The sequence below is a fragment of the Anolis carolinensis genome, chromosome 4 (genome assembly GCF_035594765.1).
Source record: "Anolis carolinensis isolate JA03-04 chromosome 4, rAnoCar3.1.pri, whole genome shotgun sequence".
Taxonomy (NCBI): Eukaryota; Metazoa; Chordata; class Lepidosauria; order Squamata; family Dactyloidae; genus Anolis; species Anolis carolinensis.
The window spans coordinates 38,610,201-38,681,206 of NC_085844.1; the positions used below are offsets into that span (position 1 = coordinate 38,610,201).

A 71,006-nucleotide genomic window follows, 5' to 3' on the forward strand; every position below is an offset into this window, starting at 1 on the left:
CCAGATTTAGATCGTTCGGTTCCCTCCAGCTACCGCCCAGTTTCGAATCTTTCATTTCTGGGCAAGGTGATTGAGAGGGCAGTAGCGGTTCAGCTGCAGCAGTTCCTAGATGACACAGCCGGACTGGATCCTTTCCAGTCTGGCTTCCGTGCGGGGCATGGGACAGAGACTGTATTGGTTTCCATCACGGATCATCTCCGATGCCAGCTTGACCGGGGCGGGTCGGTGTTGCTTGTGTTTAGGCTTGATCGATCCACGAAAAATTTGATTCTAAACTCGTTTCAAAACTAGAGGGGGGCAGCTTTTCGTTTCTGATGGTATTTCCGAATTTGGCCCCCCAAAAAATTCGAAATTAACGAAAATTCGTTATTTTCTAAATTAATTCGTTAATGGCGGACGCGCATGCGCAATTCCCAAAAACAGCACAGAGGGAGAGGACTTTACAGGACTCTCCCACCCTCATTTTTTGAGTGATCTTCTTCCAACTTGGTACAGTGGTAGAACACATTTAACACTGATAGCTCACCAAAATTTGGAACGTTTCCCTTATCCTCTGATTTTTGGCGAATTTTCATAGCTTTTAAAATAAACCATTTTTTAATAATTGCAGAAATCTGTTCCTGGTTTGAAAGTCTTATTTCCTGTTAAATTGGGTTGTCTTTACTGTGAAAGTCATTGTTCTACTTCAGAAACTTTGTTTTTGTGGCTGAAACTTTGTTAAATTGGTGTGTGTGTGATATATACTGTGTATATAGTCCCTGCATAATGTGTGTGTGTGTGTGTGTGTGTGTGTATATAGGTAAAGGTAAAGGTATCCCTTGACGTTAAGTTCAGTCATGTCTGACTCTGGGGGTTGGTGCTCATCTCCATTTCTAAGCCCAAGAGCCAGTGTTGTCCATAGACACCTCCAAGGTCATGTGGCCGGCATGACTACATGGAGTGCCATTACCTTCCCGCCAGAGCGGTACCTATTGATCTACTCACATTGGCATGTTTTCAAGCTGCTAGGTTGGCAGAAGCTGGAGCTAACAGCGGGCACTCACTCTTCAGCAGCTCAGTTCAGCAGCTCAGTGCTTTAACACACTTCGCCATCGGGGCTCATGTATATATAATATACATACACATACACACAATGTGGAGAATATGTGGAAAGGTAGATAGATAGATAAGTTGGGAGCCACAGCGAAGGCACCTTCCTGGGAGCAAGGTCTAATAATAATAATAATAATAATAATAATAATAATAATAATAATAATAATAAATCCCTTACAATATCCAAGATGGCTCACTGCTACAGAATCTTGGGAGGTTTAGTTTGATATGGTACCATTATTGGCAGAGAAAGCTAAGCTGTAGGAGTTGAAATCCAATCATTTATCCTCCCTATAGAATCAATTTTATATGCATTTTTAGCTACAGAAAAGCTAAAATCAGGACAGTAAAAGAACAACACCCAGAAAATGGGAATTCCAGACAGGAAACAATCAGGGCCAGCTAATACCTCCCAACAAAGGATTCCCCCAGGTAGGAAGCAGCCAGGCTTTGAAGCTGCAAGGCTATTCAATGCTAATCAAGGTGACCAATTGCAACATTCACACTTGCCTCCCACAGACAAGAGTTCTTTCTCCCACCCTGGACCTTCCACAGATATATAAACCCCACTTGCCTAGCTTCGCACAGACGTCAAAACCTCACTGCCGGGCCCCTCTCTGTCTCTCTCGGTCTCTCCATTCCCGGCTCCATCCGCCGCCTTCCCGCCTCACAGAGAGACACCAGGCCTGAGCTGAGGCGAGGCGGCGGCGGCCATTTCCCCCCTCCGTCTTCCTCCTCCTCCTCGGCCTCCTTCCCCCTCGCCCCCTCCCATTGGCTGAGCCCGTGACGCCCCTTTTGCTGAGGGGCAAAAGGAAAGGGCCTGAATGGTGGGAGTTTGGGTGATTTGCAAAAGCTTTTTTTTCCTAACGAAAAAAACGACGACATAACGAAAAACGGCCTCTTGCGATTCGAAACCGCGATATCCAGAGGTGTGGACAACCAATGCTTCAAAATTGCTTCAAAACAAACGAAAATAACGAATTAATAACGGTTAACGGGGAAAACGAATTATTTGAGCAAGCCTACTTGTGTTATTGGATCTCACAGCAGCATTTGACACAGTCGATCACAATCTTCTGACCCACCGCCTTGCCGTTGCTGGAGTTAGGGGGACAGCTTTAAATTGGCTGGCCTCCTTTCTTCACAATCGTGGACAGCGAGTGGAGAGGGGAGGCCTGGTCTCTGAGATGTCCCCTCTACATTGTGGGGTTCCTCAGGGGGCCATTCTCTCCCCTCTGTTGTTTAACATCTATATGCGACCACTTGCTCAGCTGGTCCGAGATTTCGGGCTCGAGTGTTATCAATATGCTGACGACACTCAGCTTGTGTTAAAGATGGAAGGCCGACCGGATTCTGTACCCGACAGTTTTCATCGGTGCCTCGAGGCCATTATTGGATGTTTGCGTTCCAGTAGGTTAAGGGTGAATCCAGCAAAGACGGAGATCCTATGGCTGGGCCAACCGGGTAGTGGGGATATCCAGTTGCCAACCCTGGATGGCGAAGTGCTACGTCCGTCTCTACTGGTAAAGAGTCTGGGAGTCCTCTTGGACCCTTCATTGACGATGGAGGCCCAGGTCTCCGCCGTTAGCAAAACCGCCTTTTTTCATCTTCGGCAGGCTAGACGGCTAGCCCCCTATCTGTCTAGGGACAACCTGGCTACGGTGATCCAGGCTACAGTCATCTCAAGACTGGATTACTGTAACGCCCTTTACATTGGCCTTCCTGTGTCGGTGATCCGGAAGCTCAAATTGGTGCAAAATGCAGCTGCCCGGCTCCTTGCGGGAGTCCCGATAAGATGCCACATAACACCAATCTTACGGCAGCTGCACTGGTTACCAATTGAGCACCGGATCACTTTCAAAGTGATGGTGCTTACCTTCAAGGCCTTACATGGTCCAGGGCCGATGTACCTGAGGGACCGCCTCACCCCCTACAAACCCCAGAGATCCCTCCGTTCTGAGGACCAAGACCTGTTGGAGGTCCCCAGTTTTAAGACCTTGCATCTAACAGCAACTAGACGCAGAGCCTTTTCAGTAGTGGCGCCATCTCTCTGGAACACCTTGCCACCTGAAGTTCGTGCCTTGCGGGACTTGTTGGCCTTCCGCAGGGCATGTAAGACACACCTGTTTTGACAGGCTTTTGAGTTCTGTTGTTGATGTTTTAAAAGGTGCTTTAGGATGTTTTTAAGATGTTTTTAAAGATGTTTTTAAGATGTTTTTTAAATTGTTGATTTTAGCTGGTTCTTGTAAGCCGCTCCGAGCCCTAGGGGAGTGGTGGCATATAAGTTTGAAAAATAAATAAATAAATAAATAAATAAATAAATAACTGATCTGTTTTAATGTGAGTTTCCCCCCCTTTCTTTAGTTAAGGAAAAAATCTAATCCTGTACAACTATAATACTATCAATGTCATTTATTCCCATATACGTGTGCAGAGAGTGGCAGCTTGAACTGTGAAACATGCCATCTCTGGCCCAAGATCTCACATCTGCTCCTGTTTTTCATCCTCAGTCCCTTTCTTATAAGCCACCAATTATTAAAATTGTGCCTGCTATAAACATTTGTTGTGAGAGCATCAATGTAAAATACTTTATAATCTTAACTGGATGCTGCTTGTTTATTTATTTCTCCATTAATCTAACACCTTTGCATAGTGTAATCAATTGGTGCTAATTTTCTTGGTATGCTTTGAGAAAGCTTGGAGGCATGGCTTGCAAAAATCATGGCATTAATCCCTATTTCTTTTTCTTGTCTCTGCATGCAAGTGGTATCCAATATGTCTACTCAGATGTAAATCTCATTGAGTTCAATTGGATTTACTCCCATATTGCAACCCCAATGGTTTTTCCTCTAAAACAGCAGTGGCTTATGAAGGTTAGATATCAGAAAAATATATATCTATATCTATATTCTATATAAATGTGTAAGGGTATTCAGTGAGCATGAACTGAGAAAGGGAGAGAAAGGGAGAGAGAAATTATTTGCTTCTATTTAAAAAAAAAACTTGCCAGGACAATGAAGCCAGATTCTTTTTCCATGTAATGAAAACTAGAAATCTTGATCTACAATTGTTTTGATATAAACTTATGTGAGCATTGGCTGAAATAGCTGTTCTTTAAAGACTGGCTTTCAGACACAGTTTGATCATTTCTATACGCTTAATTCCATTGTGCTTCAACTTTCTCATTTAAATATCCCTTCCCATCAATCATTAGTGCTTTCCTTCCTGGGTCATTGAGAGCATAATACTTCATTGTGTCAGCTGAAGGTGTGCTGACCTACTTTTCCTGGTTAATTTCAAGGGTAGGATCAGATGTTCCATTGCTTTTAGTAATTGATCTGACGATACATCTTTTCCTGGAGCACCCATGACATGGTCTGGGGGCATTCTAGGCATCACTGCCTTCAAGGTCATTATTGAAATGAAAAATTCTCAAATCAATTAGGTAACATGACTGCAGAGGCAGATCTCAGAGATGGGGTTCTCCATTTAACCAAATAAAACAAGCAGGATGCTTTTTAACTGTGGCAGGAGAAAGAGAGAGAATGACCCATTACACCAAGTTGCGCTTTACTTCTTGAAGTGTAAGCAATCAGCCCCATTGGGCAGAGATTGAGAATGGCTTGCGCATCACCAATCAGGAGATATATATGTATGCATGCACGCACACATGCACGCACACACACACACAAACACACAGCATTATTAGAACTAATGCACCATTAAAAGATTGTTTCAGGAAAAGCTATCTGGAGCCTTCTGTGATGCAAAATTAAAAGGCTGCAGATCACAACACTGTAGGAGACAGGCCTGTTTATCACGAAGAATAAACTGCTGAAGCAGAGCAATCCCAAACTAGAAATGGGAGACTCTGATGGAGATAAGAAAAATGCAAAGCTTGGCAAGCCTCAAGATGGCAGGATAAAAATGGGGGAATGTTGTAAACATGGGTTTTTTTCTTCCTGTTTTCTTTCCCTGTTCTTTCTTCAAACTATTTACTCCAATTGATACCAGTGAGGAGTGGAATAAACAATACTAGCTGGCACAGTTTTCCATCCCCATTATTCTAGGAGTTTATTGGGGGCACAGAAAGGCTATATGATTTGCAATGTCATAGAGTGCTTCGAGACAGCAGTAAAATCCATGCTAAAGGGGTTTTTAAAAACCCACGTTGCCACCTGATTCTCATTCCCATTCCCTCCCAAAAAACACAGGCTTTCCCGGGCGGGGGGGGGGGGGTGACTACACGTCACCCCAATTAAAATTGGGAGGGCATGCAGTCACCTTTGTGTTTTCAAATAAATTACAACTTGTACCCTCAGGTTGCTTCTGACACAATAAACAAATACCCCCTAAAATAAAGTAAAATGTACCTAGCTGCCATAACTTTCCTCTTCGCACCAGGAGATGGGGGGGGGGGCGAGGAGCCAGGAGGTGCAGGGAGGAAAGTTATGGCAACCAGGTAAGTTTCATTTTATTTTTAGGGGGAAATGGGGGGCTGGGCAGAGGGAATGGGCACCATCTTGGACCTTTGGGCACCAGGAGCCCAAAAGGTTTAGGATGGCAATGGGAACTCAGCCCCGAGTAATCCCAGGACTGGCCAGAAGTGAGTGAGTCCCCACAGCCCAATAACCTTTCAGGAAGGCCCAGATCTAATGGGGCCCCTAATCTCCAACAGTTTATCTAGAGGTGTTATCAAATGCCTATTTTTTCTCCTCTGTGACATCAGAAGAGTCAAATGTCAGGAGAATCTTGGCTATGGTCCTTTCCAAAAGATCATTAAGGAAGGCCAGAAGATACAGGCTGTATCCACATTGATGTCAAATTAACCACCATAGCTCAATATTATATAATACTGGGGTTTTCAGTTTTGTGAGATATTTACTCTTTTTTGTCAGAGAGCTCTGGTGTCACAACAAACTCCAAATTCCATGATTTCCTAGAGCTGTGATAATTAAAGTTGTGCTACAAGAATGGTACCAATAGAAATAAACCAATTCAAAAACAATTTTCAGTACTCACTCTCGTGTTGAAGTGATTCTAGAGTGTGTATGTTCTCATACAAACTTAAATATATATGTTCTCATACAAATATAAATGTATGTATTCATAAAAAGTATGTCTGTATTGATCAGTATTACGGTCCCAACTGCGTACTACCTTATTATGTAACACATGAAACATAACCTACATAAATCTCAAATGAAAACCAGTCCAAATATCTGGTATATATACATGATACAATAACAAGTAATCCCGGGTCAATGTCCTTGTTTCAGGAGGTCCTTCTTCAGGTTATGTACAATTACATGTAATCTTTAACAGTCTTTTGATGTGTGTTTATTGTCTTCTTAAACCCGTGGTCTCAGAATCTGTGGTATGTTGTTATGTATATATTGCTGTCTCTTAATTTTAAAGTAGTGTCCATTTGTAAAAATTCTGCAGCATGGATGGGAAGTCAATTTGACTCTTTGATGACAAACTTTTTCATCTTTTTCTTTATCGTAAGAGAGATCCAGTGTCCCTCCTATGCCTGTGAGCTATAAGACTAAAAGGCAAATAGATTTGTGGGAGAATGAAGAGTGGATATGTCATCCAAAACAATATTGAACTTATTTCACAACACAATTTCTCACATCTTTCATTGGAGCTTAAACATCTGACTTGAACTAGAAGTATAATTCTTCCTTGCAGGTAACAACAGGAATGTTTATGTATTTATTCGAGCTAAGAAACACTATTTGAAAACTGCAGTTTTTCAGAATTCAAGACTTATTCTGTGAAAAAAACAAAAAGCATTATCTGCCTAGAAATAGGTCATACATTTTGTACAGAATTGACTATATGTTAAACCACTGATCAGATAGGAATGCAGGTTGGGTGTCCATTATCAGAAATACTTTGGGTTTTGGAAAAAAAATTCCAGATTTTGGAATACCTGTATTTGCATATATGTACATCTTGGAGATGGATCCAAGTTTAAATATGAAGTGAATGTGTTTTTCATGCACACCTTATAACATGGTAATAGTATACACAATATTTTGAATGATTTTGTGCATGAAACAAATTGAAGTATCAGAAACCAGATGTATCATATATCAACCATCCATTGAACAATTTTGAAGTTCCATCTAAGGGGTGGCCAACCTGTATTTCTGTTTAAGAAATGCAATTTTCTACACAAAACAAACATACGTGAATTTGCCCCAAAATCAGTATCAAACTGTGATGGTTCAGGTAAGTTCCAATTTTTCTCATCAAGGTTTGTTACCATGTTTCCCCAAAAATAAGACAGTGTCTTATATTAATTTTTGCTCCCAAAGATGCTCTAGGTCTTACTTTCAGGGGATGTCTTATTTTTCCATATAGAAGAATTCACATTTATTGTTGAACAAAAAAATGAACATTTATTATATACTGTACAGTAGTTGTCATCACAAACCAGCATAACCAGACAAACTGTGAATCCTATCAAGAATTTCTTGTTACTACCAATATTTCCATGTACGTACATTTACCGATCCTGCATGCTCTGGTGTTCTGTTAGTTGGGCATGCTATCAAACAAAAGCTTTGCTAGGTCTTACTTTCGGGGGAGGCCTTATATTTAGCAATTCAGCAAAACCTCTACTAGGTCTTATTTTCTGGGGATGTCTTATTTTAGGGGAAACAGGGTAAATATCACAAAACACATTTTAAATAGTTTTTTTCACTTTATTTCTTTTTCCAAATATTTTCCCCACCCCTAGCTGAAATACAGTCAAACACAATCTGCATGACATCAATATATGCATTGAAGGGTCATGCTCCTATTAGGTTAAGGATAATGGTTAGCCTCAACTTCTTGGCTTAAGAAAAGAATACATATAATAATTGACTGTTTTAACATTCATCCAAAAAGTTGATGAGTATTAATCTAGGGTATTCTCTGACCCCAATGAGAATTACAGTATATTTCTGATATAAAAATGTACCAGTCACAGAGATTTTAGGATGCAGGATCAAAGTATTATAAAATACCCAATGACACATAAATAGCATCTTTCAACAGATGTCATTATTGTTGTTGGAATGATTCCCATCTTCACTTGTTTTGATTAGAGATTTTTTTAACTATACTTAAGAGGTGGCTGAGATTGACCATTTAAAAACTATCTGGTGATAATATCATAAAAAAATCTAACTAGGTAAATACTGGAACAAAACTTAATTCTTGATCTGGATCTACATGTTACATTATCATAGATAAAAGCTTAGATTTTAGAAGACTTGTGATTTTAGAAGACTTGTGCACCAGTTGCACCCGTACTTTGAGAAGCCAGAGTTGGCCATGATGGTCCATGCTCTAGTTATATCCCAAATAGACTACTGCAACTCGCTCTACATGGGTTTGCCTTTGAAGACTGTTCGGAAGCTACAAATGGTCCAACAAGCGGCAGCCTGATTCCTCACTGGAGTGGCATAAAGGAGCACACAACCCCACTGTTACATCAACTCCACTGGCTGCCAGTCTGCTACCAAGCACAATTCAAAATGCTGCCTTTAGCCTATAAAGCCCTAAACGGTTCTGGCCCAGCTTACCTGTCTATGAGGCACCTCAGAGGTCAAGATCTTCTGGATAGGCCCTGCTCTTGGTCTCGCCTCCTTCGCAGGCACAATTGGTGGGGACAAGAGGCAAGGCCTTCTCAGTGGTAGCCCCTCAGCAATGGAACTCTCTTCCCAGTGAAATCAGAGCAGCCCCCTACCTCCTGGTTATGGCTAGCTTTTGGCTAGCAAATTAGTGCAATATGAGTATATGGAATAGTGAAATGACTAATGGCCTTGGATTTTGATTCCAGATGATGTGATTTTAATAATTGTTTTAATATTGTTTGACTTTTTAAACAATTTTTTTCCAAGGAATATTTGTGAAAATTTCAGAAAAGAGTGCGCAAAAGAAAACCAGTCAAAAATGCATTAAAACTGCTCACTGACATCTGAAGTCTCATTTTAGAGATCAATTTGGCTTAAGACCTCTGAAGACCCTAAAATGTAATATGCATCTTAGGGACATCAGCAAATGCATATATGTGAGTGTCTAATTTCATACCAATTATTTAATATCTAAATTTGCATTTCCTCTTTTGAAATCCTTTTGCTCTTCTGAAATAATGCATTAAGTATGGAAACAATGTAACACCTCAGTAGGTTTTGGAAATGCTTTTCAGAGTTGGTTAAATCAATTATAATGCATTTCAGCACTGCCTATAATTCCACGCTGAATAATTCATGCAGGGTATCAGCATTGAACATAGCTCACTCTACAATGACTATGTTCTTCTGGATTCAGTCAGATGTTGCCTGAGTTTGGCAAGTTTGACAATGCTGGTGTCTGTAAAACCCCTGCAGGTGATGATGTTGGCAACAGGAATGCTGGCTTTTTCTTGTTCTCTTATTATTTGCTTGGCAAAGAAAGGTTTCACCTATTCCTCATGCATCAACACCTTCCTAGGACATCTCAGGTATTTCACTTAAATCTTGACAGCTTCCAAATGTGATGAATACATTTTAGTAATGAACTGTAATTCCAACCACCTCCGGATAATCTCTGATTTCCTGAAACTTTCAAATTTCTTTCTCCTCTCTTTGAAAAACTGTATACAACTATTGTCCAGTTGAGACATTGATAAACAAGTGTAATTTTAGAATGAGAAACACAGTAAAATATGAAACTCAACCTTATGAATGTGTATGTAGGTCCCTTTAGTAAATGTCCTGTGCCTGTGTATATTTTGTCATTCATGGAATCATAGAATAGAGTTGGAAGAGACCACATAGGCCATCTAGTCCAAGCACAAAGGGTCCCTGATAGATGGCCATCCAGCCTCTGTTTAAGGAACTAATTATCAGATTTTATGATGTGACTTATACACAAAATAGGTTTACTTGTTTGGATTGTATACAACTGTATGGCAGGAGAGCAGAGGCGGTCCAACCGCCAGGGGAGGGAAGCATTTGCCTGTGGTGCCATTGAGGCCCCAGGAGGATGGTACCACTCCCCACCTCCTTCTCCTCCTTTCTGGGCCTTTTTTGGTGCCCCCCCCGTGGCGCAGGGGGGCGGGGCCATGCAGCACAGGGGGTGCGGCTGCACAGCGCAGGGGGGCTGCATGGGGGGGGGGCAGGCCGCACAGGAGGAAGGCCCAGCCAACGGCTGGAATCTTTTTACTCAGCAATGATGTCTTAAGTTAGACTTACAACTACACACATTGATACCATTGTTACAATTATAAATGTCCCCTGAAATCGACCTACAAAGCCAGTCTTCAACTCTGTTGAACAGAGTACTGCAGAATGCCATGACCAGCCCCTTCTCCCTGTGAACAAGTGAGAAGAATAGAAATGGGATTCCTACAGGATGCTTTCACACCTTCATCAGACCATTAGCTACTTGTGGAGGGAGCTAGTCATAGTATAACACCATTGGGATGTTTGAGTGGCTTCAGGGGTCAGATCAGGCAGTGGAGCAATATTGTACCCATACTCTTATGCAGGATCTTTGCCAACATTTTTAAATCCTGCTAACACATTCCATATATTAACCCTAACTGGCCCCGCCCCCACGCGGTCCTGCCCCTTGTACTGCGGGGGGTGCCAAAAATTACCTTTGCCTATTAGGGAAAATTCCCTAAGGACAGCTCTGCAGGAGAGGCAATACTGGGAAAGGATCCAATGTATTTGGACACAGGCATCTCTGAGGTGTGAATGACTTTAATGTAGAAAGGAAAGACAGACTATTGTTTGAGCAGAAGAGCATCCATGCAATATTAAGTTTGGTCCCATGATTTCTATTTCATTTTATGGATATCTGGTCTTTCTTCCATTGGGATGTGGAATAAATACCTGATATGTAATGTACAATCACCTCTTAACTTTTCCAGATATTTTCCCCTGACATTGTAAATATTTTTTTAAAATAATTTAGAAGGTAAGTGCAGTACTGGTCAATTAGATAGTGTTTCTGGCTTGATAAGATACATTACACTGTTTGTTAAAGCTGTTGATAAATTGTTTATAGATAGCTTGTAACAAATGCCCTCTGCTTTTGCTGCCCACAAAATAAGATGCCCAGACTGCTGCATGACTCTCCAGCCCATGCAGAACAAGCCAAGAAGTTCATTTTCAGAGTAAAAGATGTTAATAGAATATATGTGTATTCAATAGCGAAAGAAAAGAAACACATTATTACCTTTAAGATTCACATTTCCTACTTAAATGAAGAGCACCCATGTGTCTACTTCAAACTGTGTTGTGGAGTGGGCTTAGCAGAGGATGGGGTGGGCTTAGCATTCCCCCCTACTTGAGAGAATACACATTTTTAACACCTGAACTGGGTTTATTACTCTTCACAAAATGCTATACAATTATGATTTAATTGTGCAGTGCATCCAGGCATGGTTTCAGGCAATCTCAGTATTCCAAGGAATGGAAAATAAATTCCTTGATTTTTCTTTTCTTTAGCTTCTTTATTTCTGCAGAATGATGGCTGTTTTGAATCCAGCCTAGTTTGTTATGGACATTCATTTTTAAACAGACACAAATTAAACCTACTTGTAAAAAGAAGAGACATGTTGTGAAAGATTATCTCTAATAAAAGGGCACCAAGAAATGTGTGTGTGTGTGTGTCAGATAAAACCTTTGCACCAGTGACTTATTTTAATAGAAAGTAAAATAAGTAATATTCATTGATAGGAATTCTTAAAAGCTGTTGTCTGGATTAACAATGTAGTATTGTCTTTATTGCAAGCAGGACCAATTACATTGTCACTGCATTCTATAAAGCCGATAGAAAAAGATATAAACTGGCTATATAATGTCCCTTTTCAGAAAGAAACACAGCTGTTCAATGCACATGCTGGTTTCTGTATACATATTCCACTGCTGTTTTAACAGTGAAAACATTGTGACTGTGTGATATGCTCCTTTCATTTTCTCTCCATGTGGAACTTCTGTATGTTTCTTTTCTTTTCTTTTAAAATATATGAAGACATTGTTGAAGATATGATTCAATAAAATGTGTATCCAGTCTTCGATGCCCTAGATGCTCAAACAAGGCTGCAAACGCTGTAGAAGTGGGACATATTTTCTATTAAATTGGGCAGAGTGAATGCTCATAAGTTTTCGTATTGATTTTTCTGCACAGCCTGTAGTGGCAGATAGAGCCTGTATTAGCAGTTTCCACTGAAGGCACATGGATCCACTTGCTACATACAACACGGCATGTAAAGAAAGCAGCATATTGAGAACAGGGACAAGGTAATAATATTTTCCACAGGAAGATTGGTGAGTATACATCATCTTGTTAAGGATAAAAATAGAGATGAGCTCCAATACACCCACACACACTGCATTCTTTTTCATAGATTTAATTACAGCCATCCTACAACTAAAAAGAAAATAATCATAACTGGGCCCACTCTTATCTCCAAAGAGAACAGGAAAAATATGAAGAACATAACATCTATGACTGACACAAATGGACCACCATTTAAAAAAAAATGATGTGGTGGGTATAAGACGAAACACATGAGGGAAAATTTGGGAATCTCCTATGGATCAATTTTTATCTATTTATTTTCCAGGTCTGCCGATAGCTAATTATCTCTCTCTACAAATATAACTTTTTTCTCTCTGATAGTGCAAAGGTTTGGCATGATGGAAGTGGCAGTCCATTCTTTTAGGAATGAGGCAAAATAAAATGAAAATATCAAAAACGGGGCTGTGTGTATACATTCACATACAGCCTGCAGCTACAAAGTTATATGTGTATCTTCACACAGAACGCTCTTACATGTCTTGCCCCTTCTCCCAAGTCATGCAGGTACCTTTACCGATGTCATGAAAAGCACCTGGTGATAATCAGGAGTAATCCAGGGCTTTATAGCCTCTGCCATGGAGACAAACAACAGTAAAGAGAAGTGCTATCCCTTTTCCCTCTGCATTGCAGAACACTAGGGAAAATTGGATAGCGACACTAGCCTGTGTGGAAAGCTGGACCTGTTCCAATTAGAACCAGCCCAGCTGTCTACACTAACCCTGAAGTGTGGTACTGATCTGGAGATTCACTGAAACGCTAGATCATTTTCTGATTTCTGCTAATATATGGTAAAATTGGGTTAATCCATTTTATACTACATTAGGGACTGGAAGTCCCTGAATGTCATGTGTAAGGGCCTCAACAGGCAGGCTAAATTGCCCATCATTTCATGGTTCTATACTACTTGCACCACGTAGCCCACCAGCTCCCATCCCACAATGTCAAACTACTTCTGGCGGGGCTCTGTGGCACAAGTAGAATAGGACTGTTGTACACTGCTGAGGCAGCAACACAGGAGACTTTCCATGTTGCATAGCCAACAACTGGAGGAATTGTGGGAGGCAAACAATTCCCCTCGTGAGATAGGGTAAGAGGGAAGCCAGGTGATACAGGGCACGCCAGGGTCTGACAGATTTGCCACAATGAGTGGCAAATCCCAATGGTAATGTGCTGAGGTCATATGTCTGGCCTCAGGATTTGTGGCCCATGTAATAAAAAGCAACAACAACAATAATAATACATTTTATTTGTTGCCAGTATCCTCAAGACTCAAGGCAAAGTACACAGTTAAAATATATAGACAAAAACATGACAACTAAAACACTTATTAAAAGACAGGCATAAGATTAAAATACATTAAAATGTTTTATAATACAACGTAATCTTACATTCATAGGTTCAAAATGATTGGGTAGGCTTGCCAAAAGAGAGAAGTCTTTAATTTTGCTTCAAATTCTGACAATTCATTTACCTGTCAAATATTTTCCAGGAGGTCATCTCACAGTCTAAGGGTGACCAATGAAAAGGTCCTCTGGGTCCCATCTACATTAACTACTGATAAGTTAATGCTGTTCGAAGCTAGCTTCAAACTGTGGCAGCCAGACAAGAAACTCCCACAAAAGCACATGAAAGAAAGCCCTTAATGTGCATCGGTGCCCTGTGGTTTCTGTAATCACTATACTGGCTTCAAACTGGTTCCAGTATTTTCTGTGTAATCATTTGCACAGTGGAACCACTTTCTTCAATACCGGTATGAAACTGTATTAAATTGTCAGTGTAGATGGAACCTGTGTGACAGTTCAGTTCTCACTGGTTAAAGTAAATATCCTCCAGAAGACCTGAATGTATGGGGTGGATTCCATGGGAGAAGGCAATCCTGCAGGTAACCTGGACCTATATCATGTAATGCCTTAAAGGTAATAACCAACACTTTGTACTTTGCCAGGAAACTAATTGGCAACCAGTGTTCACTTCTGGATGTTCTTGTAACAAATCTGGCTGCCATTTTTAAAAAATAATTGGAGTTTTTGAACTTGGTACAGAAGTAGGCCAATGTACAGCACATTGCAGAAACCCATCTTTGAGATTACCAGCATATGTGTGTTACCATCTTTAGGTCTTCTGATTCCAGGGCTCACAGGGAAATCCATGCATGTGCCACTCCACATTCCACGTGTAGTCAAAAGAAACGAAACCAGCCATTTTTGGCTGCTGCGTATTTTGTTTCAGCCAAAGAAAACATGGCCGCATGACTCATGCCGTTACGGGTGATCCAGTGCCCGAAAATGCCAAATCATCCAGAGCCCATTTTGAAAGACAGAACAGTGCACATCCCTAGCAATAATAATAACAGTAATACAGCAGCAGCAAGCAACAGTTTGCTATTTTTCAATATTATTTGATTTGTGCTATTTTTTCTATATTCTCATGAGAATAGTTATGGCAACCTGACTATGAAAGTGAATGAGCAAATAAATATAGAAGAAGAATATATTTTAGAAGAAAATATCTATTATATGGTCTCTAGTCTCAGGCATCCAAGGGTTGGTTTAATCATCTTATTTAAGCATTTTGGTGGCAGAGTAAGGGAATAAGAAACATATCACCATTGAAGCTGAGATCTTATAAGTTTGTCAATGAGCATCAGCAGTCAAAAATATCATTTGATCTTACCAGCTGTACTGTTTCCCTTAGGACAATTTCTTCTTTAGTTTCAGACTGAGAAGAAGCAAGCAAATTTTGATGATTGACTACTAATTCTTTTATTGATGTAACCCTTCCAAGGCATATTGGATTTGCACCTGCCATGAGAACATTTGTGCACACTAAGAAATGTAACAATATGTTTTTCTCTTCTGAAAGGCCTTACAGAGCATACGCAATTGTCAGGCTGTTCAGAAATCGAATAGGATTTTTAAAAGACATTCAGAAAATATACACTGCATTTTCTGTAGGCTTTTTGACCCAGCCACTCTTTAAACAGGCACACACTTTTATATAAGTTTCTATCAGAAACATAAGAAAGCATAGAGAGAAAAATAATGGCATAGGTCTGTATTTTTTTTTAAATGTAAAGAAATGCTTGTAAATGCTTTATTTTCATTCTCTGCTCATACTTGAGTTTGTTACTTCCATTACCTACACCCACTCAATTGTTTCTGAATACTGGAACACATCATTGCAGAAAACAGAAATGTTCACCGTCTCAGACTTTATTCTCACAGTGGTCATGCACAGACATATTTTAATAGCCTGGTAAAGAATCGCATTTGAATAGACCCAAATGCGACTCCCTTGTAAATGATAGTCTCTTTCATTTATTGATCTAAATGCCAGCTTGGAAGTGATTAATTAAAAATGACTAGTTATTTATTATTAATTCATTTTCCCAATAAGAGAAATCTAATTACTTTACATTAGAACTAGAACATAATGAGAGATAATTTTATTTACTTTACAGTGCAAGGGAAACTATGATTTGGAGATGTCCCCACTAATTGGTAGAGGAGAAATACATATCACAGTGCTCAAGCTCTGGTTCATACTGTGCCCTTTGCTTCTGTCACATGCTCTGTTGTTAGCATTAAACCAACAGACCTAGAATGGTTTGTTCTACAGTCACGTGACATTCATTTTTAAAGGAGAAAGTAATTAACATAACTATTTTATAGTTACTTTTGAAAAATAGAAAATGAAAATGTGTTTGAAACATTGTAACTATTTTGAAAATTACTTCTGGGTGTTTGAAACAAAAAAATAATTACTTTTAAAAGTAATTCAAGATCCTAGTTGAAACTCACCATCTTGTTATGGCAAAACAGTATCCAAGCAATTCTCCAACTTCTTTATCACAACTTTTTTGGCACAAAATTGGGACATCGAATACCTGAACCCATTTCACTAAACAAGAATGTGTCCAGAGAAGGGCAACCAAAATCATCAAATGTCTGGAAGCCAAGCTCTATGAGGAGTGGCTTAGGGGGCTGGGTACGTTTAGCACAGAAAAAAGAAAGTTAAGGGGTGAAACAGCCATATCTAAATATTTGAAAAAATGTTATATTATTTTCTGCTTCTCCAGAGACTAGGACATAGAGCAATGGATTCAAACTACAGAACAATCTGTAGAATATTTGAAGAATTTCCTGATGTAAATAACTGTTTGACAGCAAAATATGGTACCTTGGGGGTAGTGGTCTTCTTCTTTGGAGGTTTTTAAATGGAAACTGGGTGGCCATCTGTAAGGAGGGCTTTGATTGTACAATCCTGCAAAGCAAGGGAATGAGCTGGAGGTCTCTTGTGGTCTCTTCCAACTCTATGATTTTTAAAATATTGCACCTTTTATTCGAGGGTTATCCAGAAAGTAGATTACATTTTGGAATTAAAAATGAACAAAGTATAGGAAAAATATTTATTATATGCAGTTGAAAGCCACACTTAAATACTACTTTTAAACATAGTCCCCATTCAAATTTAGGTATTTATCATAGCAGTGAATGAGCTTGGCAATTCTTTCCTCATGAAATTCTCCTGCTTGCATCTTCAACCAGTTGGTCACTTCTTCCTGCAGATGCAGCTGCGCATCGTCTCTCATGGTGCCGAAGTGTCGGGGAGGGCACCATGGGCTCGCCTCAGAGGGCTTCTTCCCCTTGGGGAATCCTGGAGGGCTAGCTCTGTTGCCTTCCCTCCCCACGTTGCCTGATCCTCGCCTTTCCCCATCTCTGCGGCTCGGGGGGGAAACCAGGTCAGTGTGCCAAGATGGGCAAAGTGGTGCGGGCAAAGCTACTCGGACTCAGGTGTGCCCAGCCTCCTAATCCCGAGCTTTGCCCCTTTGGGTTGGAGTATCAACAGCTCAAGAAGGTGCCGGGTCGCAGCAGCAGTTAAGTCCAGGTTTGTTGATGTTGTTGTCCTTGCGGGGCAGGAGGAGGAGGAGGAGGGAGCCTGACCCGGGCAGGAGTTCACCGCGGTCACCATAACCTTCCTTGCCGACATCGTTTGCAAGCATTTGCAAAACCTTAGAAGAGCGATTTGCTCTTCTTGACCCAAAGGGGCAAAGCTCAGGATTTGGAGGCTGGGCACACCTGAGTCCGGGCGGCTTTGCCCACGCCGTTTTGCCTGTCTTGGCTTCTCCCCCTGAGCCGCAGCGACGGGGAAAGGTGAGGATCAGGCAACGTGGGGAGGGAAGGCGACAGAGCTAGCCCTCCAGGATTCCCCAAGGGGAAGAAGCCCTCTGAGGTGAGCCCATGGCACCCTCCCTGACACCCTGGCACCACGAGGGATGATGCACAGCTTCAGCTGCAGGAAGAAGTGACCAACTGATTGAAGACGCAAGCGGGAGAATTTCATGAGGAAGGAATTGCCAAGCTCATTCATCGCTATGATAAGTACCTAAATTTGAATGGGGACTATGTTTAAAAGTAGTATTTAAGTGTGGCTTTCAGCTGCATATAATAAATATTTTTTCCTATACTTTGTTCATTTTTAATTCCAAAATGTAATCTACTTTCTGAATAATCATCATAGATGTGGCCATACACTCCCTGAAAGAATTTTTTTTCTCCAAGACAAGCAACAACACATCCACTGCCCCACAACAGCTCAAGTCAGAATTTACATCTCTAATGGAAAGCCTTAAAATGATTTTCTTTCTTTCTTTTTTAAAAAATATTTTATTAATTATTTGACACAAACAATTAATATACAATCAGAAAATATACATTCAAAAATAATTTAACGTGTCTCTGAAGTTCAATTTTATTGCTAATAGAACTTTATTCAAATGGCAACTTGTGTAAAATAAGACATTTTCAGAGCAAAATCTGCACAAACTGTTCTTAACTAGAATTATTGTTTATTATGTTTTAGGAAAAGCTGCTCCAATCTGGATACTAACAACAGTACCACCGCCTGCTCCCCCCCCCTCCATATCATATGCAAAAATCCTGTTGTAAATGTTTAAAATAAACTCCTTACAAGAAAGAAGATATGTCTTCTCAATCATGAAAAATACAAAATATGTCTACACATGGTCTTGCAAGAAGGCAAAAAACTTTTGGATTGAGATCCATAAAATTATCAAAAAAGTATTAAAGCTAAAATTATCTATGCACCCTGAAGCATTCTGACTCGGAATAACAGGCAAATCACTTCTGAAGATGCCTTAGAAAGATTTTCAGTGTCCCACTCTCTGTGATGCTACAAATTTGAGGAGTGAAGAAAAAATTCCTGAGGAGAGGGCAAAATTCTTGTGGAGGATCAACATCTTGGTTTTGTTAGTCACTCTGAATACTTATGAGGAAGAGTGCTGTTAACTGCAATAGTAACTCCAAAAATAAAAAGTATATAATTAACTATATACATTCTAATCACTTCTGTATTGTATTAATAGCATGATTCAATTCTTTTAAATAAATATTAAAATTTATCCAGACCTTTTGCAACTCATTACAGGCAACCCACATTTTGAAAAGTTCTCTAAGGGGAAGAGGATTTTAGAGAACTGCTCTGATCTCTAGCTCACCCAGATGTGTCCAGAAGAAATCTACATCTCATTGGACCGCTTTTTTATCTTTTATTTGCCCAACAGATATGAAACTCAAGGATACTGCTAAACATTAAGTTCTACTTGCATCTTAAGCAATTCATTATACCATTAAAATACTCTGATCTTTTCTAATGTCACCTTTAGCTACATAACAACTAAATAACAACCAAAGCATATAACATTAACTCAGAATTACATGAGGAAGTTGAAAAGATCCCCTTGACATTTCCTTCATGCAAGTCACCCTTTGTACTAGTATATCAATAAATGCATATTTCCGGCTCTGTGCAAATATAATTGTGGATGTTCAGGAGATACTGCGATTAAATGTAAGTGGTGTCCATGTGTATACATTTAGACCTATTATCTAGATATTATTCCACAATGTTATAGAGATAGAGACAATATTCTCCCTTATCAAGCCGACTTCCGCATTACTACTTCATGTTAAATTCTCCATTACTGCAATATTTCTAAAGCTTTTAGAAACAAAATCAGGAATGGTGTATCTTCTTGGAGTGCATTAAAAATAATTCCCAAACCTGTAAAATAGAACAAAATATAATTGTCATAATGTAGTTGATTTGGGCCTAAATCTTTCCTCTTTTTAATACTTTTAAATTAGTATTTTAAATGTTAGCCTTTTAGTTTTTATTCTAAAGTAACCAATATCTATATTTATTTTCCTTCACATAAACAGAATTGCTGCAAAAACAAACAAACAATGGCTAGGGGCTAAAAGAGACACTGTACCACCTCAAAGTAGTACACATTTTTGACTAAGGTATGTTTTTTAATGGTGGAAACACAATATTCATAAGCTGCACTGTATGCTATGAATTTCAGACTTAATAAAAAGAGAAGTCACTGCTATACATTCAGGGACTTGAATTTCCCATCCCGATGGGAGAATCTTTCAGTAATATATAGTTAAAGCAGTCCCTTGGACTTGCATTGGTTTTGGTCAATTCAGAGGCACACTCAGTCCCTTCAAGGAGGATTGATGGCTGTGGGGAGAGGAGGGGTATCTACCCTCGGCCAGAACAAGTCCCAGGAGGCAGCTACTACAACTTCTAACACTTTATTATTGGTTAATTTGGGGACTTCTTTCACTCAGATGACACGACGAGAAGGATGTCACTGCACAAATCAATACCTACTGCCTGGCCATTGATGTGTCTGCTACCTTAAACAACAACAGCTGTGTCAACAATCATCTCGAAGTAGCTCAGGATACTAATTATTGCAAAGCACACACCACTCTTACAATCCAGGAACACTGTGGCTTACGAAGACAAACTTGAAAAGCTGAAGGCATTCTTTTTCCTATCTTCCTTGGTCATTTCTGTCCTCTGACAGCAAAGCCTGAATTGCCACAAATACCATGCAAATAGCTTCCTTACTAGTAAAATAAAATAATTACACTTTAAAAATCTATGTCATTTGAACATGAAATGTATGAAACGTACACAATTGGACCACATTGTGCCACTGTGGCTTAGTTCAATAGATAGAGGCTTTGTTTGGGCCAGAAGAGCTCTGTTCTCTTTTGCTTTTTCCTCTCCTTTTTGTTTTTAAGTGGGTTTTAAGACTATGGTGCTATTTAGGGTTTTGATGATGGGGGATTTTGCTTGAGCCACATTTTTCACTGAAGTGATCTAAATTGTACCCAGAATATTAATAGTCTGATCAGAACATGCTTATCCTGTGGGTTGAAAGCTTTTAACGTTCTTTCTTTCTTTCTCTCTCTCTTTCTCAAGGGTGGGTGGGTGATGAAGTTCTTGGTTCAAAAACAGAATATACCAAGACAAACATTAGACTATCCTGCGTACAAAAATGTGTACCTTTTCATGAGTACTTAATAACAGTAAGGAGATCAATAACAACGGTGTAATTTAGGGCAGGTTCATCAGAAAATAAATGGAGCTATTATGTTTTAGGGAAGCAATAAGATGATATGAGACAGTTTGATGCAGTTTGACACCACTTTAACAGTCATGGCTCAATGCTATGGAAAACTAGGATCAGTAGTTTGGTAGGACACCAGCTCTCTTTGGTATAAAAAGCTAGAGGCATTGTAAACTATGATTCCTATAATTCCATTGCATTGAGCCATAGCAAGTAAAGAGATGTCAAGCTGCACTAATTGTACTGTATGGAGCATCCTTTGCAGTGGCACCCTGGAATGCACTTTCCCAGGGAGTACTAATCTAAGACCTGCCTGTTTATTTGGACAAAACTTTTAACTTCAAAGGTGGTTGAAAAATATGTTCCTTGAGTGTCAGGAAATTCTTATAATGAGAATTCTGGGTTGTAAGAATTTTCAAAGTTCAGAACTTATTCTGTACAAAAATCTTTTTATTTTTTTCTGTCCAGAAAAAACTTTTTCCCCACAAAAAAAATGCTGCTTTCTGAATGAAGTAGGCTCACACTTAAATTTTGCATACAATAAGTTATAAACTGTGAGAATTACATAGTTTTCAAATTCTTCCTTACAGCAGGAAGAAAATTATTAAAAGTATTTCTTGATTTAACAGTAAAAAATAACAAAGAATTATTTCCCTAACATAAGAGATCATAGCATGAATACAGACTTCTGAGTACATATTTTTAGAACCATGCTGCATATTTTAGAATTTCAACATGGTTAAAATGAGAATGAAATAAAATAGATTACACAGAGGAATGACATTGTTACAATTTGATTCTTATTTGCTACCAAAGAGATTGAAGCATACATGTTCTCCAAAATAGAGGAATGAATGAATAAATAGTAATGAGGGTGGATCACAACACACAATAAAATTTATGAGAACTGTGTTAGTTGTGGCCAAGTGAAGTCCCATAAATTACAATGGATCTAGTGTGTAAGGAATCTAGAACACTAAAGCTTTATTGAAAAAAAGTAAAACAATAACAATTTGTTGTTAAATTTTATGAGTAATACATTATTAGTTATTTCTCATATAACTATTAAAAGTTTACTATTAACATTAACCAGCTCATCCTCACTAAAAATGGCCTAAAATGGCTACACTCTACATGCTCTATTGAAAAGTAATTTATTGCAATGGTTAGGAATTGTTGCTTGTTATATACAAAACGTTTTTGTTGTTCTCATTAGAATGTCAAAAATTAACAATGTTGACCCTTATTACTCAAAAGGCAATGTATTATGAGTAAAGGCCAGAATCCTGTTGGGCAGTTATAAATATGTAACCTACAGTATCTTATTTGTAACTGCTATAGATTTACATTCAGCCCCATAAGGACCATGAAAGTCCCTCAAGGAATTTACCAGTAAGCAGCCACTCAAATCAACCAGAGTCCATTCCTCTGTTGACTGAAAAACAACTACCTGATATTCTCATCTGCCTTCACATGAGTGATCTTTGGTACAAGGGGAATATGCAACAGGGGTCCTTCTCTGCATGTTGCACTGGAGATTGCTCATGGAAAAAAGTGGCAACATCAGGCACCTCCTTCTTGAGCAGCAAGGATCAAAAGGAGCCCCACCAATCCCAGGAGCTGTAAGAAGCTTTGGGGAAGGTGTCTGACTGAAATCCACTACATAATGGTTATAAAGGTTTCCACTGGTTTTCTCTGCTTTTCACACAATATCTGAAAGATCTAGGGAGGATTTAGGCTGGAACCAATTCCATTTCAACATTTTAATAATAGCTCTGAAATCAGTCTCTACTTTTGTCTTTCTGTGTAACTGGAGCTAAGTTGGCAAAGGAAACACAAATACATTCACAGGAAGCTAAACTGGAATTTCCATAGAATAAATATTTATATACTTCCACAATTTTAATTTTGGATGCCACACATATATATTTATAGTTAATTTCTGCTTCATTCCAACACTTTAATTCTGAGAAATTTGTGGGTTACTTGTCTTTCATTTCAGGAGGGTTTTTGAAACTGTTGGTATTCAGGGGAAAATGTTAAATACTTGCTTAAAATAGCAAAACATTTAAAAAGTAGCTTCCTGGAGATTTTCATATCAGAATAAACACCATTTGATACTCCAAAGGGGATTTTCATTTTTGAAGTGGTTCCATACATACACATTCAAACGATGCCAAGAAAAACCTACAAGATCTTTAAGCGGCAATTTAGTCTCCATGTCTGCGGAAGAAAAATAGCAGTGAACAGGAGCATTTGAAAACAGTTCCTTTTTATATAAAAAGGGGGAAAATATCCCTAATGGTTTAAAGGTTAACATTCGAATGTGAACACTTGCATAATATAGTTACAGGAGAGCCACAGAAATAAGGTTTCCAGTTTCCGAATGGCTCTAGAGCTCAAAAGATGGAAGCAGCCCTTGCTTGGCCGATAGCTTGCTCTTATTTTCATTAGCTGTGCAGGGGTGAGATTACTGTTTGGGGAGAGTTAAATCTCTTCAAGCATGAGAATCATTTGTCCCTTGAGATATTGAACTTCGATTAATACAGTTTGGTTTCTTCTTTTTCATTCTAACTCTTCAACAAGTACTGGCTGACACTACAGGATCCATTTTGTTCCTTTCCTCATTTTTTCCCTTCTCTTCCTGGTTCAATATATTTATCGTATCTTTTCCTCAAGCACACCATTCTGTAAGCTTTGATCAGCCACAGCTGACTTGGGTCATCATCTGTGACAGGCAGAAAGCAATATGATCCCAACCTTAAACAGCTTTGACTGATAGGGCCTTATTGAATGACACACTAAGGAAAAGGGGATGTAAGTAGCTTGTTCCCAGCAGCCTGCACAGGGCAGTTCCACCTCACCTATGAATGAAACTTCACCATATGCTACCTTCAGCACTAAGAGCTTTCATAAATTAATCTAATAATATGTTAACCCCTGATTAACCCTTTCACCTGATTAAATGTTGGGTTGACTCCTTTGATCTGCTCTAGTTAAGTCCTTCTTTTTCTTCAAATATTGGCATATTTGATGAAAAGGAAACTATTAAACATGTTTTATTTTCTTCTATACATAAAGACTATTGCTTAATTTCAACGATAGCCAACTCACTACATCAGTTAGTAGCTGGTGGTCCATTTCTGGGAACAATTCAAGGTAATGGTTTGAATTATAAACCCCTACACAACTCAGGTCCAGGGTATCTTAAGAACTGTACTGTTCCATTTGAATCTGTCCATTTTTTGAGATCTTTTAGAGAGGTCCATCTATGCCATTCCCCTCACAAAGTCATGGTGGTAACACATGAGAAGGCCTTGTGGCTACTTCCAGACCATGGAATTTCTTTCATAGATAGGCTAGATTAACACCTCCATGCTATCACTCCACAAGCATTTGAATGCAGATTCTGAACTTCTCTTTCAGGTCTAAGGGAATGTGTTTTGCCCAGAGTTACACAGTGGATTACCATCACTGAGCAGGGAATCAAACCCTGGTCCCCAGAGTCTTATAACAACACTCAAACCATTATATCATGTTGGTGTATTGTGAGTCTGTTGCATTTCTTTTCAATGGGCATGACTTTAAATTGCTTTAAATTCCACTGAAATTGGTATACTAATTAACTAGTATTTATTGTGTATCATTATTTCACTCTGCTTTTAACAACTACAAGACAGTCAACATTTGTATTTGACACCTTTCACATCTAATTGTCACAAGAACAAATCTTTAATTCTGGACTATGCTGACCAGCATGGAGGCTGCTTATGGCTCCCTATCTATATCTATCTCTGTCTCTACCACCTTCCTTGTTCTTCCCCCCTTTTTTCACTAAATTTGTCTTCTCCCTCCTTCCACATGCCACTTTTTCTGTAACCTATTTTTTTCTCCTAATACCCACATTCCTAGCTGTACTCTCTACATCTTTCTCCATAGTTGTTCCTGTAGAATATTACAATTACAACTGGTATGTGTTATATCTTGTCATAAGTCCATAAATCTCATTAAAATAAAACTATCTTGCTTTCTGAATTAGTAGAAATTGTATTTATTAGACTCCATATTGTTGTTTGAATAGCATGCCATGAATAATTATGAATAATTACTGGGTACTTCTTATAGTAAAATCACTATGAATCATCTCAAAGTCTTAGATTTTTGCCTAGAAATTTCAGGGTCTAGAAAGCTCCAGACCAAGAGAATCCTCATTCTGGGAAATGTATACCTGATTGTTAGATTGGTTAAATTAATAGAAATTAAACTGGGAGAATGAAAAATTCAAGAAAGAGTGTGGGGCTAAAATTTCATATTGAATGCAGGAATAATGCTGAATAAATATCTGAAAGGAGTAATTTGAGTGACAAAGGACAGGCAAGCAAAGTCTAGCTCTAAAATAGCTATCCACAGGCCCCATCTATGCTGCCAAATAATCCAGTTTCAGAATATAGATTAACTGCATTGGACTGGATTACATAGCAGTGTAGACTCCTGTAATCCAATTCAATGAAGCCCAATCTGCATTATAAGGGTCTATACTGACCAATACAATCCAGTTCAAACTACATTATATGGCAATGTAGATAGGGCATCAGAATAGTTTACTTTGTACATTCTTGTGTTACAGATTATTTTATTCCAATATTATAGGCCCATCCAGACATGCCCAAAAACTGAATGAATTCAGAATTAAATAAAGTAAAGTAAATTCCAAATTAAGTAAACACCTAGTAATATCTGATGTAAGATCTGGGTCTTACCAGGTATGGGCCCTATGTGGTTTGGGTCCAGGGACTGTGTCAAGCGATCCTCGGGCCCAATCCACACAGCCATCTTGGTTTTTTGGGGCTCCAGGAGCCTGAAAAACCAAGAGGGCACCCACCCCTGCCTCCCGAATTCCAAAATTAACCCTTAAAATAAAATAAAACTTACCTGGCTGCCATTAAGTTCCTCCTCGCACTCTCTTGGCATGAGGAAATGATGTGCCAGGAGACAGGGGGGCCAAGGAAGGATTTTCCTCCTCACCTCCCCCCATCTCTTGATACTTCATTTCCTCACACCAGGAGGGCATTAGGTAATTTTAGGGTAATTTTGGGAGGCTTCAGGTTGGCTGCATGCCATCCCGATAGTAATCAGGATGGCATGTAGCCACCCTTCTCGGCAAATCCTGCGTTTTTGTGGTACTGTCAAGACTAAAATCCACCAAAGTGGGTTTTTTAAACCTGCTCCAGCATGGGTTTTACTCCTGTGTGAAAACGCTAATAGTTGCATACTGATGGCATCCAAGGCTTTTGTTGGACCCCTAGGCTGCAGAGACACCTTAAAACTACACTGGAGCCGCAGGCTATAAGCAATGCAAGCTGTTTATTGAAAATAATATGTTAGCATTAGCAAATCAAAGTTTCAAAGTCACTGAAACAAAATATTACTCCACAAGGTACGAGGCAATTAAGAAACTTGAAGCAAGGGTCCATAGAAATTCAAACACAAGAATAAACTCCAGTCAAGGGAATCAAAATTAGTCCAAGGAACAGGGTCATGAACTGAAACAAGGAACAAAATCTTGAACTGGAACAAGAGATTCAAAATGCAAGGCTTTCAGGAACATGACTGGATAATCCAAAATCCCCAGGAACAGGAACAAGAACGGGAAGAAAACTCAAGATACAAGGCTTACAGGAACTTGGCATGAAGTCCACAGGAAACATGAAACAAGAGTCCACGAAGCTGGATCAAGCCTCTCAATAAGCAAAGTTACCACCTCTGAATTCTCTCTCAGAAATGGTTCCTCTTAGAGCTAGAATCAAGGCCCTTTTCTGTCAGATGTTCATCAAAACCCTATATTTAGGCATAAAAAATGAAATGCAAAGATACAGAATGTGTGATGCCTGGCTCGAGAACAATCCATGTAAGAAAGATCTTGGAGTCTTTGTGGACAACAAGTTGAACATGAGCCAGTGTTATGCATCAGCTAAAAAAGCCAGTGGGATTTTGGGTTGCATCAAAAGGTGTATAGTGTGTATATCAAAGGAAGTCATGATGTCCTTGTACTCTGCTTTGGTTAGACTTCACCTGGAATACTGTGTCCAATTCTGGGCACCACAAGTCAAAAGAGATATTGACAAGCTGGAAGGTGTCCATAGGAGTGAGAGTAAAATGATCAAAGGTCTGGAGAACATGCCCTATGAGAAGCGACCTAAAGAACTGGATATGTTTAGCCTGCAAAAGAGAAGGATGAGAGGAGACATGACAACCATGTACAAATATGTGAAAGGCTGTCATAAGGAAAAGGAGCAGACTTGTTTTCTGCTGCCTTGAAACTAGGACTCGGAGCAATGGGTTCAAATTACAGGAGGGGAGATTCCACCTGAACATTAGAAAGAATTCCCTGACCGTATGAGCTGTTCAAGAGTGAAACTGTCTGCCTCGGAGTGTGGTGGACGCTCCTTCCTTGGAAACTGTTAAATAGAGGCTGGGTGGCCATCTGTCAGGAATACTTTGTGCTTTTCCTGCATGGCAGAGGGTTGGACTAAATAGCCCATATGGTCTCTTCCAACTCTATGATTCAATGATTCTATGATTCTATGAAAAGCTTCAGTTCATTAAAAACTAGGAAAGCACTTTGGCTAAAATCCATTGAAAAGAATATATAGAGATGGAGAATCTAGAGTTTTCTTCTATGTCAGCTGCTTGATATAGCCACCCTGTTGTATGAATTTGCAATCAGTCCAATTATCCACTGACAAGTACTATCTCATCTCTTCTCCAAGCTATCTTGAAACAAGCATCCTGACACTGACATATAGGTAAAGCCAAAGGCCTCTGGCCACAGCTTTATTTTGAACCAGATTAAAACAAAAGTCATTAATTCAAACTGATTAACCTTGTTACTTGTCTAGTCTGACCTCCTGCTTTTACTTCTGAAGATGTAAGTGGCCCACAAGCACTCAGTACTCAGTTCCACAGGAATACATGTTACACCTTATGCCAAGAATACTGATACACAAGAAAGATAACTGTAATCACTCAGATCTGGCTTTGTGAATACTTTATGCACAGCATTATTTTACAAGATTGTGAAAAGAAAGGAAATTATGCACACAATAAAATAGAAGAAATTGTTTGTTTTATGAAGGAGAAAGGCTTGTGACTAGCTAAATCAAAATAAACAGGATTTAGCATGGTTTCTTTTGGGCCTGAGGATCTGCAATTTATGACCCTCCCCCCTATACATATCCAAATAGACTCCAACAGACAATCAGTGGAAGGAATTTTAAAGTTCTACATAGTTTGTGTGAAGGGACATTATCACAAAATGGTGGAAACCAGCACAGAAACATGACAGTTACCTCTGATGTCAATCCCTATCATGAAACATTGTGTGATATCTATTTCCAGTTCACCACCATCCCATAAGAAAGCCACCAACAGCCCCAATTGCACCATGATCCGGGGACTAACCCCATAGGCTGAGATCCAGATGCTTCAGTAATGGCATGCTGTCTTCTCCTTAATTTTTGTTAACTCACACGACAATTCATAATTGCAAAGTGTATTTTAAAAGATAAAATAAACAAAAGGGGGTTGGCACAGTGGAGTGTGGGGTTATGCTGTCCTCCCAGAAATTTAGCTTTGCACTGTCAAGGCATCACAATCATGTGACACTAGCACAGTGGTTCTCAACCTGTGGGTCCTAAGGTGTTTTGGCCTATAACTCCCTGAAATCCCAGCCAGTTTACCAGCTGTTAAGATTTCTAGGAGTTGAAGACCAAAACATCTGGGAACCCACAGATTGAGAACCACTGCACTAGCGGTTGTATGTTAAAAGGAGTCATAATGCCAGTTATTAGCCTCTATCCCGTGTCACGAGAATGCCATGGGATAACTACATTAATGCAATAAAATTATCTATCAGATCACCTAGTCCCATACAATCTGGTCTTTTAGGGGACATTTTCTTCAGTCAGTTAGGATAAGGCTGACAAAACTGTTACTGTTACTATCAGGAGCCCACAAATTGTAGAATCACCTGCTCAAAAAATCCAAGCGCTAAATACACCGTCTGCATTTAAAACATCATCAAAATCCAACATCTTCCAGTAGATATATCCAGATAATTTTAATCAATGAGTTTTGAAATCATGAATCGATTGTTTTTAATAAGTATATGCATTTTTAACTGATGTTATCCTCTTTTAACCAATTAGGTGGTTTTAATTGGTTCTGTGTTTTTAACCATTTTAGGTGTTTATTTATACCTTTATTTTATTCTGTTGCTTTCCACCTTGATCTATCCACAAAATGACTTGGCAAGTGTAAGAAAGATGAAACAACTGAGTTTCTTAGAGATTACCAATTGCTTGAGGCTTGATCATGATCCTGCATGCTGTGGGGTAGTAAAAAAAACTATGACCAGTTATCACTGCTAGTTGGACAGACAAGAACAACTTCTGCACTACTTTGATGTGACAACAAATGCATTCTAAGGGACCTGAGTACCCCATTGCAAGCTTCCTGGCATGGTCTGCTATTTTGTTGCTAGGAAAAGATGCTGTTAAACAGGATTGCATGGAAGTAAAACAAATGTGACTAATGTATCAAGAAAAAAAAACTGTATAAGAAGAGGGGAAATGAAGAAGTTGTTGATGAGGTGAATTAATGTATGACCATGGTTTATGTGTTCTGTCAATAAATATGTGAGGAGTAAAAAAAAAGTCAATGAGGATCAGCAGGGAAGACCAGCAAGTAATCAAAGGGAGAGAGAGAAAAAGATGCAAGACATAAAACATCAGCCACAGAGGCAAGCGGAGAAGATTACAGGAAGAAGTTAAGAGAGAGTGCAAAAAATGATAAGAAAATTAAGGGTAGAAAATGAAAAGCAGATGGCCCAAGATAAATCGGAATATTTCAAGTGGAAGTAGAAGAACAGGTCAGTAGAGAGGAATGGAGAGTATGACCTCTAAGAAATGGAAAGTGTAATTTATTCACATAAGAGATAGTTATTTCTATCAAACAGTCTTCATATCACTGCTTAGAAATAGGGGTAGGGAAGAATAGTAGAAAGCAGGCATATATTTGCATTTTATAACATAGGTTGAAAATATACTTTAATAAACATTCAGCATTCAAAAACAAAGCACTGGTGTATGTTTCACTGTCTACTATATTCAATATCTTTTTAATTCTATCTTGAACATAGAGAAATGCATGAATTTTGACAAATTCTCTAAAAATGATATTAAAAACTACTCTTTAACCCTGTTTATTTTATTCAAAGCTATTCTCAGCATTGTAAGAACTATATTGTACCTGTTTGCCATATAGGCATCAGAAATTCATTTCCAATAATAATAATAATAATAATAATAATAATAATAATAATAATAATAATAATAATAATAATAGGAAACAATAGACATTGACAAAAACTGCAAAAGGCCACCCTACTGGGATCTACACGCATCATCTGAAAATACATCACACAGTCCTAGACACTTGGGAAGTGTTCGACTTGTGATTTTGTAATACGAAATCCAGCATATCTATCTTGTTTGCTGTGTCATAATAATAATAATAATAATAATAATAATAATTATTATTATTATTATTATTATTATTTGTGTTAAGGATAAAATAACTTGTTTTTTAAAAGACACCCACAGCTACAATATGTAAGACACCGTATCTGACATATTTATATTTCCAGGCTTCAGGTTTAGGAATGTTCTCCTTTTGAAAGTTTGGGTTTTAAAATTTATATATTTAATTATGTACGTAAGATAAGAGAGCCTAGCTCTTTTTTCTAAAAAGTGCTTCATATCTAATACCTATACAGCAAAAATGTTTCAAAATGGTCCTCTCCATGTTGAAAACAGCTATTGAATTAAACTAGTGGAAATTGGAAGAATTTTATATTAATTTTTTTAAAATGAGATTAAAATTTTCAGTTCATGGATTTGCCCATCCCTAACTGAGACATGAATAGATGGGTGCACAGTTTTACAGAGATGCAGGAACCAGTGGCTTTTGCTTCACTCTCTGGAAAGGATATGGTGGAAGACAACATTATTAATATTGTTCATGGCTACGGAGATCACATAAGTATGCTAGTATTTAGAATACTGTCATTCTTTCCCCCAGTCTCTTTGCAAACCCTCTGCCATTCACCTACCTTACTGGTCAGTGCACAAGTACAGAAAGTTTTGCCTTCCATGTGAAATTAACCTATATAATGTATAAGTCTAGAAAATTTAGTCAAAAAACAATCCAAAAAAACCTGGCTGACGTATCTACATGTCAATGTGACCACTGTATCTTATATCTCCCCCCTCAATGGATTATCACCTTGTAATAGTGAGGGGTCTTGGGTGTTCCAGTGAACCTGCGGACAAAGCTATCAGAGTGATGTACTCCCAGGGGGCAGCAATGTCACAGGGGAGGAACCAAATCATGCACAATCTGAAGTCCTCAACACAGGGCAGGTGGATGATATCATGGTACATGTTACAATGGCTGTGAAGGCAGAATAAAGCTGCAACAGATGAGAGGCCACTGGTCACCAGGTTAACCATGCCATTAGATCTGATCCTCTTTTTGTGAAGACTGTGTTTTGATTGGGTGTGCTCTGATCTCCACACTTAAAACAAATTCATGCACAGATGTCTTCCAAGAAAAGAAAAGAAAAGAAAAAAAAATCCCATGGGAATCAGCGAGTGTTGACGGAGGCAGGACTGTGAAATAGGGAAGCCCCTAGCCACAGGTTGGTACATGGACAGTGGATTCAGTCATTCTACCTCAAGGTCCGGGGAAGTTGAGCTGTTTGGCAGCTGTATCCATGACTCAGCAGACCTATTTAGTAGGCACTTTGCTCACCCTATACAGGGAGGGGGCTAGAAAAAGTGTTGTAAACATAGTCTACCTCTCTTATCCTTGACTGGACTGCTGCATCCAGAGGGGCCACCACTTTGTGGTTAAAAAAAGACAAATTAATTTTGGAGCATGGAACATACAAACACTGTTGGATAACACAGGCAATGAATGCCCTGAACGCAGGACTTTAAACACCTTTGCAGAAATATATGAAAAGCTTGGCCTTTCACTTAAAATTGAGAAAACCAAAGTGCTCTGCCAGCCGGCACCAACCAATCTCTCTGCAGAAATATAGCTTAATGGTGTAGCATTAGAAAATGTTGACCATGTCTACTACCTTGGCAGCCACTCTCCATAAAAGTTAACATCAACACAGAAATACAACATCTTATGAGCTCTATGAGTGCAGCATATTTTAATGAAGCAGAATGTGTTTGAGGATCAGGACATTCATAAGGATACCAAGGTGCTTCTTTATAAAGCTATTGCTCTCCCAACTCTATTATACGCCTGTGAAACATGGACCATCTCTTCTTCTGGAATGATTCCATCAGCATTGCCTCTTAAAAATCCTGCAAATCTCTTGGGAAGACAGGCAGACAAGTGTCAGTGTTCTGGAAGAAGCAAAGACCACCAGCATTTATGTGATGATCCTCCACCATTAACTTCATTGGACTGGCCACATTATCTGAATACCCGATCACCGTCCCCCAAAACAGTTAATTTACTCTCAGCTCAAGAACAGAAAATTGAATGTTGGTGGACAGCAATCAAGATTTAAAGATTGGCTTAAAGCTAACCTTAAAACTTTGGCATAGACACCAAGAACTGGGAAGTTTTGGCCCTAGAGCATTCTAACAAGGTCAGCTGTTACCAACAGTGATGTGGATTTTGACGAGGCATGAATGGAGGGCGAAAGGGAGAAACATGTCAAGAGGAAGATTCATCAAGCCAACCCTTGTCATGACTGCCTTCCATCTGGAAATCAATGTCCTCACTGTGAGTGAACAAGTGGATCCAGAATAGACCTCTACAGTCACTTACAGACCCACCGTGAAGACTACACTTGGAAGGCAATCATATTTGGCCCAGAGTGATAGCCTATGATGATGACTTAATCTCTCATCAAAAAGTGTCTCATCATGATTGCTTTCTCTGAGCAGAGTGGTGAAAGGTAAGAGTTTAGTTTGTCCCAGGAGAACCATCCCCCTTTACTCACTGTGGTGTTGTTCCACTTTTGGCCTTTCTGAATTTTGCAACTGGTCACATGTTGATGTCAAGTCCAAGTATAATATTGGTTTTAGGTGCATGTGCATGTGTGTGTAAGTTTCTTTCAGCTTCCTTAACTAGAAGAAAGGTCTGGTCTGGAAAATTTTATCTATTCAGAAATCAGAATAATTTAATTTTATTGTACTTACTAACAGTAGTTATAGGATTGTATTAGAAGACAAAGTAAAGCTAGGCAGCCATTCAATTGTCTCATTTAAAATCAGATGTCTATATTCTTGTTTAACTTTATCATGGATTACAATTTGTTACAGGCTATGTTATCAGACCTAATCATAAATCTTTTGTTGGGAAATGATGGAATAATCTATTAATGTTACCCTAAGTAACACGTCTTCAATTATGCAAAATGACATCTTATATTGAAATGAAGTAAATTATTAATAATATTTAAATATAAGTATTAGAAGATGTTCATTATTCCTTGTGATTATGCCTCAGGTTTATGATGGAAGTATGTATTTTGTTTTGCCGTTTTGTTTTGTTGTGGAATTTATATAACCTGTAGTTTGCGAATCTGAGTGAAGTAGAAATTAATACGGTAATGAATCAAATTCTCCAAATGTAGTGTTAAACAGCATCTTGCTATTTCCATAGTGGAATGGAAGTAAAATAAATTTGCCTTTTCCAAATAAAGCTAGCCTCAGTTTATATTAGATCCCAATCAGTATATTATTTCATTGGTTTGCAAAAGGCAGTTGGGACTCTGAAATGGTTCACCAGCATTACCATAACTCTTGTTACATTTATTTCTTGCGGGGAAAAGAGAGAATAGAAAGATGAACAGAATACAGAAAAATAAAATGAAACAGGACTGGAACAAGGGACAGATGTGTGTGAAATCCCATCTACACTGCCATATGATGCATTTTCATAATGCAGTTTAACACCATTGAACTGTTTTAAATGAGTATACACTGCCACATAATGCAGTTCAATTCAGTTAAACTGTATCATGAAACTGTGTTATATGGCAATGTAGATAGGCTTGAGTATGTGGAGATATATATATTTGCTTTTGCATCTTAATCTTGCACCTTTGGCTTGCAATAGGATGGGTTCTGTGTGTCCACAATTCAACCATCCACAGCTTATATACATATATCTTCTTCAAACTTTGACTTTGTCATTTTATATAAGGGAAATCATTTTACTACACTCTTGTATATTTTGGCATCCGTTGTGGGTCCTGGAACCAAACTCCAGCAGATACTGAGGTGTCAGGCTTACTTCAAAGGACCAGTCTGAACGCAGATCAGAGATAGCTGCTCTCAAATCCAATCTTTATTGAAGAATACATGACTTTGGAAAAGTCGAGAATGACCTAATGTTTACATACACTCATTTTTATCACCTCTGATGCAACGTAACACCACACGCAAATATCATCATCAAACCCCACCCTTTGTATCACATTTCTACTATTCCCACACACTATACCAATTATAATTGTTTATACTTTCAACCCTGAGTTCCCAGGCTCATTCTATCTTCTCCCGCCAGGTGCTTTCAGGGTTATTTATGTTATGACTCCAAGTCCAGGGCTTGGAAATTCAGCCCTGGGACTTGGTTCCATGACATGGCGCCCTCTTTTTCTTCGTCCTCCTCTTCGGTTCTTCTTTCATCACAATCCTGAAATAAATCAAACAATAATTCTATGTGTCCATTTTGTCCAACGTCCCCATATACTTTTTCAGTAAGCTGCGATGGAATACTGGGTGTATTTTCCCTAAACTTTTTGGCAATGCCAACTGGAAAGTTACTTCATTGATAACACCCTGTATTCTGAATGGTCCAATATATTTGGGGCCCAATTTTCTCGAAGGTAGCCCCAATTTGATGTTTTGGGTACTTAACCACACTAGATCTCCTTTCCCCAATTTATCGCCTTCCACCCTTTTTCTGTCCGCGAACGTTTTATACTTTTTGTGTGCTTCCTTTAAGGATGCAGTCACTTGACTCCAGCATTCTAGCATTTGAGTTTTCCATTTCCCTGCCCCTGTTTCTTCATTCTCTGTCCATCTTGGCAACTGGGGCAGAGGCTGTATTTCATACCCGTAAACCACTTCAAAGGGAGTTTTATTAGTTGCTGAATGTATAGTTGAATTAAAAGCTAGTTCCGCAAAAGCCAGCCACCTAGACCAGTCATTTTGTCTCATGTTAGAGTACATTCAAAGGAACTGCCCAAGCGTCTGTTGAGTACGTTCTACTGCCCCGTTTGTCATGGGGTGAAAAGCAGAACTTAGACTCCTTTCTGCTCCTAGCATTTCCAAGAATTTTCCCCAAAATTTTGCTGTGAATTGAACCCCTCTGTCACTGACCACTCTACTGGGACATCCATGAAGTTTGTAAATATGGTTTATGTATAATTCAGCTAGTTTCTCTGCCGATGGTAATTTCGTCAGTGCTATAAAGTGGGCCTGTTTAGAAAACAGGTCTAATACTGTCCAAATATAACGATGTCCTTTGCTAACCGGCAGTTCCCCCACAAAGTCCATAGCTACACATTCCCAAGGTCTGGTAGGTTCCGCTACTGTTTGTAATAATCCCATTGGCTTCCCTCCTCTCGATTTATTTCTGGCACAATCATCACATTGAACAACATGATTCTTAATGTCCTTCCTCATTCCTGGCCACCAACAATGTTTTGCTATTGCCTTTGTTGTTTTTGTAATTCCTGTATGACCAGCGCTCGGGTTATTGTGAAAACGATGCAAAATCTTAATCCTTAATATTGCTGGAATATACAGTTTCTTGTTCACAAACCAAAATCCCCCCTTCTGCTCCCCCTTTTCTGCGTTGGATGCGATCCACTGATCTCCTTCATAAGATTGTTTCAGTTCTTTTCCCCAACTATTTTCCCCGTCGAGTTCAATAATAGTAGTGTTCTCTTTTTGGGTTTGCGCTCTTGTCCTGACAGCTAAGCCCCATTGTTTATCAGAGAATATTGTTCCCTCTTTTGCTGTGGTCATGCCTTCGTGTTGAGGCATGCGTGAAAGAGCATCTGCCAAGACATTCTGCTTCCCTTGGAAAAACTTTAATTGGAAATCGAACCTGCTGAAGTATTGTGCCCATCTAATTTGTTTGGGGGACAATTTTCGAGGAGATTTTAAATACTGGAGGTTCTTATGGTCAGACCAAATTTCAAATGGGATTCCGCTCCCTTCGAGGAAGTGTCGCCAGCATTCTAAGGCTTTTAATATGGCTAATGCCTCTTTTTCCCATATGGGCCAACATTTTTCAGTTTCACTGAACTTCCGGGACAAATATCCACAAGGTTTTAAGTTCCCATTTTGATCCTTTTGCAATAGTACTGCCCCGTATGCACAGTCTGAAGCATCGCAATGGATTATGAAAGGGCTCCTGATATCGGGGTGTTTTAGGATGGGTTCTTCTGTGAAGCATCCTTTTAGGGTTTCAAATGCCTTTTGGCATTCTGGCGTCCAACTCAGTTTGGCGCCAGGAGCTTTCACTTTTGCTGTCTCCCCTTTCCCTTTTGTTTTTAAAAGTTCAGTAAGGGGTGCGGTTATTTGCGCGAAGCCTTTTATGAAGGATCTATAAAAATTTGCAAACCCCAGAAATGATTGCAATTGCCTCCTTGTTTGAGGTACTCCCCATTCTTTTACGTCTGATACTTTAGACGGGTCCATAGCTAACCCTTCTGGAGATATCCGATACCCCAGAAAGTCAATTTGAGTTTTATTAAATTCACATTTGGACAGTTTTGCGTACAGCTTTGCTTCCCTTAGTCTCTGCAAAACTTCCCGAACCAATTCCACGTGCTTTTCTTTATCTTCGCTCACGATCAAGATATCATCAAGAAATATGAATACCCCTCGGTACAACAATGGGTGCAGTATTTCATTTATAAGCTGCATAAAGCAACTGCCGCCATTTTTTAATCCAAATGGCAAAATTTTATATTCAAAATGGCCGAATGCGCAGGAAAATGCAGTTTTCCAAGTATCCTCAGGTTTGATTCTTAATTTATGATATGCTTCAATTAAATCAAGTTTAGTAAATATGCTCCCTTTCTTCAATACGGTAATTAAATCCTTTACTAAGGGCATAGGGTATTTATTGTCCTTAGTAATTGCATTTAAATTTCTATAGTCAATGCACAATCTTAGGGAGTTGTCTTTCTTTCTCCTAAATAACACTGGGGCTCCGAGAGGAGAATTGGATGGCTTAATAAAGCCTCGTGCCAGGTTCTTATCAATATATTTCCTCAATTCCTCCTTCTCCTGAACAGACATGGGATACACTTTTGGTTTTGGTAAGTTTGCTCCTGGGGTTATTTCAATTTCTACTTCTATATTCCTCTTGGGAGGTAATTTACTTGCCTCTTTCTGATTGAAAACATCCGCAAAGTCTCTGTATTCAGGTGGCAATAGCTGTGGGTCTATTTCACCTGCTTCATCTCCCTCGTCCTCCTCTCCTGCTATTTTGCTTATCTCCCATTGCGTCTGTTGTTCTTTAAATGCTAGGCTCTTTCCTCTCCAATCTACTTCAGGATTTGCCTGTTCGAGCCATGGGATCCCTAGTATTACGTGGTATGTGGCAATAGGGGCTATCACAAAGGATATTCTTCCTTCCCATTTGCCTATTTTACATGGGACCCCTCGTATTTCCTTTGTAGATACTTCCCCAGCAGCAACTGATCCATCTAGCTGCGAAAATGCAATTGGGGAGTCAAGTAATGTCTGCTGGCATTTCAGTGCTCCTGCTAGTTCCGGAGTTATAATGTTCCTAGAACAACCGCAATCCACGAATGCCCTGCAGGTGGCCCGATTCTCTAGCCCCGATAGGCAGATTGGCACTACTAGCATGCGTTTGTCTCGACTCACCAGCCTTTCCGGAGATTCTGGGGCTCGCACCTCCTCCTCCGCTCGCCTCCCGGCTGCTGGCTTGGGCTTTGAGGGTTTTGGCGGCTCCCCCTTCCGGGCCCAACATTCCGCTGCTCGATGGCCCGTCTTCCCACATACAAAGCATCCCGGTTTGGGTTTGTTGTCATCTCCTTTGAAGGGGGTCCCCGGCCTCCCTCCGGGCCTTTCCTGCTTCCTCGTTTCTCCTCGACCTCTCGCCGCCGGTCTTTGCTGGCCGCCGCCGCCCCTGAAACGCTTCACCTGGGCCAGGGTGGATTCGACGCGCCCCGCTAGTTGTATCCAGCCCTGGAGTGTTTCTGGGTCGTCTCTATGCGCCGCCCAACTAAAAACCTCGGGGTGTAGTCCCTCTTTGAATATCTCCACTTTGGTCACTTCAGACCACTCTGGTACCTTTTCCGCGAGATGGAGGAATTCCTCTGCGTACTCGGGCACCGTTTTGTCCCTCTGCTTTATTCCTTTAAGCTGGTCTCGAGCCCTCAATTGCTCTAGCCGGTCTCTGAACCGGTTTTCCAGTGCGGCGAGGAAGCGGGGCACTGACCTCAGGCACGGGTCGCGTCTGGCATGTAGTTGCACATACCAGCTGGCCGCTCCTCTCTTTAGTGTGTTGCCGATGGCCCGAACCATGCTTGCTTCGGAGGGGAATGTGTGTGCGTTGTCTTCTATATATCCTCTGATGCTAATGAGGAAAAAGTTCAGTTCAGATGATTCCCCTCTGTATTCCAGTTTGAGATCTTCCCTCCTTTGCATCCATTCTGCGGCCCGTTGCTGCTGTCTGGGAGGCATGGGGAAGGGTTGCATCGGGTTTCCTTGGACGGCCCCTTTGAACACGCCGCGCCCCACTCCGGCGGTCGTTCTGCGCGGCTCCCGAAATTCTGCCGCTGCTGTCGGCCCTTCTACCCATCCGAATGCGGGCCTCGCTGTAGCCCCCGCACCTCGCCTTCCCTCGTCGTACGGCACATCCTCCTCCTCTTCCTGGATCTCCGGCTCCTCTCCGCCTTCGTCCGCTAATCCACTGGACCCGATCCCTGGCCTCAGTGGTCTTTCCACCCCGACGCCCATTCGGGGGGTTGGAAGTTGGGTTGGAAGTTCTGTTGGAGTTGGCGGCCTCAGAGTTCCCAGAGCTTGCTGGCGCTCCACTTCACGCGCCATTCTGTCTCGGAACTCCAGTTCCTGCCAGTATTCTTCATCCCCCTCGCTCCTCGCCGCCACGGGGCTCTGCGTTGAGGCGCGCTGGCCCCTCTGGCTCCAATCTTCTTCCTTACGTGGCTCTGTCTCAGCGCCATATCGGGTGGGTTCCTTCTGGAGATTCTCTTCCAATAGTGGTAGCAACCTCCCCACGGTTTCCGACAGCCTGGATAAATTCGTTTCCAGGATGGATAACCGCAGGGCCACGGTCTCCGGCATGCTTCCTCCAGATCCCCAACTGGTTTCTGCCGCCGCCGAAATGCCTCTTCCTCCTCTGGGAATCCTCTGGGTCACGCCGTTTGGCCTGGGGTACCCCGTAGAGGAAGCTATGGCTTGCAGCGTCTCTTCCCCCAACGGCCGGGCCCCTGGCAAAGGCCTCTCTGCTCCATTTGGGCTTTGATCTCCTTCTCCACTCATTATCACTTCACTGCGAATTCGCAGGAGGGTGAGAACGGGATTCTCGACTTAAATGTCAGGCTTACTTCAAAGGACCAGTCTGAACGCAGATCAGAGATAGCTGCTCTCAAATCCAATCTTTATTGAAGAATACATGACTTTGGAAAAGTCGAGAATGACCTAATGTTTACATACACTCATTTTTATCACCTCTGATGCAACGTAACACCACACGCAAATATCATCATCAAACCCCACCCTTTGTATCACATTTCTACTATTCCCACACACTATACCAATTATAATTGTTTATACTTTCAACCCTGAGTTCCCAGGCTCATTCTATCTTCTCCCGCCAGGTGCTTTCAGGGTTATTTATGTTATGACTCCAAGTCCAGGGCTTGGAAATTCAGCCCTGGGACTTGGTTCCATGACACTGAGGGCCACTTTATTTTACTTAAGGGGTTTGATTTTTACATCCATGAAAGTTAGGAATGTCTCAGTTGTTTCTGCTGTGGTGCAATTGATTCTCCATATCCATGGATTTACCTTTTCCAGTGGTGCAGTGGGTTAAACCCTTGTGCCAGAACGACTGATGACTTGAAGGTTGGGTTGCTGACCTGAAAATTGCCGGTTCGAATCCAACTCGGGGAGTGCATGGATGAGCTCCCTCTATCAGCTCCAGCTCCATGAGGGGAGATGAGAGAAGCCTCCCACAAGAATGGTAAAAATATCAAAACATCTGGGCGGTCCCTGGGCAATGTCCTTGCAGACGGCCAATTCTCTCACACCAGAAGTGACATGCAGTTTCTCAAGTCACTCCTGACATGAAAAAAACCCATTCAACATTCAAAATAAGTTTTATTTGTATACTTATTTTATATATTTATATGCCTGGGAGCATATAAATATCTCTTTGACAAAAAGGGGTCACAAGATGAAAAAGTTTAAGAAGCTCTGATTTACACTGAAACATGACCATAACACCATGAACACTTATGTTTTGGTGAAATCTCAGCATTCAGTCAAAAAAAAAAAGACATGCAGGGTAGCAAAATGTCACTCGCTTGTTTTCTTACTACAAAATAAGCCATCATCTGATCATAAAAGACATTTGGGAAAAGAGAAACCTTTGGAAAATCAGTCTAAGATAGGGCCCATTCTAAATAAGACTAGTAATAAAGCATCCTGTAAATACAGTTTAGGAAAAGCTTGTGACCAAAGAACAAGACACATGATCTTGACGCATTTGGCAATCTTCAGTTCAAATCACTCCTGCAGGGCAGAGACTCCACATCTGCCAAAGAGGGTGCTTGTAAAAAGTGAAAGAAAACTGCTGGAGCACACAGAAAACAATGATCCCAATGCATTCAGGAAATCAGAGCAGTGTCAACAGAGATGCATGTTCAGTTCAGTAGTAGCAGAGGGAATGTGATGAACTGCTAGAGAAAACAACTAGAAAAACACAGAGGAGATATGTGGTCCACAACAAAATGGCAAACTGTGTATACATTTAATTTGGAGGGGGTGATTTAGTGTCTCAAAAAGATGGATTTCAGAATCTTCTTTCTATTTTGGTTGTTGTAGTTTTTAAAGGGAAACATGTTTTTCCTGAAGTCCATAATCCTGTAAGTGTAATAGAATTTAACTAAAATTAGTCAAACAACAAACCTGTCAGGACCCAGGCTGCAGGGCACCAATAACCATACACAGAGGCCAGAATCTATCTAATATCTTTATTGAAGGAGTATATAAAGTTAATAAAAACAAGTGTAGAAAATAGTCCAGAATTAGACCTTTCAGGAAAGGTCAAAATTAGTCCAAAGAAACAATGTCCAATATGAAATATTAAGGTCCAAAGTTGTAATCCAATAACCGAAACACTCACTTTGCCAGGCAAAGTGAGGGGAGATGACAAGGTCCTTTAGTCCATGAACTTGAACGAGGCTAGGAAGTAACTTGACTCTCGGAATAACAAGGCTTGAATACAAGGCAGCAAGGAACGAGGAACAAGAACAAGATCCGTGGTATTTACTTGGCAAAATCCGGGAAACAAGGCAAGGCTGGGTCTTGGAAAGCAAGGCAAAATCCGTGGAAGAACAAGGCTGGAAAACGAAGGCTTGAATCAGGAACAAAGGCTTGGAAGCGGAGTAGCTGTCCACACACACTACTCCAGTTGCTGACGAATTGACTCCGCAAGATCCCTCCGGGAGCAAGGAACCTAAATAGGCCTTGTTTTCTCCACCAGAGAACACTTCTCTGGGGAACCAGAAACGAAAGTCAATCTCTGTGTCCAGATGTATGACTCCCTAAATTTTCTCATGGGAACAGGCTTAATCATCTGAATGCTTTGCTGCTATTCTCAAACTCCTGCGATTAGCCTGTTGCACTCCTTTCTGCTGGAGAATGTAATTACGGCGCGAAAAAGGGGGAGAACTCGACTCCGGGCTTGTTTGGGAGATTTCTGGAAGACAAGCCTCCTGCAGGTGCAAAGGCTCAATTTCTGGCTGAAATGGTTCCCTTTCTGGCTGAAATGGAGGAAAACCCAAGTTCTCCTCTTCGTCAGTCACAACAGCACTAGGAATGGGACTACATGGCCCATGAGTCATCACAAAACCAGAAAAAGGAAGGGAAGAAAGGAATTGGAGATGTGAAATTAGAAGATAAATGTTCATTTCAGTGTACACAGACTTTAAAAAAAAAAGCTCTTAAACATTTCACTACTGCAAAAAAAGAGTAAATCTTATTTAAAAACAGCCAAGATTATACAATTTAAATAAGATTTTAAAAATCCACAGGCTCTATATCACTATTAAACCTTAAAGTCTGATTGAAATGTTTATATTTGGTATTAATCTGATACTTCTTTCTTAAGTGCATTCCATAGTTGGAAAGGTGCAAAGTATCACTCTCTTTGTAAGGAGGGGAAAATGTAGACATGTACTCCTTTAGAATGATCATCAGTCATGTTCCCACAGAAGAAGATCTATTCTACTCTATGGCCCCTTCCACACAGTCACAAAATGTGACTGGAACTCACATAAAATGTGGATTCCAAGCCACACCAGGCTGCCTCCACAGAGGGATACTGGCTAGACAGCTCAGAGAAGCCAGTTCAGTAGGGATTGGCATCAACTGGCTTTCCTACTCTCCCTGCGCTTCTATTCCCACAAACAAAAGGTTTAAAAATTGCAGAAATTAGGCTTGATCGATCCATGAAAAATTTGATTCTAAACTCGTTTCAAAACTAGAGGGGGGCAGCGTTTTGTTTCTGAAGGTATTTCCGAATTTTGCCCCCCCAAAAAATTCGAAATTAACGAAAATTCGTTATCTTCAAAATTAATTCGTTAATGGCGGACGCGCATGCGCAATTCCCAAAAACAGCACAGAGGGAGAGGACTTTACAGGACTCTCCCACCCTCATTTTTTGAGTGATCTTCTTCAAACTTGGTACAGTGGTAGAACACATTTAACACTGATAGCTCACCAAACTTTGGAACGTTTCCCTTATCCTCTGATTTTTGGCGAATTTTCATAGCTTTTATAATAAACCATTTTTTAATAATTGCAGAAATCTGTTCCTGGTTTGAAAGTCTTATTTCCTGTTAAATTGGGTTATCTTTACTGTGAAAGTCATTGTTCTACTTCAGAAACTTTGTTTTTGTGGCTGAAACTTTGTTAAATTGGTGTGTGTGTGATATATACTGTGTATATATATATAGTCCCTGCATATGTGTGTGTGTGTTTGTGTGTGTGTGTGTGTATAGGTAAAGGTAAAGGTATCCCTTGACGTTAAGTTCAGTCATGTCTGACTCTGGGGGTTGGTGCTCATCTCCATTTCTAAGCCCAAGAGCCAGTGTTGTCCATAGACACCTCCAAGGTCATGTGGCCGGCATGACTACATGGAGTGCCATTACCTTCCCGCCAGAGCGGTACCTATTGATCTACTCACATTGGCATGTTTTCAAGCTGCTAGGTTGGCAGAAGCTGGAGCTAACAGCGGGCACTCACTCTGCTCCCGGGATTTGAACCTGGGACCTTTCTGTCTGCAAGTTCAGCAGCTCAGTGCTTTAACACACTTCGCCATCGGGGCTCATGTATATATAATATACATACACATACACACAATGTGGAGAATATGTGGAAAGGTAGATAGATAGATAAGTTGGGAGCCACAGCGAAGGCACCTTCCTGGGAGCAAGGTCTAATAATAATAATAATAATAATAATAATAATAATAATAATAATAAATCCCTTACAATATCCAAGATGGGTACCATTATTGGCAGAGAAAGCTAAGCTGTAGGAGTTGAAATCCAATCATTTATCCTCCCTATAGAATCAATTTTATATGCATTTTTAGCTACAGAAAAGCTAAAATCAGGACAGTAAAAGAACAACACCCAGAAAATGGGAATTCCAGACAGGAAACAATCAGGGCCAGCTAATACCTCCCAACAAAGGATTCCCCCAGGTAGGAAGCAGCCAGGCTTTGAAGCTGCAAGGCTATTCAATGCTAATCAAGGTGACCAATTGCAACATTCACACTTGCCTCCCACAGACAAGAGTTCTTTCTCCCACCCTGGACCTTCAACAGATATATAAAACCCCACTTGCCTAGCTTTGCACAGACGTCAAAACCTCACCGCCGGGCCCCTCTCTGTCTCTCTCAGTCTCTCCATTCCCGGCTCCATCCGCCGCCTTCCCGCCTCACAGAGAGACACCAGGCCTGAGCTGAGGCGAGGCGACGGCGGGGGCGGCCATTTCCCCCCTCCGTCTTCCTCCTCCTCCTCGGCCTCCTTCCCCCTCGCCCCCTCCCATTGGCTGAGCCCGTGACGCCCCTTTTGCTGAGGGGCAAAAGGAAAGGGCCTGAATGGTGGGAGTTTGGGTGATTTGCAAAAGCTTTTTTTTCCTAACGAAAAAAACGACGAAATAAGAAAAAACGGCCTCTCGCGATTCGAAACCGCGATATCCAGACGTGTGTACAATCAAGGCCGTATATTGCTTCAAAACAAACGAAAATAACGAATTAATAACGGGTAACGGGGAAATCGAATTATTTGAGCAAGCCTAGCAGAAATGTATGCCTGATAATTGCTGTGGGGTTTGTATTTCCTGATTCAACATCATTCTGACAGCAATAGATCCTGGAAGCAGTAACCCCTCTCCTTTCTTCCAAAGCCCCATCGCTGCTGGAATATCACTGAATGAGGAAGTACAGAGACTTCAGCAATAGTAAGGCACATTTTTCTGTAGTATTTTGCAGGAATGGGTGGAAGGGGGGGGGCAGGAAGTCACTGCCATCTATCCTTCCTAGGGTGCCTGAGTCCAGGGAGTGCAGGATGGCGGTGGGAGTGTACTCTTGAAATGTATATGGCGATCTGAGATGGCAGTCCCCATTGCTGAAATTCCAGCAAAGGTCCAGATATTCCTGGAGGTTTGGACCTTTGCCATTGTTTTTTTAAAACCATGGCCAAGATGGATTAATTGGTTTAGCCCGAGTTGAAACTTAGTTGTGTGTATTGTGTGAATGCATCAAATGGAAGCAAGTGCTACCACTGGATTAAATGGTAGTGTAGATGCAGCCTGAGGCATATAGTTAAAGTGTTGGTACCAGGACTGATAACAAGATTGTTCAAAAAAAGAAAACAAAATGATTTATCAATCAGGCTGCATTACCCAGAAATGTTCTAAGTCAGATTTTAAAAATTGACTAAGGAGACACAAGGCCTAAGAATCCCTGAAAAAACAGAATGGTCGAATCAGTGCTCCCCAACCTCACCATGTTTTGACAACAAGAAGCCAGTAAACCAAGTTTACTACACTTTCGAGCAGGTAAAGCCTTTGTTTTGAGTAAGTGTGGAAAGAATATTCTCTGTGATTGGTTTCTTGGCTAAAAAATAGGTTGAACTTGGAAAAGCTGATTGGTATGCTGCGACAAGCTCCATCAGTCTCCATGAACTAATGTGCATCAACTTCTGAGTCACATTAAAGTGTAATTTGAGGAGAGAACTTGCCACTACAATGATGCACTCCCCTACTGGGAACATGGGATAAGCATTTGAAAGGGATTTGGGATTTATCCCTTAGGAACTTGGCACTATATATATGTACTGGAACCAATGCAACAAGATGTGACAGAATGCACCAAACAGGGCCAACACGAGATATTTTGCTGCTTGCTGGAAAAGGGAGAAGTAAATTATGAAAACAAGTACATTAAAATGACTAGACTAACGGTTCAATCCACCATGATGCAGCGTGGAACAGCTCAAGAATTTATGAGGAACAGATAGAAGGTTGCCACTGTAGTTTTCATGCATCTCCTACCTGAAGCAGTCACAATACTTCATACAACTAAGGTAGTGTTGATTCAGATAGTGTAGAATAATCACATGTAGGAGATAAAGAAATAAAATTTCCCTACAGATTTTAAAAACAAAATACTTACTGTATATATTTATTAGGCATGTGCAATCAATAAAAAAGTTTCAAAAGTCATTACAAAACAGGAGGCACTGGAACTTCATGTCTAAAGTGTTTCTAAAGTATCATTAGTGAAAAAAATGTTGCTATAATGAGAGTAATGAAATTTTGTTACTATTTTGTTATAGTAATTGCGCACCGGGGGGGGGAGCTACAGGGGCTCCTTTCTCCCTCATTTTTACAGTTATTGGGGTGAAACTTGCTACAATGGTAGAACACATTTACCACTGTTAGCCCACCAAATTTTGGGATGTTTCACTTATCCATGGATTTCTGGGGAATATTCAAAGTTTTTATAAACAACATTTTTAATAATAAAGAAAATATGTTCCTAGTTTGAAAGTGTTATTTCCTATTTAATGGAGTAGTCCTTACCTTGAAAGTAGGTGTTTTACTCCAGAAACTTTGTTTGTGTGGCAGAAACTATGTTGAATTGGTTGAGATTCAATGATAAGATATTATTAATTAAAAACTCTTGCAAAATGTGCTTTAGCACAATGTCTCTCTCGCAAAGACAAAGTTTTTGCAGTTTAATGAACTTTCCCCATGTTTTTATGATAGAACCAATTAGGAAATGACATTTTTTTTCTTTTACATATTAATCCTGTTTGAGAAAATCCTTCTAGATTTATATACTGTATAACATTTGTATCCTATTCTTATGGCCTGATCTCTAGAAAATAATCCTCGTGGTGGTGGTGGGAATAATAAATGTTCTGTATGTCCTAAAAATATATATTTTTTAAAGGAAATGACATTTCTAACCCGGGAACTCTTCCAGGCAGAAATACACCATCAAAGCACTCTTGACAGATGGCCAACTAACCTCTGAAATATAATAATAATAATAATAATAATAATAATAATAATAATAATAATAATAATAATAATAATGTGTTTCTAGTTTGAAAGTGTTATTTCCTGTTTAATTGTGTACAGTGCTCCCTCGCTAATTCGCGGTTCAGGTTCCGCAGATTCGCTCTTTCACTGAATTTTTATTTATTTATTTACCCACCCCATTGCTGCTTTTAATAGTTAAGTGGCGAGGGAAGCTCCTACCCTCACTTCCGGGTTCACCCCGGTGGCAGCCATTTTGGGGCATGCAATTTCAGAGTCTCACGAGAGCACCCCATGCCTCGGAGGTGTGGCTTGCACATGGGGCGCTCTCGCAAGACTCTGAAATTGCGCGCCCAAAAATGGCCACTGCCAGGGCAAACCCGGAAGTGAGGGTAGGAGCCTCCTGTGCGTCCCAAAGTGCTCATGCCTCGGTCTGAGGTGGTGCTGGGGGTGGCACAGAAAGGTAGAGTGAGCACAAGCACTCAGATGAGTCGTTTCTCATGCGCGGGAGCCAGAAAACAGGCGTGGTGAACCTGGGAGTGTAGCTCCTCAGCTGCTGCCCGCCCCTCCTCTCTCTCTCACCCTCCCTCCTTTGCTCACTCACTCACTTACTGGGCAGAGCGGCCTTCCTTCTTCCCTGGCTTCAGGAGCAGAGGCAGCCAGGGCAACATGGCAGCCACAAAGCAAGGGGCCCATCGACGCTGGTAAGAAAGGCTTAACTCCCTCCAGGGTTTGCAAGGCCACTTAACTATTAAAATAATGTTTATATATTAAAATAAATATAGTGCCGCTACTTCATGGTTATTCACTTCTCGCAGGCAGGCCTGGAACCTAACCCCCATGAAAAGTGAGGGCACACTGTAGTCCTTACTTGGAAAGTCATTGTTGTAGTCCAGAAATTTCATTTTTGCACCAAAAACTGTTAAATTGGTGGAAAATCCATAAGATTCTAAAGCAAAATGTGCTATAACATGATGTCCTCGATGCAAAGGCAAAGTTTTTGAAGTTTTATAAACTTTTGCCATGTTTTTATGATAGAATCAATTAACAAATGATATTTATAACCCAGGAACTAAAATCATAGTGTAGAATATTAACCAATTTATTGGAAATCTGGCTGGCTATGGAAGGGCCAAATCTCTCTGATGTTGGGTACTGCATTCTGGGAAATGTAGTTTAGGGTAGGGGCTTTTGCATTCTCTAGCATAGGGCTCCTTGCCTTCCCAAACTACACTTCCCACAGTTCTGTGCTTCTTTACAAGAAACTGCTTTCTTCCTCCTTTCTGGCCTCTTCTAATGGTGAGAGGCCATTAATTTACAGAGGAAAGGTAAGCCAGCCTTTTTTGGCTTTGCTTTGCTTTCTCGCACTGAATAATATGAATGAAACTGACTTTGGGAGCCTTCCAAAATTTAAAAAAAGAAAACAAAAAAGTATGGGGTAAGTTTTGATTCTTAAGTTTTGGGAGGGGGAATTCTCGCATGTCAGATATCAGTTTGGAAGTACGAATTTAACAATTTTATTTACGACTTACAGAACATCCAAAATTTTTCCACATGCCTTATATTTATGTATAAGTTACTTCCATGTAGCAACTGGCCAAAATTAGCATTTTGATTTGACTGGTGAATAAGTCATTCCACAGAGGGGGAAAATGGTTAGAACCACCTCAGTGAGGCAGCCACCTCTGGCTGTCACCACCATTTTCCTACCTAGCCATTCAAAAAGGCAATTCGACACTCTATTCAGAAAACGAATTTGAAAAAAGGAATCATCCCCTTCCCTGAGTAGAGTGGTGAAATCTTAATCCTGGGAGACCCTAAAAGAAGCACTGATTTCTTCTACTATCTTGGAGCTCCTTTGGATAGAAATGCCAAGGACTGCCACCATTTCAACACCTAGGCATTCAAAACAGCCAGGGGTGGTGTTGCAGCAAAAAGAATAGAGGGAGTTAGTGTTACTTTTAGGTTCTCTTGAGACAGACTAAGAGTGCTTCTAAATAGCATCAAAATGCAGGTTTTAAAAATAGGGCAAAAAATTCTGGAACCTGCCAGCAAGTTCAAACGCAAACCTGTCAGTCCTGGGAAATGCTCCCCCGCTTTCCTTTGAAGTGGATCAAGATGCACTGGATTTCATATGCGCTCATATGGAGATCCTAAAGTACACACAAACAGATTTATTCTTCTCTTCACCCAACTCTAAATTCAATCTGTGTTTAATATTACAAAGATCTAAAGAATGGAATAGTTGCAGAAAATTCTAATTGCTTTCCAATTGTACTTGCATCGCAAGCGCGGTTGGTGGGGACACGAGACAGGGCCTTCTCTGTGGTGGCCCCCCGACTCTGGAACACCCTCCCCAAGGATCTCAGACAGGCCCCTACATTGGCAGTCTTCAGAAAGAACTTGAAGACCTGGCTGTTCCAATGTGCCTTCCCAGATTAATAGGAAATCTCCAACACCAAGTCCCATAAGCACTTTATTAGAACTAAGATCGTATATCGCACTCTGCACTTGCCCTATAAGCCTTATATATCACCTGTCACATCAGCACTTTTAATCTTGTACCCATTACTCTGGCCCGGCCCAGTTTTATTGTGTTTTAGCGTATTGTTTATTGCTTGTTGTTTATACTGTTTTAATTGTTTTTAATTTGCCTTTTGTTTTGTATTGTTATATTGTGTGTTGAAGCCTTGGCCTTTGTAAGCCGCATCGAGTCCTTCGGGAGATGCTAGCGGGGTACAAATAAAGTTTAATAATAATAATAATAATAATAATAATAATAATAATACTTCTCTTTAGCCACCTGTGTGTCCGTAGCTCCATATTTTTTGACAGCTCAATCAGCTGTTTCGGGCTTTTAAAATGTGCACGTGAACTGGAGCAGTCCACACAGGGGATGGGAAGGAAGTCACATGTTTTCCATGACTGCAAGGATATACAGTCATATGAATATGCACATTTTGAGGGCAGAATCAGGCTTTATGCACATCTTTTAAACATGTGCTTTTTAGCTGTTAACCCGATTCTGCTCGCACTTTTCCCAAACATCGTTTAGCCACACACGGTTTTTATTGCATGTGTGGAAGGGTCCTAAGCTCTTGCCTTCTCTTCTCAGGAATGGGGATTGTTCATAAGAGCTAAGATGCAGTACTTACCTTGACCTTTGGATAAGTCAACGGGGGGGGGGGGGTTGGGGGGGTCACTTTTTGACTAAAATTTCTAGACTCATACACAAGTAGATAATATATATGTATCTTTCTGAAAAAAAAATGAAAATATTAACCATTGTATCTTATGCTTTGAATATATAGAGCCTGGCCCTCAAACATCTAAGTAATTACAGTGGTTTAGTTCAGTTTTATAGGGAATATATCCTTTTGAGAAGAAAGCATTTACTACTACATCTTTGTCATGGAATATTTAGAATACTAAGCTCTTTAAAAAGAGTTGTTATCAAGTACAACAAGGATTATGGTTTTAATTCCTACACTCACTCATTTTATCAAATCAAAAATGTTAGCAGAATGAAGCAAAACAATAATTTATTTTCTAATCAGTTGTAGAGAATTGTGGAGAGAAGGATAAGTGAGGGTTGGACTTGATAAACCTTTGCTGTTTGTGTTTTAATAGTGATTGTCATGCAAATTCTTTTTAAAAATGCAAATCTAAGCATGGGTTAAAACAGTTTTCATTTGTACATTTCTGCCTACATTTGAGCAGCACTGTTTAAAGAATGCACATATTCATTAAGAATGTTTATTATTTTGAATGTTCAGTCTTACGTTAACTTTAATAATATTTCATTTATGTGGAATTATTAGACAGAGTACTTCAGTGGCATTGAGTCATTCACTCTGCATTCCAAGTTAAAATAGACTCAACTTGATGAAGTATGTAATTTGAAATTCTTAAGTTTGTAATTTGAATGATTACTTTGTCTCGCTATAAGCTGCTTAGGATTTTTCATCTATAAAGCTAAAACATTTGGCTTCACAAATATGGCATCAACATAACTTGTCATACAATCCTTTGTTTTTTAATCATCTTCTCCTGATAATCTAAATGATGATTAGTCTTGTCTCAGTGATTTCTTTGCTCTTCTAATACACATTTGTATTAATCCCTACTACATATTTTGATTTTTTTAAGAACAAGACCATACGAAAATCCTTTCTGAAAAAACAAAATGATTAGGAGAACAACATTTTAAATGTGTGCAGCATTGTGAAAAAGATTTTGAGAAATGCCAGATGTCCCACTTAATATACAAATGCAAATCTAAAAATAAAATGTGCCTTAATGCCATTAACGAGAAAGACTGAAATTAAAAAAATCTGAAAGCTAAAAGAGGTTAGTATATGCATTTAAAACATGCTGTATGTTCATAGTCATCCCAGACTATGCTGCTGACATCTTCTCCCAGTAAGATTCTCACAGAAGAATAAAAAGATGTTTATATTAGTGGTGAGATCTTCTATGAGTTTCAAGGACGGTTATTCAGCAGGGACAGAATCGTATAAAATTATCTTTGTGTTGTCAAGTCAGACACCACAATATACTTAACACTTTTATACTGATAGAAACCATCTTGACATCAGTACACAAAATTCCTTTTAAAGGTAGACAAGCATGCTGATTGTCTTAATCATTTTAAAGGTAGTATTCAAGGCTGTTAATAATTAAATATTAGCCCATTAATCAGTTGATCTATTAAATTGACTCTGCATAAAACTGTATAGGGGAAAAGACAATTGTTCTACAGAAAAAACAGGCAGACACGTTTCAGGTTAGCCCTTTACATTTACAAAAGGAACTATAGCCCAATTTCTCGTGGGAGCAATAAGTAGGATATGAACTTTCCCTTCAAATGCAGAGTTGTGCAATGTTGGACTGAGACGGTTTTAAAACCTAGGACCTAATCAGACACAAGTCCTCTCCCATTTCCACACACTTCTAAGATATTTCAAAGTGCCATGGAGCCCTTCACATGACATAAAACTACTTCCGGTTGTCATCTGTTGCCTTTCATCCCTGAAATGTAGTAGAAGTGTAGAGAAACAGTGGGGAAAGGAGATGGGAGTGGGAATGGGAAAAGTGGGGGGAAACACATGGGATGGCATCTGTCAGATTCCTCAGGTCATTTCAGCTCAGTGATGTGGAGCAATAGGTCCACATCACTGGGGCCGGGCTGTGGCGCAGCTGTTGAGCAGCTGCCTTAAATCACTCTGACCATGAGGTCATGAGTTCGAGGCCAGCCCGTGGCGGGGTGAGCACCCGTCAATTAAAAATAAAAAATAGCCCCTGCTCGTTGCTGACCTAGCAACCCGAAAGATAGTTGCATCTATCAAGTAGGAGATAAGGTACCACTTATAAAGTGGGGAGGCAAGATTAACTAATTTACGACCTGAAATGAGGAAGTGCCGTCAGTGTGGATGATGAAGCAGCTGCTCCCCCCGGTGGCCAGAATCGAACATCCCCTCAGAAGAAGGTTAACTTGCCTCTGCGTGTGTCTCTCAGTCTCTGTTTGATGTGTTTATGGGCATTGAATGTTTGCCCTATGTGTGTTATAATGTGATCCGCCCTGAGTCCCCTTCGGGGTGAGAAGGGCGGAATATAAATACTGTAAATAAATAAGTAAATAAATAAATAGGTGGGCAGTCTGCTAATGCTCCTTCAGACAGTGTGGGTCCCACTGAAAGATGTGTTTAAAAGGGGTGCTTTAACTCTCCTTTAGTGGAAGGGTCTTGAGGGCAAACGACCGCATGGAAAGTGGTGTCTTAAGAAAGGTGCCTTAACCCTGCTTCGGTGCAAGGGTCTTGAGCGCAAATGACTTCAAGGAAAGTGATGCCCTAAGAAAGATAGTTTAACCCTGCTTCTGTGGAAGAATCTTGATGGAAAATGCCCTCAGGGAAAGTGGTGCCATATGAAAGGTGCCTTAACCCTGCTTCAATGGAAAGATCCTGAAGGAAAATCTTGAGGGCAAATGACCCCAAGGAAATTAGTGTTTCAAGAAAGGTGCTTTAACACTGCTTCAGTGGAAGGATCTTGAGGGCAAACAACCCCAGAGGAAGTGATGTCTCAAAAAGGATGCTTGTTTTAAAAAGTGTTCTGATATCCTTGAAATGGGAGGAGACATTGCCTGCTTGTGTGATGGTAATTAAGCAGATGGTTGAGTTAGAAGCTGAAGGAGGCAATCTTGCATGATGGAATGAGTGAATTCTTCATCTTTTTAAAAGCTGGAATCCCATGAAACACCACATAAAGAAGACGATGTCTTCAGCTCTATCTGATGAAGTTCCTACTGAGCCAAAAAAACTCTCAGGATGATTTGGGCCAAAGAGTATCTGCTAAATCTGCTTCACATACCCTTTGTAAAGATAAAAAGGGAGAAGGGAAGCATGCTTAATTCCTGAAGTTCATGAGAAGAAAGATGGTATATAAATCTAACAAACAAATAAATAAAATTTTCTTTCTAGTGCCACCATTGGTCTTCTGACCCAGGTGTCTTCTCAAGCTCTGTTCTGGAGAGTGAAATAGCATGGGAAGTAGTACTGTTGACTACAAAAAGTCACTCCATCCATTTCCTCTGGTGAGAAGCCTTTAGAGGACTGCTATCCTGCTGGGGTATGAGATCTTCTCTTTGCAGGGGGAAAGCTAGATATCTGCAGGAAAGAAAATTGCTCTCTGCTGAGGCTGGATCCAAGCATTTGTTTTCATTTAATGCATGCAGTCAGCTTTATATTAACAAGCATGTTCCCATTTTCTTTCCAAGAAAATGTGGTGCTTGCCATCTGCAATTTTTGTAAACACTTGTATTGAGAATAATACAGAGCTTGGCTTACAACCCTCCAAATTCTTCAGGCAGCACACAATGATGGTAAGAGGGTTTGGAGATTAGCTGCTTGAAAATTTTCCAGGGATAAATGTGCAAGCCTGTTGCATCAAAACAATGAAAGCCTAGCTCTAATTACTATTCCCAACAAAAGCAGATCCATTGAATTACTCAGTGTTATGCAATCATCCCTCCGTATCCATAGATTCAATATCCATGGATTCAACCAGCCACAGAAAGAAAGAAATCCAAAAATTACCAAAAGCCAACTTTGATTTTGCCATTTTATATAAAGGACATCAGGTTACAACATCATTGTATATAATGGAACTTGAGCATTACAGATTTTGGTATCTGGTCGTGACACCAAACCCCAGCACCCAACTTCACCGTACTACCTTTCTATCCAAAGGATTCCAAAGTGGTGATTTTTTCTCCTTTGTAGAAGAAGGACTGTGGAACCCTGACAAAAATACCATGCTATACCACTTTTGAGCCCCATAGGTAAGCGTAATATTGTTGCCATGTACACTTTTAGTAAGGAAAACCTAGAAGTCTCATATTTAGATTTCCATGCTAACTTCACCCATTGTTTTTATTTGAATGCCTAAATCCTATGACTAAATTCATAACTGAAGTTGAGGGAGAGGGGGAGGGAGGAATTTTCTTATGTGAAAGAGCAATGCCCTAATTTGCCTCTTCTCCCCCACTTACTCTGCTGCTATTAGAGATATACATGATGTTCACATGTAAAAATAATCCATAGGTGAATCTATACTGTAGAATTAAGGCAGTTTTACACCACTTTAATTGCCATGGATCAAGTTATGGAATCCTGGGAATTGTAGTTTAGTGAGGCACTATCACTCTTTAGTAGATAAGTCTTGTAGAGCTACAATTCTAATGCTTCCATCGCACTGAGTTATGACAGTTAGATGTCAAACTTTATTCATTCTACAGTATAAATGAGTCACCACATTTCATTCATGATAAAGGTTCTGGGCAAGACCCAGAAAAGATGGAAGCAGACAGATGATGGCAACCACAGCTGACAGAAACAGCAAGTCCATTCACACCATACAATTGTAATGTTATTATTCCTCTTTAACTGACACTAAATTGATTCCTGCAGTTTATGGCTTGATGAGGCACTGGAGCACTCTGGCTAATAATTTTAAATGTCCCTTCCTAAATTACCTTTCCCAAGATCCTATAGTACATATCCATAGCAGTTAAAGTACAACAAAAATGCTATAATTCTGTAGTGCAAAAAGGGTCTGGATGCTGGCAAAGGCCCCAAAATCCAGCTTGAAGCCAGAAAAAAGGGTGTCCAGAAAAGGTTTCCTGCAATGTTATCTCTAAAATGAATGCAGCCAGAAAGAGTGTGACAAAAAACACTCAACAGAAATCCTAATTCAATCCATAAAATCGCTTCTGCATCCCTCCTATATATAAAGCTCCAACATGTCTCCAGCTGAAAACTTTGTTTAAAAAACTTGCACAAATTCTGGATCATGTCAAAAAATGTGCTGAAGTTTATCTCTGTATAAACACCGCAGTGCTGAAAAGCAGAAGAAGCATTTAGAACACTTGCCAGGAAAGGGTTAAAGCTGCAGGAGTCGCAGACAGAGCCTGGATAAACAGCTCAGAAGGAAGGTAAATAAACACCTTCCCCAACAAGGAAAGGATAGCATTCCATGGAAATGCTAAATTGCTCTATTGCCTTTCTCTCCTGCAGATAAATGCTGTTTTCGACCAGCACATTTTGCAGAAGAGCCACAAAAAAAAAATAGTCCTGGTTTGGCTGCATCTGGATCAGTTAAGGTATGTGGGTTCTGTAGCAGCTTGCAGCTGGTTCCTGTGGTGACTGTGGGCCCTTCCACACAGCCATATAACCCAGAATATCAATGTAGATAATACACAATATTAGCTTTAAAATAAATTATCTGAGTCCACGCTGCCATATAATCCAGATCAATCTGTATCTTATACATCTGTGTGGAAGGGGCCGGAGTAAGCACTCTAGAGTGATTTGGATCTTGTTGCTCCACATCCTGAATTGGAAGAAATTGCTTTGTGGAAGCACTCTGAGGCTACACTGATCATATAAAACAGTTTAAACTTGGCAGTGTAGACTCAGCCTATGTTTCAGGCCTCCCTCAAAAACTGTAGTATCTAGATGAAATACTGGAAATTGAAACATGGATAACAAAAATACTAGAGATTATAAATATGAACAGACTTACTTTTCTCATGTCAAAGAATAAGGGAATAAAAATAAAATAAACAGATTGGAAACAAGTAACTGAATATCTTATACAAAAGAACAAAATGATTTTGATCTGAAAAAGAGAAGATTCAAAGAAAAGGAGGGAAGAAGAGGGAGAGTAAAAAGGGAAAAGGGGTGAGGGGTGGAAAAAGAAAAGAAAGAAAAGGACCAGACCTCAGGAAGATACCAGGAAGTCAAAACCAAAACACTCTTATCTTTTTCTCTTTTTCTCTTTTATTATATCTATCACTGCTATTACTATTTTTACTTTCATCTATTCCCCTTTTTAATCTAACATAACATTCCAATAGTTACTTCAAATGACTAAATAATCTACTATATAGAACTACTTAATCATATTATAATATAAAATTAATATAGAATATGCTGATTATATGTGAACATACTATATGTCTTTTCACTTTTCTCTCTTATCTAAATTTCTGACTATTTCAAATCTTTATTTTTAACTTTGTATTAATAAATCCTAATAAAGTTTACAAAAAAACCTATAGTACCTGATCTCTCCCTCTCAATGAAATGAAAAAAAATTAGAAATGGTATACAGGTGTAATCCATAAAATATTTCAAAAGCAAATATTATTTGTTACTCAAACCTGCTCAGAGTAACAAGTTGTCTTGGACACAGGCCATCTGGCAGTTGGGTGGACAGGGAAACAGCTTGGAAAAGAGACAGAAGTTCAGAATGGCTTCAAAGGCCCTTATTTCCACCTATTCCAAGCTGGATAAAATGCTGGAAATCATCCAAGGTCTTCAAAATTCTTGTATTTGTTCCAAACCCTCCCAGTGAATATTCCAAACAATTTGCTTAAGAAGTGTGATAACTTCTACCAAAAAAAAAATTGGCTATTGGGAGGAAACAAAAACAGAATTTCCAGCTTTTTATATTACGGTAATAAAGAAATGGGGGGGGGGGGCTTCTTTGGGAATATACTATGAGGCAAGTCAGTTAGCCAGGTTATTAGAATTTGAACTAAAAGGGTCAAAAAGGTGGGTACAAATAGAAAAGGAAACAAATAGCTGGAAAAGGGGAATGTGTATGGGAGAGAGAATAGACAAAAAAAACTTAAAGAACTTACAGGTTGGCCCCTAGTTATCAATGTTGTTAATTTGTAAAAAAAAAAAAAAAAAGCAAAATAAATTACAAATAAATAAAATTGACCCTTTCCCATTAGAAACCTTGGAAAATAAAGACAAGACATTTAGGAACCTAATAAGGGCCCTGAAAGAAAATGGTATCAAAAAGGTAGGGGGCCACTTGGAACCCAATGGAGAAATAACAATCTGGGACAAGATAAAAGACAACGGCGGGCAAGGGAACTGGTTAGTGTGGTTAGGCCTGTCCAGTAGAGCTCTGGACACGAAAAGAGGAGAAGTAGCAGAAACTCCGCTAGACAGAATAATTAAAAGGAAAGTAGAAAAAGACAAAGGAATTATCAGGTTATTGTACAAGAAATTAATCACCTTATCTTACAACACAAAACCTACCCTTATAGAAAATTGAAAACAAGAAGAAAAAAACTTTAGCAAAAAATTAATCAGGTCTTGGATCAGTGGTTCCCAAACTTATTTGGTCTACCACCCCCTTTCCAGAAAAAATATTACTCAGCGCCCTGGAAATTAATTTTTTTAATTTTAATAGCAATTAAACAGAATAATATATATACCTGTGGCCATCACCACTCCCCTGGATTACTGCAGCGCCCACCAGGGGGCGGTAGCCCCCACTTTGGGAATCACTGTCTTGGATTAACAACATTCAGAAAATTAAAATATAAGGATCAAGAAAACCCAAAGAAAAATAATCTCTAAATACAGTAGAGTCTCACTTATCCAACATAAATGGGCCAGCAGAACATTGATAAGCAAAAATGTTGGATAATAAGGAGGGATTAAGGAAAAACCTATTAAACATCAAATTACGTTATGATTTTACAAATTAAGCACCAAAACGTCATGTTTTACAACAGATCAACAGAAAAGCCATTCAATACATGGTAATAATAATTATGTAATAATTACTGTATTTACTAATTTAGCACCAAAATATCGCAATGTATTGAAAACATTGACTACAAACCCACTGACTACTAAAAGGAAGACTGCGTTGGATAATTCAGAATGTTGGATAAGTGAAGGTTGGATAAGCAAGACTCTACTGTAGTATAGAACCCCCTTTCAATTAGCTCATATATGGGAAATATTTCTAACAAATGTTGGCATAAGTGTGTGGGAATAGGTTCATTCTCCCACATGTAGAAAAATTCAGAACTATTACAGTAAAATAGGAAATGTAATAGAAGAAATAATAGGAAAAATTAATGTGGGATAAAGCCAAATTCATATATCTCACTATAGAGACAAAGGAAGATAACAATAACTGGACAGAAATCCTAAGATATATGATAGCCACAATACAGGCTACGGTAGCCTGAGGATGGAGAGACAATACAAGATGGCATTTAGAAACTTTATGGTCTTATCTCTCAGAATATATAATCAATTATTTTATTCATCAAAGGAAAAATAAGTATATGAATAGTCATACAAAACAACTGGTCTATAGGAAATAGTCTATTCTAACCGATAAAATAGGCAGAGCTGATAGATGTAGCAACCTGAACCAGGCTTTCCACACAGTTAAATTGATGCAATGACATCATTTGGAATTGCTGTTCCAGAAGGGAGGGGGGAATTGGGTGGGGAGGGTATGGGTAATGGGAAATACAAATCTAAGAAATGTATAAAGTGATATATAAGGTAAATTAACCTTTGGAATAATGTATATCGAGATAAGACTTGTATGGCAAAAGTTTGTTAATTAAATGGATGTATCAATAAAAAAAATTTAAACTAAGACAAAAAAACAAAAACTCAAAGCTGCTTGTGAAAGCTATTTATCTGCAATAATCACATAATAACATAATAACTTACTCCTAATTCCAATTCTTGCACAAAAAAATGAACAGAATAGTGAAAACAGCAAGCTATTTTTTCTGAACAGGTGTTTAGGTAATTTGGTAATAAAATTCACTCAAGCCCAGAATTAATTTGTGCTATTTGCACATATTAAAGAAAGAATAAATGCAACTCTATTTTGGAACCTTAACGGGGGAGGGGGAAGCAAAGCAATCAATATAGCATCAGTTTGATGATATAACTATACATTTATTTCTTGTGAGAAAAATGCAATAAGAGAAAGCCAGACGTGTTATATATATTCAAGTCAAAAAAAGTTTAATTTTTAATTCTAAAAAAGTCAAATTTGAAGCACTGCAGCCCCCTAAAATTTAACGGTTTTAATGGAAATTAAAAGTTAATAGCTACTATAGCTGCAGAGAAAGGTTTCTGTCATTTACTGAAGTGGAACAATCAATATAAAAGCCGGTGACTGAAGTAATAACAAAGACCACAGTATGGTGCTACCAAAGAAGATGACATCTAGGTTTTTCACAGGAAAAGAGGGTGGGGGGAATGAAGCATTCTTATAATAGAACGTGATCCTTTGAACAGCCTGGAGTCCATTACACCTCTTGGATAATGCGCCCTAATTGGACATGGAGAGACAGAGAGAGAAAGAGAGACAGGGAGAGAAAAATCCTGCCAGCATTTTAGAAACTACTTCAGATTTGACATTTAAATATATCCTTATAATGGAGCTGAGCCCACACTGAAATATTATACCAAAAATTAGAACACTTTATCCAACATTATATTGCAACAATAGAAACATGTTGGAATATTGCCAAATGATATGAATAAAGGCATGCAACACAGAGAGACTATCAGAGGCCCAGAAAATGAACCATAACACCACAAATCCAATAACATTGAACATAAGTGTTTTATTTATTCAGTTACTTATTGTATATACTTGTATATACATCAACCTCATGTATTAGTCAAGGACAAAATGGGGGGGGGGAAATGTATGGAATTTGATGTGGTCCATGAATAAGTCAAAAGACATTCTATAAGAAGAGGAAAGTGTCAGTACCACCTGAGTGGGCCAGTTGGCCCTAGCTTGCCACCGCCATTTTCCAAATGGCCAGAAGTGGCACTGTGGTGGAGAAAGTAGAGGGGATCAAGGTATTTTTGGGGTTCTTCCAAAACAGACTAAGCTCTTGACTTTTGCCAATCTACTCAGAAAAGAGGATGGTTCTTTTTATATATATATCAAAGTTAAAGTGCAGTGGTCACAGGTTTTTGTGTTGATTTTTGACTAAAATTTCTAGACTTATACATGAGTATATATGGTATTTTAAAATAGAATACAGATGGTAAAATCTATTCTGTATATCAACTGACCTGATATTATTATGAGTTTGGTTTGTTTGTTAAAAATAATATCTTCACCATTGTTTGGCAACTGAGCCAGTCCCTCCCATCTGGACCTTCCTAAGGTCCCCACATATCAATATGACAAATTTTCTTCGCACAGTCCCTCTCTGATATTGCATCACTTAATAGAATCATAGCTGGAAGAGACCACATGGGACATCCAGTCCAACCCCCTGTCACAATCAAAGCACCCCTGACAGATGGGCATCCAGCCTTTAAAGCCTCCAAAAAGGCACTTCCACCACACTCTGAGGCAGAGAGTTGAACAGCTCTTACAGTCAAAAAGGTTCTTCCTAATGTTCAGGTGGAATCTCCTTTCCTATAATTTGAACTCATTGCACTGAGTCCTAGCCTCCAGGGCAGCATGAGAGGGATTTTCATGAAAGTAGATGAATAGGGACATGATGAAGTTTTGAGGGAGCTGGGATAGGCAGGGTAGATCTGCACATTTTTTAACATTTTGAGGGCTTTTCTGCAGTTTTGGCACAAAAAAAATGCTTCAAAAACATGCTATTTTATTTTAGCAGATTTTTTTTTTCTGATGAGAGCACTGAAGGCCCATCTGAGACTCGAAGCTAAGCACAATTGTTCTGGGCCATCTTTTAAAGTGAACTGCCTTGGGGATAATGTTGGCAAAGTGGAATGCCAAGAACACCTGCTAAAATTCTCTCTTCACAAACATAAAAGGTACAGGAGTCTTCTCCAGTTTTGAGTTTGGCAACTCTGCCTGTGTCTCTTTACCCTGGCTAGCTAACAGGCTGATGGGAGAAGCAATCCTTTCCCCAGAACTAAAGGGTGATTCAGCTGCTTAAATAGTCAGTTTACTATGTAAAATGGAAATGTGGAAGCAACACTTTCTTGTCCATTACCTCAAGGGCCAAGATGTCTGTGGCCAGTCTGGTTACAAAGACAATCTGCAGGTGTGTGTCAGAACAGACATAGTCAGGAGGCAGTATTGCTATCCCTCACTGTATTATTCTTGGCAGAAAGTTTGGGAACCTGGCATCAGCCACCAAGAAAGCCATTTTTCCTATCCCCACTTGAAAAATCTCAAAAAACACAGTTACTAAAAAAAAAAGAAAAAAAAGAACAAAAGAGCATATACCTCAAAGAACTGGCAACCAAGTAAGATTGTATGGGAGGATATAGTCCTTAGTCCTTGAGACAGCCTATATCCAAGTCTAAGCTCTCTCTCTCTCTCTCTCTCTCTCTCTCTCTCTCTCTCTCTCTCTCTCTCTCTCTCTAGCTCTCTCTCTCTCTCTGTATGTGTATATGTGTGTGTGTGTGTGTGTGTGTGAGAGAGAGAGAGAGAGAGAGAGAGAGAGAATACTAGTTCTACAATTAAAATGGGGAACTTTTCATTGACATTTAGTTGAATGCTTAGTCTAAATCAGACTACAGTTCCAACAGGAAAATGCCAGCAGGAGGAACATTAATGTGAATCATTGAAGAGCAAAAACATGGATTTCAAATCCAAATACATGAAGCACTCAAGTGTGCCAACATTAATGTACTAAATATTAGTGTTACTAAATGCATTTGTTCAACATGCTTTTATTTGGTTTCTACTTAAGTTGTATCGATCACAATAAATATGACATTGCCCAATTCATGATTTCTCACAGTCCCTAAATAATGAGAAGGCCGCTATGAAGTCAGGAGTGCAGCTTTCTTAAAATCTACTGCTCTTGGGATTTCACAGGGTTAGGAGGGGAAAAAACATCCTTTTAGTTATGTAGAAGAGGCAATGCAAATTATTTTGGCAACTCCAATCTTGTTTGCTCAAATGCATAAGTACAGAAAAATACTTAAATAGCAGCCCTTAGAAAAATAAGCCCGATGTCAGTGGGGGCAAAGAATAATGTTCTACCTTGGATTAAACCTCAATAAAAAAATTCAAGAGACAATTTGCAATCTGTCTTGTATTCATGTGAAAAAAACAAGCTTTTAAAACCTAGCTGCTGCTAATGTGACATGTTGAAACATTAATCACCCCCTAAGGCCAACATAATTGTATCTCCATGTTAATTACCTAACAATTAACAGCAGTATTTCCAAGGGGCAATCAATGAATTAGCTAGTGATTTTCCCACAGACTTCAGTCTCACACTGCCAATCTGAATGCATTTCAAACTCCACACCATGGCTCATCAATGATACTTCTGGTGTATGAAATAAAAATTCATTTGCACCCTCACTAATTAGTCTCGATTATATCCCTGTGTGTATTACAAACTCTATTCATTTACACAAAATCTCTGCCACAGGCATTTCTCTTCATTTAAAAATTCATTTTCTATTAAATTATAAGGTCACCTAGAAGGAAAATGCACTAATCATGATTTTGTCACTAACGAATTAAAGAGTTTTTAATAAGCTTACTTAATTAAGTTATCCTAATAAGTGATAATGGCTATCTACAGCCAATCAGTATTCATGTACTAGTGTTGTAAATGGAATGGGTTATTTATAAACATGTGGACATATGTTTTTGTGTGTATAACTAGTAGTACTGTAGTATCTGATCTGTTCAAACATTTATTTCATCAGTTCTCACTTCCATGCTCTCTTCTTTCTTTTACATCTTCAGAGCTTACCACTATGGTACAGTCAATGACAACAGGTGGTTTCCACATGAATTGATAGATAAATCCACTCTGGGTTTTATTCTGAACTTTAAAAGCTATTCAAGATGTTGAATCTATTTTGGAGATGCAGCTCAGCATCCTGGATTTGAAGTTCAGACTAGACTGCAGAATGGGCCTACCATCTCATTGATATGAATGCCATAAACCACAGCTGGATAATTGAAATAAGAAAAAAAACCATAATCTGTTATGGAGCCATTGTAGCATCTCAGTTTAATGTCATTACAAGAGTCCCTGGGGGCTTTCAGGTGTGACTCAGGTATCCTGGTCAGTAATCCAGCATGAAGTTGCAACTGGATGTGTTCCAGCTTGCAGACCCAGTAAAGAAACAGTGACCTTATAGTGAGAGCAAAGGTTTACTGAGAGCATTACAGTAACTGTGGTTTCACCTAGCTACAGTTGAGTCTATGGGATGTTTCTACCAGAGGTTACCATATAGAGAGGATTGGTCCTCCAGGGTGACTCTATGGTAACTTTCTGCAGAAATCATTCATTTCAGTAAGTTTCACTATTATCTATGGTTTCTTGGTTCCATGGTAAATTTAGGAATGTATTCAGCACAGATATGCAGATCCTATTGTATAATATTCCTGAATGTAGCCACATGCCTAATCCTGCATTCAGGAGAATGGAGCCATTCCTGGAGGCTGCCATTTATTCTTGTGCACCAGGTAATAAGTGGGGACAAATGCTTCTCTTTTAAATCTTCTGACACTGGCTTTAGACCTCTGATATAAATTTAGTGTATAATTTTCTTATAATGTAACTGTAATATATTATGGTATTTATTTCTCTGGATATGAGGATGTGGCCTAACTAAAATGTCAAGGACAGAACGCCACAAGATTCAAGATAACAGAGTTTATTGGATTACAGAACTCAAAAATGCCCGTAAAATACAAGGGCCAGGCAGTATTAGCCTTTAGGAGCAAAAAGGGACAAGGAAAAACGTTCAAAAGATAAACCGGATTAAACCGGAGTTTAATCCGGGTAAAAACAAACTGCTTGCTTCAGCCTGGGGATAAACAAAACAAAAGCCGAGGAACAAAAGATACAAAAGAATGCAACTAATTGGCAGCAGATTCCTCTCTGCTGCCAACACTGTGCTTAGAGTAACTTGCGTCGCTCCCACACACACAGCAGACAGGATTTCCAACACGAACAGATCAGCCAAGGATTGTAGCAGTAGAGTAGACCCAGTTCCTTTCCGTAGATCAAAGCCAGAAGCAGACGTTTGTAGTTTCCAAGTCCAAGAAGGGGGAAGTCAAGCCGTGGTCAGTTCAGTCCGAATTTCAAAGCAGGAGATGGCGTCCGTCAAGAAGACGACGGAAGGTCAAGCTAATAAGAGTAAGCACAGGTTTGCACAAACAAATGCCCACACAATTCCTCCCGCCGTCTGACCCTGAATTCCAAAACAACTTACGTATCAGCACACGAAAACACACCAGTCTTCAGGAAAGCGTCCCACACAGATCCCAAGCGTTCGTCCAGATTACCTTGCCCAACGCAATTTGCAATTGCTCCCAAGCCCCATTTTATGCCAGTTACAAATCCTCATCACTGTCAGCTGTCCTCCTTAACCCGGGCGTTTCCTCATCACTTTCCTCATCAGAGCTGGAACACCTCTGACTACGCCCCACAGCATCTCCAGCTGTGGATCCCGTCCCATCCCTCCAGCTTGACCATGGGTCTAATCCTGAAGGTCCCCATTCATCTTCTATCCCATCATTGCCAGTGGCACCCAATTCCTCCCTCACCCGAGTCCAATCCATCTCATCCTCCTCCGAGCTAACCAGCCCCTCCTCCATTCTCTCCGTAAACCCCTCAAAAGACTCTTCGTCAGATGGTGCTGCAAAAATGTCTCGCAGTCTTTTTCTTTCTCGCTCCTCGAGAGTATCTGACTCTCGAGGAGTCTTACGCCCACGTCTGTCAGTAACAGAGCCATGAGGCTCAATCATAACACTAAATGTGTAAGAGGAATGAAGGCATGGTTCAAGCAATGACTTATGTTTATCTCCATTAGTAATTATCATATTTTTGGTGACATTCTCAAAATATTAAAAGTAATATATATTTCTCTGTTAAGAGAAGAGCTTGGTTATTCCTCATCTCTGCTTTATGTTTTTAGCCATTTGCTATTCTAGAAGAGGAACTCTCCTTTTGATATGTATATTTTCTCAGGGACCTTTAATAAGAAAGCTTTCATGTCAGTGTGCAATTTCCTGGATATATTTGTCTTCTTAAAGGTGTTACCTTTACTCTTTTCTGATCCAATGGTTCAGAAGGTGGTCTTAGTGACATGTTAAAAATGAACAGCTGTGCTTTTTTTTTTAAAGACCAATCTGGTGGACTTTAAGATTTGTCAGTATGATCTAAATTTTTATTCATTCTCATCATAATTTATATTAGTTCTTCTGATTTTCTTTCTTAAAAAAGTCTTCTTAAATCCAAATATCTTCATATTCTACAGTGAGATACAAAAATAAATTGTTAAACCCTCTACAATACCCCAAATTTTCTTTACTGTTCACCTCTTTTTAAACTAGCTTCATGTCAAGAGTCAGACGCCAATTAGCGAACAAAAATAGAGTTTATTCAGCAGATAAGCCAAAAAGTAATGTTAACACAGAAAAAACCTTGAAACACTTCACTATCAGTGCTTCAAGAGCAGTTCAAACAAAAATATAATTCAGCAACACAAGCAGGTAAAAACAAAGCTAAACAAACTTAGTGCAAACTGCACTTTCTGAGTCCAAGCCCTGCCAGCTGGCTCTGTAGTTTTCAAAGGAACAGTTCCCAAAAGAAAACACCAAATTGGTCAGGAAACAAACAAACAAACAAACTAAGAATGCAGTAGACTGCTTCCACAATGTGGATAAAGCCGAAGGCTCCAAAAGGATGGTGAAAAGACGTCGTCCGGGATTCCAAGGTCAGGTCAGGAGATAACAGCGGTGTCCAAAGAGCAAGCCAGGAGTCAAAAGCCGATAGTAGTCATCAATCACAGGGCGAAGGCAGTAGCAAGGTCAAATTCCGATCCAAGGTCTGAAGAGGGTGCAGTCATCCAAAACAGGTCCACGATAAGACACAGCGAGAGCCAAGCTAGGTGATAACAGCAGATTCAAATCATAGTCCAAGTCCAGTCTTCATGGAAACACAGAGATCCCAATGGCGCCTCAGCAACACCTTGCCACACGCAAAGTGCAGTGGCCAAACATTCCCATTTTATTCCCCTTCCTCCTGGGTGACCAAACACTCACACCCAAACACCAGGTGTCCCAAATCTACTCAGAGTCTGAGCTCCACATAGCTAGAGCTCGTGGATCTGGAGTACCTAGCAATTTGTCGGAGTCCCAATCATCCTGCCCACACTTAGCCCCATGAACACTTAAAGAACCATCCTCCCTTCTCCAAGCATCCCAATTGGGATCAGCTCCTGCAGAAACCCCAGGTTCAGAAGTATCCATAGACCCCAAATCCCCAGACATCTCCGGTGGCTGTGCCCATTCAGTGCCCGCTTCCCCAGCCACCACCTGTTCCTCAGCATCCATCTCCCCATCTGAATCTTCCTCAGAAGATCCCCCATATAGCTCTCTAAGTCGCTTCCTGCGGAACTCCTCCAGTGAACCCTCATCACGAGGGTTTTTTCTTCCTCTTCGAATTCCATCCCCATCAAACATAATCCCCGAAGGCGCAGTCACAACACTTCATATGTATATATAGATATGCTAAAATATATGTAAATAAATTAACTAGTCAACGATTAGAAATTGGTCAAGATATTTGAGGAGTGAACTCTGGGAGGGGTCTTTGTTATCTACTTTTGCTGCAGGTAACATCTTTCTCTCATTTTCTTTTTGACATGATTTCCATTCCATTCTCAAAAGGGAATATTGTGTGCCTCTAGTCACTTTCTTGATACTGCTTGTTAGCCGTGCTGCCACCATTGCAAGACTTGGTGTTACTTTTTCTGCTTTGCAGTATATATTTTGACTCAAATTCTAATACTGTGGTTTTGAATAACCCTCCAAGCCTTCTGGAGAAAAAGATTACCCTCAACTTTTCCTGTTATAATTTCTGAGATGTTCCTTCTTTTGAAGTCAAATGTGACAAGAGAAATGTAACTTCCTCGGCAATTATCTTCCATATAGGTTGGATTTGATAACACTATGACCACTATTTCCAAATGCTTAAATTTTGCACCAACCCATAGGTGCGTCTAAAGATTAAGTCCAGTCAATGGAGTCCTTCCTGATAGTCCACCATGACTTGTGAGGGCCTTTCCCCACTGTATACATTTCATTATGAATCAAGTTGTCAAAAATAGGCTGAAAATGAAAGGCCGTTCTCTGAGATGCTGATGAAGTGCCATTATAAGCCACATGGGCTATGAGTAAGACCAAGGTCAAGGAAGAAGCATTTGACATGCAGGGGAGAAACATATTTGAAGATCCAAGGACAGCATATTGTTGGGAAATTCTAGCATCTCCCTCCTCTTCTTGCCGTTAGAGTAGTAGGGGTTTAGATAGAACAGTTTCCTACAAGTGGAACACTTCTATCTTTCTTTATCTTATGTCCTTGTCACATGGCCACTGGCATCACTCTGCTTCGTCGGGGAGTGTTGGGAATCTGGTGCCCTACTCCCTTCATCACCCAGATCCAGGTGAGAACAATCACATGGGGGAAAGCGTGGATTGCGTGGCTTCCCCATTGATTCTATGGCAACACGGGAAGTCTTCCATGCTGCCATGGCAGTGGCATGCACCGAATCACTCTTCTTCACCATCATCTGATGGGACCTAGCTGGCTCTGTGGATGACCTGGGCTAAAATTGGAACATGCCACTGATTTTGGCCAAGTGTGAAGAAGTTCTAAAGCTGCATCTACACCAGTGGTGGGACTAGTCAGCTTGCCTGGTGGCCAAGTAGGCCCCCTTAAACATTAGACAATACTTTAAAAATGTCAATGACTTTATAATAGCTTGAAAATATTACAGAAGTCACAATACTATTACTATATGGAACTCAAATTTACATTGTATTACTATTTTAATAAAAAAATAACAATAAAATCATTTAACAGATTCTTTATATTTAAGAATATAATAAATAACTCTAAATATTGATTTGGATTTTGTGAGGTTGATGCCTATGCTATATGTTATATAGGTTCATATTGTTACTATTTCTTCTAAAAATTAAATGATAGTCTTATGGTTATGGGTGCCCCCCTCTTCTACCTCCACACTATCTTAACTACTTGGAAGGTGAACTGGCTGCACAGAGAATGGTTTGGAGACTATATAGTTGAATCTAACAAGAATTTATTAACTCACAAGAATTTTAGACTTTCTCTCCTCCTGAGTTTCACTACAAAGTCTTTATGAGGAGAGGTAAAATCTTTAGAGATAGACGCAGTTCTGGCCGAACTGAGGGTCTTGAATCTTTATTTCTTCTTATTGTCTTTTTCTTGTATAGTGTTCAACTGTCTCTAAGATGGTCTCAATATTTAACTTTGACTGAACTTGAATACAGCTCTGACTGGATGTTCTACTTGTAGACCTTCTGGCCTTTCTCTCTCTTCACCTTCCAGTCATGAAAAGGCTGACTCTTCCAAGAACCAGAAGTGCCTTGCCTGAGGCTCCACCCCTGAGGGGATTCTGAAAGGGAAAGGGTGACAGAGGCTTCAAATGCAAAGAGGCTGTCTAGACTGACCTCTCAGAAACTGTACATAAAATATTAAGCCCTCTATCTAAAAAGGTCTTAACTAGGGGTAAACAGTGAGGGTCTTCATGGGGCATGGCACCCCCCCCCCCTTTGTCCCCTGGTAACTGTTTTTTCAGATTCAGTCCACCACTGATCTACATTATAGAAATAACTGCCATGGCTCAAGGAAATGAAATCATGAGACTTATAGTTTGGAGGGGACCCAGCACTCTTTTGGCAGAGAAGGCTAAAGACCGTGTAAAGCTACATGAATGCATAGCATTGAACCTTGGCATTTAAAACATAAAACTGCATCAATTCTACAGTGTAGATGCACCCTAAAGCTTTTCATTTGCTCTTCCTACCCTTTGGAATGCATGACCATAAATCTCTCTGAGGCTGGATCTGCACTGCCATATAATTCAGATTATCAAAGCAGATAATTGTCACGACCCAGGCTGCAGAGCACCAATAACCATACACAGAGGCCAGAATCTATCTAATATCTTTATTAAGGAAATATGTAAAGTCAATAAAAGTAAATGTAGAATATAGTTCAGAAGAAGACCTTTCAGGAAAGGTCAAATATAGTCCAGGAAAACAATGTCCAATATGAAATAGTAAGGTCCAAAGTTGTAATCCAGTAACCGAAACACTCACTTTGCCAAGCAAAGTGAGGGGAGATGACAAGGTCCTTTAGTCCATGAAACTTAGGCAAGGCAAGGAAATAACTTGATTCTTGGTACACAAAGCTTGATTCAAGGCAACAAGGAACGTGGAGCAAGGACAGGATCCGTGGTAAATTCGTGGCGAGGTCCAAAACAAGGCAAGGTCCGTGGAGCAAGGCAAGGTCCTGGGAAACAAGGCAGGGCTGGAAACAGGAACAAGAACTCGACCGCGGGAGTAGCGTAGTCCACACACAACCTACTCCCGTAGCTGACGAATTGACTCCGCAAGACTCCTTCGTGGGCAAAACACCTAAGTAGGGTCTCGGTTTCCCGCCAAGAGCAGATTCTCTGGGGAACCAGAAGCGAAAGCCATTCTCTGGGTCCAGATGCATGACTCCCTAAAGTTTCTCATGGGAAACAGGTTTAATCAGCCATTTGTTTGGCCGCGATTCTCAGGCTTCTGCGATTAGCCTGTTGAGCTCCTCTCTGTTGTTGACAATAATCACGGCGAGAAAAAGGGGGAGATTTTGGCTCAGGGCTTGTTTGGCAAACTTCTGGAAGGCAAATCTCCTGCAGGTGCAAGGGTTCCAGTTCTGGCTGAGAAAGTTCCAATTCTGACTGAAACGGAGGAAAACCTAAGTTTTCCTCCTCATCTGTCACAACAGTGTTAGGGACGGGACTACATGGCCCATGAGACATCACACTATCCCCCTCCTCAAGCCCCCTCTCAAAAATGGGCTCTCTCCCCGAGGTGCGGGGCCGCGGCTTGGCGGGGTAGGACTGATGGAAGCGGCGGGTTAAGTCGGGGGCATGGACTGTGGAAGCGTCTTCCCAAGAGCATTCTTCGGGGCCAAAACCCACCCAGTCAATGAGATACTGAAGGCGGCGGCGATGAAAGCGAGAATCCAAAATGTCCTGAACCTCGAATTCCTCCTCCCCATCCACTAAAACAGGAGTGGGGGCCGGCCGGTCTGCATCAGGGCGCACACCATCCGCCGGAAGGAGCAAGGAGTGATGAAACACTGGATGAATGCGCATAGAGCGCGGAAGTTGGAGTTTGAAAGTCACGGGGTTTAGTTGCGCCACCACTGGATAGGGACCAATGAAACGGGCATCTAGTTTCCGGCAGGGACGGTGGGAGGGCAAAAAGCGAGTGGACAGCAGAACCTGATCTCCTACCTTGATTTCGGGGCCCGGCTGGCGATGACTGTCAGCGTGGCGTTTATAGTCCTCCTTGGCTTGATCCAGTTGTTGGAGCAAAAGTTGTTGCACCGCTGTGAGTTCTTGCAGCCAGTCCTCTGCTGCGGGGACTTCTGAGGTTTCAATGACAGAGGGAAAGAAACGTGGATGGAAGCCATAGTTTGCAAAGAACGGGGTTTCTTTAGTTGAAGCCTGGACACCATTGTTGTAGGCAAACTCCGACAGCGGTAGCAGGGAAGCCCAATTGTCCTGCTGATAGTTTACATAACAGCGAAGGTACTGTTCCAAAGTGGCATTGGTGCGCTCAGTTTGCCCATCCGTTTGGGGATGGTGAGCCGAAGATAAACGAGAGTCTATGCCCAATAGTTTTTGTAGTGCTTTCCAGAAACGAGAGGTGAATTGAGACCCACGGTCTGTGACCAAACTCTTGGGCAAACCATGTAATCTGAAAACATGTTGAAGGAATAGATCTGCAGTCTCTTT

The 71,006-nt window shown here is 40.0% G+C and overlaps 1 protein-coding gene across 1 annotated transcript; it reads right to left on the reverse strand.

The window, feature by feature from the left end:
* Nucleotides 1–34,314: 34,314 nt before the first annotated feature.
* LOC134298847 (uncharacterized) lies at nucleotides 34,315–40,451 on the reverse strand. The gene is made up of 2 exons (XM_062980250.1): nucleotides 37,900–40,451; nucleotides 34,315–34,684 (listed from the first exon to the last, which is right to left on the reverse strand). Exons 1-2 carry the CDS (start codon nucleotides 39,538–39,540, stop codon nucleotides 34,577–34,579), a joined length of 1,749 nt encoding a protein of 582 aa, XP_062836320.1. The 5' UTR covers nucleotides 39,541–40,451; the 3' UTR covers nucleotides 34,315–34,576.
* Between the last annotated feature and the right edge of the window lie 30,555 nt (nucleotides 40,452–71,006).

Excerpts from the sequence above, each read along its gene's own strand:
- LOC134298847 (XM_062980250.1), bottom strand. The coding sequence starts at position 39,540 with ATGAGTGGAGAAGGAGATCAAAGCCCAAATGGAGCAGAGAGGCCTTTG. Across the intron at positions 34,685-37,899 it reads CAGAATCTCCGGAAAGGCTG|GATTGTGATGAAAGAAGAAC; the intron begins GTGAGTCGAGAC and ends GATTTATTTCAG.